This window comes from Lathyrus oleraceus, chromosome 5 (assembly GCF_024323335.1).
Source record: "Lathyrus oleraceus cultivar Zhongwan6 chromosome 5, CAAS_Psat_ZW6_1.0, whole genome shotgun sequence".
NCBI lineage: Eukaryota > Viridiplantae > Streptophyta > Magnoliopsida > Fabales > Fabaceae > Lathyrus > Lathyrus oleraceus.
The window spans coordinates 642840558-642912646 of NC_066583.1; the positions used below are offsets into that span (position 1 = coordinate 642840558).

A 72089-nucleotide genomic window follows, 5' to 3' on the forward strand; every position below is an offset into this window, starting at 1 on the left:
TACACATTGTCACACTCATGAAGATCACATCATATCTCCCAATCCAGAAATGCAAAATTAGCAAACCATATACCAAAATGACCAGGAAAGAGTCTAGATCATGCATATAAAATTTCAAGCATTTCCAATAAGGCATCATTATTTTACAATCAAAATGGTGAAACATATACACAAAGCATACATGATCAAAACTATTAGGCAAAATTAAAAATCAGCCAGGCACAACTTTTGCTATCATGCCTAAAAAACACTAGAGAGAAAATGGAGATGAATGAAAAAATCCTCACTCAATTTGGATCATCCATGAATATTTTGTGATTTTTTGAAGTTTGGTGATGAAATGAAATAAATATTTCACAATTTAAATGAATTAAAATGAGCGAGTGGCAATTTTGTAATTATGGTGCACTAGGGGCGAAACGCTCCGTTTCATTAACGGAGGTGTCAGCACGCTACTGGTTGCATAAACACGAGTTTCATGCAGAAACGGCTTGGCAAAGATCTGAGTGCATTCTGGAAAAGAAAATTTAAGAAACTCATCCTGTTCTTGATGTTCTTCAACATCAAGAACGCTTCCTCTCAGAAATCAATAACATCTATATGGATCGAATCCTCTCACCATGTACATCATCAATCCAACATTTATTAGACCTAAATCTAATCATGTTCAACGAATCGAGCAAAAACAAATTCGATCATCAATCTTCAAATCAATATAACTTCATCAATACTGCATGGTTTTAAGAGATCTAAGTTACATAATACTCTACGTTCCAAGATCTACAGAAGCCATATCTTAATTTGATCAATTGTAACATTCGATTTCCAACCTGAGTTTGAGTGCAAGCCTTGATTCGATGACTTCCAGCCTTGAGATCATGAAACAGATGTGCAGTAATGTATGGACAAGGATGTGGAATCAAAATTTCAGCTTGAAGCAACTTGAATTCGCAGCAATCTCCAACTGTTATGTGCAAGATCCAAATTCCACTACCACAATTCTTCAAGATTTCTCCACTGTTAGCTTCAACAGATCCTCAAATCCACCTGCCAATGATGAACAATACAAGAGATAGCACAAAGAGTGAAGAATTCTTGATGAACAAGTGAAAAAAAAATTGTGAAAAAAATTGTGAGGAAATTGAGAGAATTTGTGAATTTTTTGGTTTTTGATCTGAAATTGTGATTGTGTATCTGGAATTTCTGTTATGATTAAGGCTTTATACCATGGCTTAATCCAATTGTTAATCACAATTAGCAAAAATGAAGTGAATTAGCAAAATACACATGTTAAGCAAAGTGGCCAAAATGCCCTTTCTCACCAATGACCAATGGAACAGTGCAAATGCAATTGAGGCAAGTCCAATTTGCTGTTTAGAATGTGTTGGAAATGGTTTGGTATGGAAATTACATGTATTTTTCAAAAACACCTTTTTTCCCACCAAAATACAAATTGGATCACTTGAAAAATGACCTTTTTATGTGAAGATTTTTGATGAAATGTAATGATGCATCATGAAATTACATGTCAAATATGGTTTGCTCAAAAAAGAATCACCCAAGTTGGCCAAATGGTTTGAAAGTTATGCCACTTTGAAATCCCAAAATTCCTGAAAATGATTTGATCATAACTTGCCAACCATAAATGGGAAATGAGTGTTCTTGGACTTTTTGGAAAGGAAAGAGCAAGATCTTCAACTTTCATGTTGGAAAAATTTTGATTTGAAGCTTGCTTGGACATGTATTTTTGAGGAGAATGACTTTCCATTTTGGGCAGCTGAAAATTACAGGTCATTACTATTTTGGGAAACTTTTTGTCTGACCTCAAATCCTTCACTGTGGATGTTTGAAATGTCAATTGAGGCTTGTATGGGCATGAATGAGACCTTTCCAACTATCCCACACCATCCAATCCCTGATTAAATGCACAGTTGACCACAGTTGACTTTGCTAGGGTTTTGGTTGACTGAGCCATGCTTTGATGAATTTCAAGCCTCTTTCTCTTGAGATCTTGATTCTAAATGATATCACAACTCATATGAACTCTTGATGAATGATCATGGTGCCCAAATTCTTCAAGAATGGCCACCATCCATTGCTCAATGAATGATTTGACTGTTTGACCTAGTTTGCTTCATCTACAAGTAACAAGGTTAGATGACAATATTTTTGTACTTTTGGGTTAGTAAACCAATGAAAAGCAGTGATGTACAAATGCTAGTCATGCTTGGTGATCAAGAACCACACTCACAAGGTAACCACCCACTAGGAGGCAAGCAAAGGTGCACAAAGATCCTTGAGGCAATGAATGATATGATATGATGCCTTGAGGGATCTTAGGGACAAAATTGGGGTCTTACATTGTCGAACTTGTTATCTAGGACATTGTGTTCAACATCTGTCCCCTGAGGAACATAATTTCACTAGCTAGTGGATGAAAAGACGGTGACCCTTGTAGAACCTAATGGTTTTGCTCCCGCCAATGACACCTAGGGTAATGGTGGCGTGGCAACGGAAGGAGGATAATATGGAGCCCCAAACAGAGAATGGTGTCAAGAAGAACGCTATCCGGGAGGCGATTTTTGATTTGGTAATTCTTGAGATGTTTCTTGGCCCTTAGTGGCTTTTGGTAATATTTCTTGGCCCATGTGAGGATTTTTGTAAACTTTTGAGACAATGGTGCCCCCAAAGCGCCTTTTACATTAATTTCCTTTATTCTTACTGTGTTCCTTCCTAAGGATTATGTTGGCCTCGTCTGGGGTTAATTGTCAGTATTAAACTCTTATGAGGTCAAACATGTAGTCCATTCTCCTCTTTACCAGGGGAACATTAAGAGTTCCTACGAAACTTAGTGCTTGATCGCCTATAAGGGAGGAAAGTATTCCTCTTAGAAACCCCTAACACTTTGATCTCATATAAGGAGGGAAAGGATCCCTCTCAGGGATCCAGCAACTTGATCGCCTCTAAGGGCGGCATGAATCTCTCTTAGGGATCCAACAATTTTATCGCCTCTATAGGCGGGAAGGATATCTCTTAGGGATCCAACAATTTGATTGCCTCTATGGGCGACAATGATCTCTCTTAGGGATCCAACAATTTGATCACCACTAAAGGTAACAAGGATCCCTTTTAGGGATCCATCAATTTGATCACCTATATGGACGACAAGGATCCCACTTAGGGATCTAACAATTTGATCTCCTCTATGGATGACAAGGATCACACTTAGGAATCTAGAAATTTGATTGCCTCTATGGACGACAAGGATCCCTATTAGGGATCGAATAATTTAATTGCCTCTAAGGCCGACAAGGATCCCTCTTAAGAATCCAACAATTTGATCGCCTCTATGGACGACAAGGATCCCTCTTAAGGATACAACAATTTGACCGCCTCTATGGGTGGTAAGGATCCCACTTAGGGATCCAACAATTTGATCGCCTCTATGGGATGCAAGGCTCCTACTTAGGGATCCATCATTTTGATTGTCTGTAAGGGTGATCATCTTTAGAACTTTTATATTTCCTACAAAAAAGGGAATAGGGAACAAGTCCAGATTCTACAAAATAATAAAATGTCGGGTCTCACTAAAAACCCTTGACCTCTACAAGTTACATAGGGAAAATAATTCCCCAAAAAAGTAGAATGTCCTTACAAACAGCGGAGATGTAACACTCGTTTAATCAAAGCTATCAATAAAGTACATTAAATGAAAGAAAACAAAACAAAACAAATGACCATGGGGAAATAACACCATAGGGTATTTTTCTAGGTAGTCAGTATTCCACTTGCAAGCCTTTCTTGGTGGCTTTATTCCTGAGCCTATTTTCTCGGTGGTCACTAAAGCTAGCGGAAATATACCCGAACGTATCGCACGCTCGAACATACAATAGAGTCGCCATAGAACTTTACTTATTCCCGAAGGAAAAAGAAAACATCGATAAAACCCAGGGGAAAGAGATATGCTGGGTAAGGAAGTCGGTTATGCAATGGGAAGGTATTAGCACCCCTAACATCCAAGGTACTCCATGGGAACCATTTTGATCTTTCTTGCTCGAATGGGTGTTATATCTAAAGATTACTCGCAAAAGAATGGGGGAAAATAGATAGAATGCTCGGTGAGAATTAGGGCCCTCATGCCTACGTATCTTCATAGTGCAATGAGGGATTCAGAGCTCCGTAGTTCATAGAACTAGTGGCAGGAGGTGAAAAGAATGGTGATATGTATGGTCTAAACCAAAGGATAATTTGATTTGAACTCCAACAAGGGGTGAAATATGAACCCAAGAGTAAAACTGGTATGAACCAATAAGTGAGGGGCCTGAGGCATGGTATCACTATATTGGAATAATCGAAAAGAAAGGAATTTCCTGTATACAACTGTAAAGTAAGTAAGAAGATGTTCATCTAAGCTACAAGGATTGACAATACAAACAAATCGTCTCTTGGTTCACGAAGAGATACAAGGTGGATCTCAAAGAGATAATGTATTTCGATCAAAGAAAAGGGTATATCACATGAAGTGAATGAAGGTAGGATATGAATTCATCATGGAAATGAATGGGGTGAATGACCAAAGTCAAAGAATCGGGGTTTTGGTAACAGGAGACCAAAAAGGAATAGTTTGAAACCAAAGGTAAAAGTGTATTGGAATCTATAGGAGAAATGGAATTCGTACCATAGAGGGAATGTGGCACAAACCACAAGTGAGGGGCCTAAAGCATGGTATCTCTGTATGGTTGGGCCGAAAAAGAAGGAATTAAATGTTTGGTTACAAGCCAAACAACTCTAGGTATCCAAACATATGCCTCAATAAGGGACCCAAACATATGGCTCAATAAAGGATAACCTATCATTCATTCAAAGTGTCAAAAATGATCATATGATCATTTATCAACATGTTTGAATCAAAGAAGATTGAATCAACCTCAAGACCATCTATGGATTGCTTGAAATGTAGAAGCATTAATAAACCAAGTCAACAACTCAAGTCAAAACATCCAGTGCATCAAAAATTAAACAAAAAAAGTACTTAAAAAGGATTAAAAAGGGAAATTAAAAAGAAAATCCCAAACAATGATCAAAATGTTTAAAAAATGGTTGCAAAAATCACACAAAGTCACAAATATTACACATGAATAGATCACAAAAGTTGAATGCAAAAAGGTTTAGAAACTATTAAAAAAGAAATTGTAAAAAGAAATTTAAAAAATTGAAATAAAATTACAATAAATGTAAAAATGATTTAAAAAATTAGGAGAAAAATGTATGTGATGCAAAATATTTTTAAATACTTTGTGTAAAAAATATGGGATCAAAATAAATTAATATGAGTGAGAAATTAAATTGAAAAGAAAAGGAATAAAATAAAATAAAATGAAATAGAAAATAGGGCGCCAACGGCTAGCAGATTTATAAAATGCGCGTGGAAGGTTGTGATTGGCTGAAATTCAAAATTGGCACCAAAACGCGCATAACTTGACTTCATCTTTAACCTTGGACTCGAATTTGAAGATTCATGAACTCGTGTTTTTAACAACACTCAACCATGGAGTTAGCTTCACAACATATCATCGTTCATGTCTCCCTGCATCAGAGCCATTGATTGACTCCGATCATGGAGAATTCAGCTCAAAAACACGATGAACCCTAAGTATTTAAAATAAAATTAAATGACTAATACGAAAGATAAATTAAAGGTAGGAGAGGGCTTTTGATCAGTGGAACAAGGTGAAAAGTGTGGTAACTTGTTTGCTCAAAGATTTAACTCGTAACTACCTTTCCAGTTTGAGCTCCGAAGGTCAACAATGGTGGATTTTGAAGTCTGGTTCCAAGGAGTTTCAAGCCAAGGCAATGCTTTAGTCAGATTCAAAAGGTGTCGATGAGTGATTCTCAGTGAAGATTCGAAGTTAAAAGAGCTTGAATCGAAGAAATGATTAACTGGTTTTTTGAGGTATCGAGTTCAAATGGTTTCAGAGTTTCTTTGGCTATCAAAGCTTGCAAATGAAGGAAAAATATTCCTTTGTTTATAGGAAAAATACTGTTGAGCTCACACATGCGAAATAGATTTGGATTCGTGTGAATGGAGTTGGAATTTTGTGATTTGCAATCTGTGTGAGAGAAAGGGTGAAAAGTGTGACTTGGGCATAAAACTTGGTCGTTTTACACTCCATTCTATGCATTTTTCAAGGAAAAACAAGTTTGCACATGTATATGTGGTCCCAAGTGAAGATTTGAATGATTACAAGTTACAGGTCATGCGTGAAATGCAGAGTTCATGGCACCATGTTTGAGCTTAGGCCAAATGAGATTCCTTCATGTGTTTTGTGATTTTATTTGTGCCAAATTTTCATCTCATTATGATGAATTGAATGCAAAAATAACCAACTCAAAAGGAGGCCTGAGGTGAAAATGGCAAGTGTTAAAAGTTGATGTTGTGACATGTTTTCTAGGTCAGAAATTTGGTCAAACAGTCTTGGCACATTTTAGGTATCTTGGGGTCCCAAGTTCATGACACTATAACTTTTGATTACCTCATGCATTTTGAGCCAAACTTGGGCCAAATGATCTTTGACCTAAGCTTAACAAGATTCAAAAGGAATGTGATCAAAATGATACTTGACCTGAAAATGGCATGGCTGCCAAGTGGGGGTCATGACAAGGTTTTGACCTAGTTTGGCAACTTAGCCAAAATTGAGGTCATTAGAGGTTTAATTAATGATTGAGCCTTGAAGAAAAGTTATAGAGGAACTCATTCTGAACATTTGACACAAAGAAGCTTGTCAATTGGTTGAAAATTGAAGAAGTTATGGGGTTTGGACCAAAAGTGAGCCATACTTGCAAATTGGGTCAACCAAACTTGTGTCAACTTGTGCAAACTTGTACAAACTTGTACAAACTTGAAGATTTCTTGCATACCAAGCCAAAATGATGATGTAATAAGCATCCCTTGAATAAAACTTTATTAAGGCTTGAATGATCTTAAGGATGGCTTGGATAAGGGATAAAATGGCATGGAAATAAACACATGAACCACCCTTGAATCAATGAACTACACCTTGCATCTTTCTTGACCAAAATGACTATTATTTTGTCTTGATTTGAGGCATGATCACCTACATGAACAAAGGAACAAACAAGTACCATCTCTTATGATTCTTTGGTTAGTTGAAAAGTAAAACAAAAGTGAAAAATCCTAATGTTAAGATTGAAATCAAGAATGTAACCATGCTTGTGAATCCAGTGACCAAACGAAATGATCATGCTAATATTATGATAATGCATGATATGATTCCATGTATGCAAACATAACAAGTCCAAAGGTAAGAAAGGGAAGGTAAATTTTAGGGTATTACAATCTCCACTAAACAACCATATGAACCAATATCACCACCAACTTCTGAACATACTCCCACTAACCCTCAACATATGGAAACATAAGACTATTCTTCTGACTCTGTATTCTCACACCAACTTCAATGACCCTGGCCATTCCAAAAGCCCATGTCTTTCCAGAAGACACACCTATTACACCAAATTCATCCCCTAACCTATCATTGATGAACCTGTCATTGAAGCATTCGTGGAATGAATTAGAAACAATGAACCTTCTACCCCTGATTCTTCTGATCAAACCATTGCCATTTATTCTAGTTCTTAGATGTAATATGAACCTAAACCTCTCACAAACCTGATGAATTTAATGGTTTAGTTAGACTGTTTGAGTCAGATGTTGAGATCATTGCAGACCCTGACACAAGCCCTCATCTCTATTTTGATCAAAAACCCTTTCAAACCAACATTTGTCCTACTCCTTTGGATGAATTGTTAGTGCAGTTTGAAAGTGAGGTTGTTTCCAGATTAAATATTCTCACTGAAGTTTGCACTTCTAATGAAAACCTTTATGAAGTGTGTACTGTGTGCAACAACTTTAGAAGATATATTGACTTCAGCTCTAGGGAGTTAGAATTTATGTGCTCGAAGGATGCTCAAAGGAACTTCCATGCCAGATTCTCTGGTATTGTTGAACCTTTGCTTTAGAAGGTTCCTCCAACACTTATTCTTCATGCACCAGAAGTGACCCCTCCTCCTTAACCTGAACATATTACTCTTGGTACTTTTAAGAAGATGTTTGAGGTTGGAAGTGTATTTGGAGTACAAAAGACTATGGTTTCTAAAGAAGTCATTCTGAAGACTTTAGAAGAGCTCGAGGCTGATAATACTACGGTCATAGAAAGGTTGGACAAGCAAGAAGAGATGTTCAAGGCTCAAGTTGGAAAAAAACACCAAGGTCGAAGGGATGCTTCATGTTATCTTATCAAGACTGTCACCCCCTTCTTAAAACCCTTATATTTTTAAAACCTTGTTGTTTTATTAGTTTCAGTCTTTATCATTTATGATTTTGTACCACTGCTTTTTAATGAAATGAAAATTATGTTTGGTTTTTACTTTGTTTTTATTCTTTCTTTTTTATTGATGATAAAAAGGGATAAAAGTGATTAAATTTGATATACATATTTCTGACTCTGACACCCAAACATGTCTTTAACATTATTTCTGACATTGGTAACATTTCTAGGAACTTTGAATAAGTTCATAATTTTTCAAGTTAACCAAGGTTTTCAAGAGTTAAGAAATTTATCAGAAGACATAACCAAGCTGGAGACTTTAACCAAGATGATTTGAGTTCAAGTTAACCAGACATATAAAAGTTCTGAACTCAGTTCAAGTGAACCATGCGTATACAAGTTCTGAACCAGAAAAAGTTATGAACCAGGAAAAGTTCTAAACTAGGCGTATATAAGCTCTAATAACAACCAGGCATATACAAGTTATGAAAAATCATGCTCTGGTATAAGGCTGATAACCAATCTTTCTGATACTCAAAGCAAAGTCATTTCTGAATTGAAATACTCCTGTAACCAGGCTTCTGCATTATGGGAAGTTATTTCTTTCATTGTAACCAGTCTTCTGCATTCTGGGAAGTTATTTCTTTCATGTTGGTTGGGATATTTTATGTTTTAAGATTATTTTAAGTCTTAAATTCAGGGGGGTCTTGCAAACCTAACTCTAAAATTCTAAGCTAAAAAAATAATTTTAATAGTATAAAATTCAGGGGGAGCTTACAAACCTCACTCTAATGTTTTTATGTGATTAAACCAAGTAAAAATTGTTCTTTAAACTTCATGGTTTTGTCATCATAAAAAAGGGGGAAATTGTAAGAACGAGAATTTGTTATGCATCTGGACATTAGTTTTGATGATAACAATGCATTATTTCTTAGAGAATAATTTTGTACCCTAATGGTTTTGTCTAGTGTGTACCTTTTTCTAACAGGTTCTGACTATGAAGATTTGGCGTGTGACGTCATCGAATTCTGGACTCAACACACTTTGAATCTGAAGAGATACAAAAGTGTTTTACAAGATGATCTCAAGTTATGTAACGCTCTTAGACAACAATTATGATGAACGTTTATGCTAAAGCTTCTGACTGCGACTCTGATAGAAGAGCCTCTGAAGGTTTGTCAAGCCTTCAAGATTCTATGCTCTCAAGTTCTGGAGACTCTGAAGAACAAGCTCTGAAGACTCTGAAGATCAGGCTCTGAGGAACTGTGTCAAGACTCTGAAGACCAAGGTTCTGAAGAATCTCTCAACCACTCTCTTGATCCTTCTAAACATGCTTCAATATCATTTATTCAGAAACCTCTGAAAATTAGAAGATAAGATCAAAAGGTTTTTCATAAGGAAAATAATACACAGTACAAGATCAAATATTTCTTCCACTACATTGATTTTATGGGCTAAGGACTGTACTATTGTACCATTTTCCTCTCATTATGCAAGCTGTTATGCAAGGCTACAACTGGATTTTGGTATTCCAATTCTACCTTCCAACAAATATTTTCATTGCCTATATAAAGGAGACTTGAAAGATTGGATAAGCTGCTAATTCACGCTATTACACAACGCTTTTGCTGAAATGAATATTATTGTGTATAAAGAATATAAATACACATAGAGATTTTATTTGTTATTGTATGATAAATTCATTATTCCTAAACTTGTGTTATTCTTCTTTCTCATAAGCAATCTTGTAAACACATTCTTGTAGTCTCATTGATTGAGTTGTATTCCTTGAGTGACTAGGGTTTAGTCCGAATTATTCGAGAAGACATTGTCGGGTAGTCTTTATGTGTCTGTAATTAGTTTGATTGTAATGGATTAAGTCCTTGTTGATAAGGCAAAATCACCTTGGCAGATGGACGGGAGGTAGCTTAGTTAACAACGAACCAGAATAAAAATAATTATTTATTTAGTTTTGTTCATTGTTCTCTGTTTGATTGTGTTGGGTTGAAAAGGTTTTGATCTTAGAAACCTAATTCAAACCCCTCTTTCTTGTGTTTCTTTCCACCTTCAAACTTAACATCATATTCTCGTTAAATCCTTCTTCATCATATTCCCCTCTCACCATGAAAAGGTAGAAAACCAAAGTGCTTTGAGTGTTCTTCCCCAGTTCATACAAAGAAACCAAACGCACTACAACTATATTCCTCTTCATCACCTATCATAAATATGCACCACCACCTTAAACTCCCTCTTGAAACCATTCCATAAACTCCTTCAACCTAAAAACTGAAGGTGAGAAAAACAAGAAAGGGGGGGTTTGAATTGTTTTAAAAATAAGCGCTTTTCCAAAATGAAAATCACACAATGATTTTATACTGGTTCGCTTATAACACAAAGCTACTCCAGTCCACCCGGCCAAGGTGATTTCGCCTTCAACAAGGACTTAATCCACTAATCTTGAAAGATTACAAACAACACCTAAGAGAGAAGAAAATCTCTTAGTCTTCTCAAGTCTACAGACTACACAGAGTCACTTGAGGAAATCAAACAAATAAAAGATACAAGATATGTAATCTAGAGTGCTTCTAAGAAAGCAAGTATTACAAACTTAAGAACAGATTTTTCACTTAATAAGCAAAAGCTTAGTGAAATTCTTTGAGAGCAAAGATGATTTTCTTGAGCGTGAAATAATTCAGTATAGTTTTGGCTAGTTGATTTCTTGTTACTGAATGTTGATTGCATCTCTATTTATATATGAGTTGGAGTAGAGTTGAATCTGGTGGATATTAAACTGAGTTTACTCCATCACTTAAATAGCTTCTGCAGTTTAACTTTTCATCTTTGAAGTGACTACTTACCACAAGTAGTATCTTCTCTCTTGGAAGTGGAGATTAACGTCTCTTTCTCTGTTTAGGAAATCTATTTGAAAATCTTTACTTGACTTGAACGTTACTTCTTCATGATTAGCAAATCCATAATCAGAGTATTTGTGTTTCTGGAGAATCTTGGAATCTTGCTTCTGATGTTGATCTCTTGAGAGTTCAGATGGCGCTGATAACTTTCAGAATATACAGATAACGTTTCTCCAGAGTCAGAGCTTCTAGACTTTATTTCATGTTCAGATGCTTCTGATACTTTGCAGTTTTGTCCAGAGTCAGAGCTTCTAGACTTTCTTGAACGTGCTTCCACTTCAGATGCTCCTAATACTCTAGAATTTGTATCTGATCTTGTTGTGCATCTGATGACATCATCAGATTCATTTCTTCTTTCTTTAGAACCCTGCACACTTAGAAACTTTTCGTTAGGGTGCCATTTTTGGTTTCATCCTTTGTTATCATCAAAATCAAGGAATCTGTTGTAGAACAATTTTGTTCTTACAATCTCCCCCTTTTTGATGATGACAAAACAACTTAAAATAGCAGATGAAACATGAATAAAATAAGATCAGATAGACAAAAGCTCCCCCTGAGTTAGTGCTAGGGAGTTCAGAAGTTCTTACCAGAGCTTTCCAAGTAATGAGATTTCTGAAAACTTTCTGCAATTTCTTAAATTTAATGTTAGAGCTATTTAATCAGAGCTATTTTTATCAGAGCTATTTCTACAATTGTTGCAGAGTGCTTAAGGTTTTTAGACAATTTTCATCAGAGCTATTTAATGATTTCTCCCCCTTTTTGTCAGAATCAAAAAGACATAGTAATAAAAATTGAATTAAAGAGAAAAACATTTCATTAAAATAGAAACACAAAGCATCAGATTCAAAAAGATCAAGAACAAAACATCAGATCCAAAAAGATGACAGAAGCAAAAAAAAACAACAAAAAAGGCAAGCAAAACATAAAATCCTAAGTGCCTAAGGGTTCTGAGGCAATTTCTGCAGGATCATGGCAAGCATCTTCTGGATGTTCTCATTGACCGAATCTTGCTTGTCCATTCTGTCTCGGAGGATATTCTGATCTTCCTTAAGGTCCTTCAAAGTCTGAAGAATCATCGGAATAGCAGTAGAAGACTCCCCCTGAGTCAGAGCCTGCTGAGCTTCAGCTTCAGCAGCAGCTTGGGCTTCTGCATCCGCCAGAGCCTTAGCTTCAGCTTCTTCTTGCCTTAGGATTTCTGCTTCTTTAGCAAGGCGTTCTTCTTCTAACCTTTTTGCTTCTTCTTCAGCTTCCTTAGCCAACCTCTCCTCCTCTAGCCTTCTGGCTTCAGCTTCTCTGGCTAGTCTCTCCTGGAGTCTTTCCTCAGCATCTCTGATGTAGCCATTTCTGACTTGTTCAGAGACATTCTTCAGCCTATAGGACTCAGAGGTCATCCAACTAATGACTCTGTTCCAGTGTGTCCTAACAGATTTAGGATCATCACTGACTTTAGAGTTGTTAGCCAGAGACTTGACCTTCTGGATTGAAGCTTCTGCTACCTGCCTGATGGCTTCCTCAAGGGTAGGTATGGTAAGTTCAGGTTCAGGTTCAGGTTCAGGTGAATGAGATGGAGAGTTTGGAGGGCTAAGATTTAGAGTTTGAGGTTCAGATTCTGACTCAGGTTGGGGTTCAGAATCTGCTTCTGGTTGAAGACTGGGGGATGAAGCATAAAGTGGGTTTAAATCTAAAGGTTCGGATTCTGGTTCAGGGACAGCGGGAAGGATTGGTGGGGTGATATTAGAGGTGTAAGGATCAGATGGTTGAATTTCAGAGGGTAGAGTTGTTGTTTGTTGTGGAGGAAGTGAAGTTTGGAGGGGTGAGGTTACTTCAGATTGTGTTAGAGTTTGTTGTTGAGAGGCAAGTCTGTTGGCATAGAGAGTGGCTATGGTTGGGGATTTAGGATCAGAAAATTCAGGGTCAGAAGAGAGAGAAACATAAGGAGGTGTTTCAGGTTCTGAGGATGATGAAGAGGAAGTGCTTTGTTGGGTTTGAGTAGGTTCAGATGGAGGGATGAAAGTACGGGCAATTTTTAGTATTGGTAAAGGTTGGGAGGTTCTGATGGTTGAAGGTGGGATTTCAGAGGTAGTATATAAGGGAGGTGTTGTGAGAGGATGAGAAGAAGCCATAGGTACAGAAGTAACAGGAGGAATAGACGTACCAGAAGAAGAAATTTGCAGAGGAGCAGGAGATTTGGTTCCAGAAGCTTCTCCAATTCTGGCTTTCTTTGCTTTCCTTGCCTCAGCAGCTATCTGTTTCTCAGAGACACCTCTCTTGTATCTGACTAGATCTTCTTCTGAATCCAGACAGTCGTCGAGACTGAAATCAGAAATATCAACACCCTCATCCAGCCGACACTGAAGGTAGATAGCAATGGCACTCTTGGGTTCATTCTTGAAGAACCTGGCAAGGCCATGAGGCATCTTCCTCTGATCTTTTAGAGATTCCCAGGATGTATCCAGAGTGGGCTTGACTCTAATCTCTTTGATGATTCCCATGCTTTTGAGGTTTCTGGCATTTAAAGGCTTCCCAGTTTCTATAGCCAGATCATTCATCAGCTTGGCCTTTTCCAGTTGGTCAACCAATCCATGCTCAATGAAGACATCAGAAAGCAATCTTCCCAGAGGGATGTAAGACCTTGGCTTCATATTGTTTCTGGTTTCTTTGACAGAATCCCTCAGATATCTGAAAAGGAGAACAGGGAGGTTGATCTGGATACCCTTCTGAATACAGTATAAAATGCATTTTTGATCAGCATTTATGTAATCAGAGGAGTTGGAGGCTGGGCGATGGTGAATAGTACCCAGAATGATTTTTAGCCATACTCGGAGGTTCTGGTGTAGCTCTTTGTTCTTAGAGGGGTTTCCTTCAACATTTGGTTTGAATATTGTTGGGTTGATAACTTCAGTGATGCGTTTAGACCTAGGAGGGATGTTGTAAATCCTTTTTCCTCCAGTTGTCTCCATGTTCAGCAAGGAGGCAATTGATGCTTCAGTGATAACAATCTTTACCCCTAGAACAAACGAGACAATGAATTGGTCATCTGCATCAGCATGTCTCCAGAACTCCTTTACCAGAAGAGGGTAGATTGGACCATACAGCCTGTTGAAGTAGGTTTCCCATCCTTGTTGACGAAGTTCCCTAGTAAGATCAACGCCATTTCTTTTTAGGTTGTCGAAATCAACTAATGATTCACACAACACGTCCAATCCTTCAAAAGGGGTTGCAAGGTTAATGTGGCGTTCTCGGTCAAGAATGTGGGGTTCTTGATAAACAGGGGTTATAGAAACACCGGTGACGGTTGGAGTTGAAATACTAGAGGTTTGAGCGGTGGAACTTGACTCCATTTGCTGTGAGTAGTTGAACAGTTGTTGTTGTTGAGCATCCATTGTAAAGAAGAAGATGAAGATTGATGAAGATGAAGAAACTTGCAGAGAATGCTTCGAGAGAGGGTTTAGGGTTTTAGAGTGAGTGAGAGTGATAAGTGTGAAATGTGAGAGAAAGTGTTTATATACTCTAAGTAAAACACATGCAAAACGACACCTCAGAATGCGTTAGACACAACACTCAAAATAACACGCTTGGGGGGAAAAATGATTACAGCTAATAAATGAATGTCTAATCCCAACAGTACGCACACTGCTCTAGGAGATTTCAAACGTTCTGACCTTTGATTTCTTTTGACAGCTGTCTAGAAGTTCTAGGGTTAGACGTTTTAATGCTCCACGTGTTGATGTATCTGATCTTCAGGAATACCAAAGGATTGGTTTCTGAAGATTTCTAACTCAGATATCTTCTTAACTTGTAGAAGTATCAGAGTCAGAGGCAGAAGTGTATTTGTTTTTATCAGAGTCTCATTTTACATGTTTAGAGCCATTTTTTACTCAGGGCGATTTTTAATGTTCAGATTTTCTAATATAAAAAGAAATCTATCTTCAGCTAGAGGCTTAGTAAAGATATCTGCCCATTGATGTTCTGTATCAATGAACTTCAATGTTACTATCCCTTTCTGAACATAGTCTCTGATAAAATGATGTTTTATTTCTATGTGTTTGGCTCTGGAATGTAGAATGGGATTCTTACTTAAACAAATAGCAGCAGTATTATCACAAAAGATAGGAATGTTACTCTCAAATATCTGAAGATCTTCTAGCTGATGCTTCATCCAGAGCATCTGAGTTGTGCACAGTGATGCTGAGATGTATTCTGCTTCTGCAGTTGATAGAGCAATAGTTGACTGTCTTTTGCTAGCCCAGGAGATTAGATTGTTTCCCAGAAGCTGGCAATTTCCAGAAGTACTTTTTCGTTCTATTCTATCTCCTGCGTAGTCTGCATCACAGTAACCAGAAAGTCTATACTCTGATGTTTTCTCATACATCAGGCCCAGGTTAGGAGTTCCTTTCAGATACTTAAGAATTCTCTTAACAGCTGTTAAATGAGATTCTCTAGGATCTGATTGGAATCTGGCCCAAAGACAGACGCTAAAGAGAATACCAGGACGAGTAGCCGTTAGATAGAGAAGAGAGCCTATCATACCTCGATAGAGCTTCTGACAAACCTTGTTGCTTACCTCTTCCTTTTCCAGAACGCAAGTTGGGTGCATGGGTGTTTTTGCAGAGTTGCATTCAGTCATGTCAAACTTCTTCAGAATGTCTTTAATGTACTTGCTTTGATGAATGTACGTGACTTCTGGAGTTTGATTAATTTGAATTCCCAGAAAGAACTTTAGTTCTTGCATTAAACTCATTTCAAACTCAGCCTGCATTAACTTAGAAAATTCTTGGCAAACAGAGATATTAGCAGAACCAAAAATAATATCATCCACATAAATCTGGCATATCATGAGATCATTATTAAGGTTTTTACAGAAGAGTGTAGAATCAACTTTCCCTCTGATAAAATTTTGTTCCAGAAGAAAATTGCTTAAGCGTTCATACCAAGCTCTGGGAGCTTGTTTAAGTCCATATAAAGATTTCTTAAGTTTAAAAACATGTTCTGGAAAGCTTGAATTTTCAAAACCTGGAGGTTGATTGACATACACTTCTTCTGAAATATAACCATTAAGAAATGCACTCTTGACATCCATTTGGTATAATTTGATAGAATGATTAATAGCAAAAGATACAAGAAGACGAATAGATTCTAACCTCGCGACTGGAGCAAAAGTTTCATTATAATCAATACCTTCTTGTTGACTATAACCTTGAGCAACCAGTCGAGCTTTGTTTCTGACAACTTCTCCTTTCTCGTTCAGTTTGTTTCTGAAAACCCATCTGGTTCCAATGACATGAGTGCCTCTGGGTTTAGGAACGAGATCCCAGACATCATTCTTGGAGAATTGATCTAATTCTTCTTGCATAGCTGCCACCCAATCGTTATCTTGAAGAGCTTCATCACAGGACGTAGGCTCAATCAGAGACACTAGTCCCAGAGGAAAATCTTCAGAAGTTCTGAAGGTAGATCTGGTTCTAACAGGTTCATCTTTGTTTCCCAAAATCAAATCTTCAGATATGTTAATGCGACTTTTAACTTTCCTTGGAATTTCTGGAGATTTAATTTCTTCAGAGTCTTGAGTGACAGTTGCTTCTGGAGTTTTCTCAGATTCTACAAGAGTGATTTCCAAATCTGCAAACTTTTCAACTAGCTTTGACTTTTCAGGGTCATCAAATCTGACATGAATTGATTCCTCCACAATTTTGGTTTCTATGTTGTATACTCTATAGCTTTTAGAGCGTTCTGAGTATCCTAACATAATACCTTTCTGTGCTTTGGAATCAAACTTGTTCAGATGTTCTTTAGTATTTAATATAAAACAAGAGCATCCAAAAGGATGAAAATATGAGATGTTGGGTTTTCTTCCTTTACACAGTTCATAGGGAGTCTTTTCTAGAATAGGTCTTATAGAGATTCTATTCTGAATATAACACGTTGTATTTACAGCTTCTGCCCAAAAGTGCTTTGCTACATTAGTTTCATTGATCATGGTTCTGGCCATCTCTTGGAGTGTCCTATTCTTCCTCTCTACAACTCCATTTTGTTGTGGAGTTCTAGGGCAGGAGAAATCATGGGATATTCCATTAGAATCAAATAATTCTTCAAAATCTTTATTTTCAAATTCTCCACCATGATCACTTCTGACTCTAACAATTTTAGAGTCAAATTCTTTTTGCACTTTAGAACAGAAACTGGTGAATACAGAGTGAGACTCACTCTTGTGCTTTAGGAATTTTACCCATGTCCAGCGGCTGTAATCATCAACGATTACTAGTCCATACTTCTTTCCATTGACTGATGCTGTTTTCACAGGACCAAATAAGTCAATGTGAAGAAGCTCCAGAGGCTTAGAGGTAGAAACAACATTTTTCTTTTTAAAAGATGTTTTTGAAAACTTTCCTTTCTGACAAGCTTCACACAGAGCATCTGAAGAAAACTTCAGTTTAGGTAAGCCTCTGACTAACTCAAGTTTAGTTAGCTGAGAAAGTTTTCTCATGCTAATGTGGCCTAAGCGTCTATGCCATACCCATTGCTCTTCGTGAACTGACATTAAACATTTAACATTTTGATCTTTTAAATCAGAAAGATTTATTTTATAAATGTTGTTTTTCCTCTTGCCTGTGAAAAGGACAGAGCCATCGCTCTGATTAATGGCTTTACATGTTTTTTGATTAAAGATTACATCATAACCGTTATCACTTAATTGACTTATGGATAACAAGTTATGCATTAATCCTTCTACATAAAGAACATCAGATATAGAGGGAAGAGTACCATTACCAATAGTTCCGGAGCCTCTGATCCTTCCTTTCTGATCTCCTCCGAAGCCTACAAATCCAGCGTCTTTAAGTTCCAGGCTTTGGAACATAGACTTTCTTCCCGTCATATGTCGCGAGCATCCAGAGTCCAGGTACCATGACTGGTGTCTGAACTTTGCTGCATAGGATATCTGCAACATAGATAATCTTATCTTTCGGTACCCAGAATCTCTTGGGTCCTTTCAGATTAGTTTTCCCAGAGTTTCTTACAACTTTGGGTCTTCTAGCATTTTTAAATTTGTGTTCTTGTGTGTGTGTGTAGTGATATGAAAAAGGAGATTTAATTTTATCACTTGCAGAAGTTTTATCTTCATTAGGATCATACCCAATTCCCCTTTTATTATTCTGACTTACTCCATAAATCATGGATGCGATAATACTCCTATCTATTCCATTCTTCAGAAATTTTTGAAAGGCTTCTTCATATTTATAAATAATTTCATTTGAAGTTTGTGGTGCTTGAGACAACGCTTCTTCTAATTCTAAGCTTTTTGTTTTAGCTCCATCTCTTTCTAACGTTAAAGATCTGATTGTATCTTCTCGTGCTAGAATTGTTGTCTCAAATTTACTACATTCTTCAGATTTTGCTTTAAGACAGCCTTTAACGTTTTTAAACTTTTGTTTTAATTTCTGATAAGAAGTAAGAGTTTCTGACAAACATGATTCTAAGTCAGATCTAGAAAGTTCAGAAAATACCTCTTCAGATTCTTCGTCTGAACAGCTGGATGTGGTAGCCATAAGTGCTACGTTGGCTTGTTCATCAGAGTCAGATTCTGATGATCCAGATTCACTGTCATCCCAGGTAGCCATCAGTCCTTTCTTTGTTCTGAAGGTATTTTTCTTGAAGCTTTCTTTCCTAGGGTTGTCCTTCTTCAACTTGGGGCATTCATTTCTGTAATGACCTGTTTCTTTACATTCATAACAGGTAATATCTTTGTTAGCTTTACCTTTTGAAGTTGACTCTGATCGATCCCCTCTGGGTCTTGGTCTTCTGAAGTTGTTGTTCCTCTTTTTCCAGAGTTGCTTGACTCTTCTGGTTAGTAGGGACAACTCTTCTTCATCATCAGAGTCTTCTGGTTCAGAATCGTCAGTATCTTCAGCTTCTGCCTGGAGAGCTTTGGTTCTGTCAGGCTTCCGTCTTTCAGATCTGGACTTAAGCGCTACGGACTTGTTCCTTTTCTGAGGCTCATCCTCCTCTAGTTCTATCTCATGGCTTCTGAGAGAACTAACAAGTTCTTCAAGGCTGATATTGTTCAGATCCTTTGACAGCTTTAGAGCAGTAACCATAGGTCTCCATTTCTTTGGCAGACTTCTGACTATCTTCTTAACATGATCTGCAGTCGTGTATCCTTTGTCTAACACTTTAAGACCTGCAATAAGAGTTTGAAATCTAGAAAACATAGCCTCTATAGCTTCGTCGTCTTCCATTTTGAAGGCTTCATATTTCTGGATAAGTGCCAGAGCCTTCGTCTCCTTGACTTGGGAGTTTCCTTCATGGGTCATCTTCAGAGAGTCAAGTATATCTTTGGCTGTCTCTCTGTTGGTGATTTTTTCATATTCGTTGTATGATATAGCATTTAGAAGTATTGTTCTGGCCTTGTGGTGATTTTTGAAGACACGTTTCTGATCTTCTGACATTTTGCTTCTGGGAACTTCAGCTCCATTTAAGACTGGAGGTTTGTATCCATATGTGACAATGTCCCAGAGGTCAGCATCATAACCCAGAAAGAAACTTTCGATTCTGTCTTTCCAGTAATCAAATTTTTCTCCATCAAAAACAGGAGGCTTGGCATTGTAAGAATCTTTCTCATTTGAGTGGGCCATTGTTTTTCTCGTACTGGATCTCTCTACACGGTTAAGTGTTTGATTAGAAAATCAATAACAGAGCCGGAGCTCTGATACCAATTGAAGGTGAGAAAAACAAGAAAGGGGGGGGGGTTTGAATTGTTTTAAAATAAGCGCTTTTCCAAAATGAAAATCACACAATGATTTTATACTGGTTCGCTTATAACACAAAGCTACTCCAGTCCACCCGGCCAAGGTGATTTCGCCTTCAACAAGGACTTAATCCACTAATCTTGAAAGATTACAAACAACACCTAAGAGAGAAGAAAATCTCTTAGTCTTCTCAAGTCTACAGACTACACAGAGTCACTTGAGGAAATCAAACAAATAAAAGATACAAGATATGTAATCTAGAGTGCTTCTAAGAAAGCAAGTATTACAAACTTAAGAACAGATTTTTCACTTAATAAGCAAAAGCTTAGTGAAATTCTTTGAGAGCAAAGATGATTTTCTTGAGCGTGAAATAATTCAGTATAGTTTTGGCTAGTTGATTTCTTGTTACTGAATGTTGATTGCATCTCTATTTATATATGAGTTGGAGTAGAGTTGAATCTGGTGGATATTAAACTGAGTTTACTCCATCACTTAAATAGCTTCTGCAGTTTAACTTTTCATCTTTGAAGTGACTACTTACCACAAGTAGTATCTTCTCTCTTGGAAGTGGAGATTAACGTCTCTTTCTCTGTTTAGGAAATCTATTTGAAAATCTTTACTTGACTTGAACGTTACTTCTTCATGATTAGCAAATCCATAATCAGAGTATTTGTGTTTCTGGAGAATCTTGGAATCTTGCTTTTGATGTTGATCTCTTGAGAGTTCAGATGGCGCTGATAACTTTCAGAATATACAGATAACGTTTCTCCAGAGTCAGAGCTTCTAGACTTTATTTCATGTTCAGATGCTTCTGATACTTTGCAGTTTTGTCCAGAGTCAGAGCTTCTAGACTTTCTTGAACGTGCTTCCACTTCAGATGCTCCTAATACTCTAGAATTTGTATCTGATCTTGTTGTGCATCTGATGACATCATCAGATTCATTTCTTCTTTCTTTAGAACCCTGCACACTTAGAAACTTTTCGTTAGGGTGCCATTTTTGGTTTCATCCTTTGTTATCATCAAAATCAAGGAATCTGTTGTAGAACAATTTTGTTCTTACAAAAACTACATAACCACTAAGAAAACTCAGCAAAATAGAAAAAGGAAAGCAAGAAGAGCACAGAACGGGAGCACACAAAAGTTTCAGATCAAAAGAAGAGGAGTGACACATCCACAAATCATCATCCATGTTTGTCTCTGTTTCTCTCTGACGATTCTCTCCACCACGAGTTCGCACCAACACCACACTTAACCACTGTGAGCAACCCGCAGAGCCTCCGCTCGCCTCACCGAAGCGGCACTGTTCACCACCATCTTCGGTAATCTCTTTTTCTTCCTTTTGTGAATCTATTTTCGCGAGTACGGTGTTGTTGTTCTACATTAAGAGTATACAATTTTTTGGTTTGTAATTGATTTTGAGAGGGGAAGAGTTTTTCGTTTCTAAGGGATCGGGTTTTCAAAGAGAGAAGAAGAATTTGTGTTGTTTTTCTAAGTTTTGAAAGACCACTCTTCATTTTAGTGCATTTCATGTGGGATGAAGAGAAATAAGAGAGTTTAAGTTTTATTTTTTCTTTTATCCAATGCCATGTGTCAATTTATGAGGGGATAATTTTAAAATTTTAAAATTGTACTCCCTCATTTGCATGAACCAGCTGCCCCATTCTTTTCTTCATTTTGGGTTGTTTTTATTCTATTACTATTTAGTTATTATTTATCATCATTATTATTAAATTAAAACAGATTTGATTGTTTGAGTTTGACCTTTTAGGCCTAGTGATTTTCTATTGTCACCCTATCTTTATTTGCATCACCAGGTTTCACACCCCATCTACCTTACTCCTATTTCATTCTAGTTTTAGTTCATTTTACGTACTGTTTTTTAACTAATAAATTTGTAAATGATATTGCTTTTAGTTTTAATCGGTGGATTAATTGGAATTTAATTAGTTTTATAAATATTAATTCTTAATTAGTTTTACAATTATTTATTTACTTAGGATTAAATAGTAATCATTTGTATGTATATTTTTAGATTGTCCCAATTAAATCGAAATAACATACCTATTTATAAATAATCACAAACTCTAAACCTAAAGCCCCTGTACATATTTTTTAAAACTAACCTTGTGCATAAATACTAACTTGTAAATAACCCGATCTTACATAAATCGAACTTTTTCATCAACCTTTGTACATACTTCAAAACCATTTCACAAATCGATTCAAAAAATTTGAAACCACTTTCTAAACCAAAGTCAAATCAAACACTTGATCCAACTTCAAATCGTCTATTTTCAAACTCCTTTTCGTAATAAATAATTCGATTAAAAAAATATTAGGGAGAAAGTAATTTTCTTCTCCTTTCCTGAATGTTCATGTGATGGCCGCACTTAGCCTACCGTTTGAACATTCGTCAATCGCACCAAAACACTTTCAAATAACCGAATAAATTTAATTTCTTTCGTGATTGAAAAAGGATTGAGGTATAAGTAATTCCTTCATCTTTTCCCGTGTATTCGTGTGATGGCCGCACTTGACCTACCGTTCGAATACTCGTCGCCCATTAAAGAAACACGACTTGATTCGTCACACCAATTTCACAAGTAATCTTATTGAAAAAGAATTGAGGCAGAGTAAGTTTGTTCTCCTTTTCTCGAATGTTCATGTGATGACCGCACTTAGCCTACCATTTGAATATTCGTCAATCACTCAAAAATATTCAAACCAATCAAACTTGTTTTTTGCCCGTGTGCGATTGTGCAAACTTTTTAAAAAATGAGTATGCTTTATCCATTTCGACGCGAAAAAAAAACAAGACCTTAGGCTCCAAGAGTGAGCAACAAGTAAAGGTTTAACCGCTCAAATGCGATCTAAGCATCACTCTCTAAAAGCAATCAACCAACTAGTGATTTTCTATAATGAACTACGGAGCTTTGATTTTCTTATTACACCACGAGAATATGTAGGCACACGATTTTGAAATCTTGACGAGTACAATAATAAAAAACTTAGGTTTAGTCCCTTTCTTTTCGCATTAATAAAAAATCCTAAAAATCTTTTATGTTTTTTCTGTCGCTCAATAAGTAGAAGAAAACAATTAACATCTAACTATCATTCAATCACAAATCTAACTAAAAGGTTCCCGTTGAGTACAACGGACGTGCGAGGTGCTAATACCTTCCCCTTGCGTAATCGACTCCCGACCTCGAATTTGGTTGCGACGACCATTTTCTTTCGTCTTAAGGATTTTATCGATATTTTCCCTTTCCTCTTTTAGGATTAAATAGAGTTTGGTGACGACTCTGTTCAAATCAATTTTTCCACGAGCGCATGAGCGTCTCGCGAAGGATCACATTTTTAAAGATACGACACTAGGTTATAAACATTGTTTAGTAGGTCAATGGTTTCATGTACTCTAAGGTTGAAATGTAATAATTGAAAGTCTGAGAGCATTTCTAGTCTAGGTGCAATAAGTTATTGAAGAGGTCAGTGTGATGGTTCGCCTTGGTGAATTTGTTATGTAGATTCGAAGAACAGAAGAGATTGAAATATTTCTTGACTAACTCTCGATGGAGTAGCATCTGGTTGCGTAGGCTTAGAAAGAGACGCCACTAGATCTGGATCATCTTCTACTTGAGGAGGAGGAAGAGGCAGAGCTCTAACAGCTTCAGCGACTGCAATAACACCTTGTCGTTGAACAATAGATCAAATGACTTTAGATGCAACCATGCTTGATGAATGTGGTAATGGATATGTTGGAGGAGAAGGTTGGAACATCAAGAAAGAAGATTAAGAAACAAAGATCTGAACCTTCTAGAAAAGGGATCTAAAATTCTTGATCAGAAGAAATATATGCATGGAAATTCGTGGGAATCAGATGACGTTTCTCACAAACGACGTCATTGTTCCGGTTATACCAAAATATTCGATGAACGGTGAAATAAGCTTGGTGCAACATAGTAAACTATCGATGTGATAGATAATAGGTTGACCTGTAAGGTTAACACTTCAATGCTCAAATCATTGAGAGAATGAAAAATAATATGAATGGGAGAATCAATTTCAATACCTAAAACACCACGTTTTTTCATTTATATATGTTCATCTACTTTGTGCATTTTACAATTTGGTGATCCTCTTCTACCTTTTGTTTTGGACCTTATGATCTGCCGCTGTTTTGTGCATATTGATGTACATTTCATTTTATTTGTTGGGATAAAATTCCCTTTTGACTCCTTATGCCTTTCTACTTCTGTGCAATAAAACTATTTTTATTATTTAAGAAAAAAGAGAGAAAAAACTTAGCACGGTTGATAACTAAGTGGGGGATTTAAAAAAAGTAAAAATATTTGTATTATCCACTACTGTCACAAAATTTAGTCTTAACACACTTGAAATAAAATAAAATAAAATCTATATCATTCAAACTGTTTTCATTAATTAACCAAATTTTATTTCATATATCCCCAACATCCTGACCAAGTGTTTGAACATTCCTGCAAACACATTCTTCTAGATATTTGACAGCACACGTTTTTCATAAAAAAATTCATTCATCATTTGTCCACGATACACTTTTGAAAATAATATCCAAAGTATTTTAAAGTTAATTCACCCACTTTGGTTTGTCGGCACATTTGATTAACAAGGTAATTGTGGACCCCTCTTTGCTTCCACAGGGCCAATGTCATCTCTTAGTAAGTACCGTGTTGATTAATCCAACGAATTAAATAAGCATTACGGGAATGCCATCTCTTAATCATAAATTGATATACTAACCAAAAACTCTCATTAATATGATAAATAATTATTTCCTAATTATAATAGATACTTTAATCCGTTTTATCAAATAAAATTTATTTTAAAATAAATATTATTTTTTATATCTTTTAGTATAGAAATGAATGAAATTTTTTTAATTATACTCTTTAATTATTATTTTTTATATTAGTTACTAATATTTTATGATCATATTATTAAATTCTATATATAAAAATATTAAATAACAAATATTTTAAAATAAAAATAATATATAACTCAATTGAGATGTTCAGACTCGAATTCATCTCCTTACATCATATCTTTTTTCACCATAATATTCCATTTATTTTTTATTATTTTCTTCATTTTATAATAAATTATTTATTTAAAATAAAAAGTATTTTATTTAATTAATATTATTTTCTTTATTTAATATAATAAGAAATAATTTAATAGAAATATAATTTTTATTTATTTATTATCTTTTCTTAATGTGCGTAAAATGATGGAATTTTTTTTTAAATATCCAAATTTTTTTAAAAAATTTCAAAAATAAACAGTTTTTCCAAAAAATTACAAAATTGGGCAATTTTTGCCCTAATTTTGTACATAGGCGCCACCCTAGTTGGCGCCTACCCTTAAAGGGTAGGGCAAGTCGCCACTAGGAGTGGCGCCTACCCTCTAATATTTTTTTTTTTTTTGTTAATATTTTTTTTTTAATTTTTTTTAATTTATTAATTTAAATTTATTATAAATGATATAAATTTATATTAATACATATATATAAATAAAATTATTTACTAGATTAATATATATATATATATATATATATATATATATATATATATTAATTAATTAAATTTATAAGTAATTAATATTATTTATAAATTTTTGGGAAAATTAGGGTTAATAATGTTAAGGTTAATTTATCAAGTGCGACACTAATTAGGGTTAAGTAGACTGGTGTACAACCCAGATCTTTTCCTATAAATAAAGTGTTATTTCCTTGCATTTTCTTCACCACTGTTTCCTATCACTTTCTGTATCAAGTTGAGTTCATGGCATCCCCAAGACCGTCGTCATGGCAGCGAACATCATCAAGGCGCCCGGATCCTGAACCAGTAATCTTAAAAAGGGATGGGCATGTTATTTTCTCGCCTTTGAAACCCCCAATGGAGATGAAATTTTGGAACATCCGTTCGTTGGACCAACTAAAAAGGTCCTTGATGTCTTGGTTAGAGGGAGATTACCAACCTGGTGAAGTCATCAGAAGGAATCAGAGGCTTAGAACAAGGTTCTCATTTGAAACTGGAGAAATGATACGTTGGTGGGTTGAAGTTGAAAGCGACATTGATTGCATCCAAATGATGCATGGATCAGACGACATAGTGTTAACTGTTGTAATTTCTTAGATTTTAATGGTTGTTTGTCATGTTGTTGTTGTATTTGTTATTGTTCTAGTACTTGTTCTTGTTTTAGTACTTGTTTTTGTTCCAGTATTTGTTTTTGTTTTAGTAATTGGTGTTGTAATGTGAGATGTTTGTGTTTGTTGTTCAAGTGTCATCTTCTATTTGGAATAAAAAGTAAACTTAAATTTAAAATGATTTTGGTACACAAATTTATGAATATGAAAACTAAGTTGTGGAACTAGATCCACGATATGGACATTTGTTCTTATTATGCCCTAGTTGTCTACATATGCTACACTTCCTCTGCATTTTCTCTGCGACGTCCATTTCAGTTCTAATGCGCCTGCTATTTGGGCGACCACTTTTATTCCGCCGCATCGATTCGTTGTGCCAAACAACTTCCCCGTCATACTCTGGCCAATACGCCTCCAATGCTACCACCGGAAAGGGATTGTCGTATACATTGAGCAATGTTGCAACTTTGTAGATTGGAGACACTAGCGATAATGCATCGAAGTGGCTGTGTGAACACGCTGCAATGACATGGGAACAAGGCATACGATAGGCCTGAAATTGACCACAGTCGCACCAACGGTCTGGTATTAGGACCCTATACTCTTGCCTGGGCAGCCCTTGGTTGTGGTCAATTGTTTCCTTGACACTAAAAGTGTGGCCATGGCGGTCGAATTCCGTAACCCGATGGCTGCTGGCTTTGGCAGATTCCTGCCTCATAAACTTCATGCAGACATCACTATATACTTGACTCGTCTGCAACACTTCATTCCAGCGCCTGCCTCTTGTTACGAACAACGTTGCCATCCGAAAATAGGTCGCACTCACCAATGCGGTTACCGGGAGGTTACGTATGCCCTTAAAGACGCCGTTCATTGATTCCACAAGATTTGTTGTCATGTGGCCCCACCTCACCCCATCGTCATATGATCTAATCCACTTCGCTCTGTCGATATTATCGATCCACCTCCCTGCATCAGAGTTTGCCAACACTATTTCTCGGCGGTAGTATTGGAATCCAGGTTGGTTTAATGCATACCCCGCGTTTATCAAATGTTGATTCAAGAAGTTATCCTTGAACTCCCGCATAAAATTTTGAGCAATATGCCTGATGCAGTAAACATGGGTAGACGGGGGGTCATGCCAACCATTTGCTGGATTATTGTATGCACTGTCTATTGAAGCGTGCCTGTCAGAAATCACGCAGATGCCAGCTTGTGGAGTCACGTGCGTTCGAAGATTCTTAAGGAAGAAACTCCATGCAGCAGCCGTTTCTCCTTCCACCAATGCAAAGGCTATTGGGAAAATATTTGAATTGCCATCTTGTGCGACCGCCATCAGTAACGATCCTTTGTATTTCCCATACAGCCAAGTTCCATCGACTTGAACAAGTGGTTTGCAGAATGTGAACCCGATGATGCAGGGACGGAATGCCCAGAAAAGTCTGTGGAAAATTCCATTACCTTCGAGACGAGTTCCGTCAGGCGATTGTGCAGGCAAGGTCTCCATTATAGTAACCGTCCCAGGTGAATACAATCGTAGTGCAGCCAGGTAGCGTGGTAGTTGTTTGTATGATTCCTCCCAGTTACCGTACACCAGTTCAATTGCCTTGGTTTTCGCTAACCAAGCCTTTCTGTATGACGGTGTATATTTGAAAACAGCCACACAATGGGAGATAATTGTTTTGACCTTCAGTGACGGGTCAGCCTCAACTAGAGGTAATATGGAATGGCAGATCATGTCATGGCTAAGTTTGCGATGATCCTGTGCCATGTTGGTGTTGACGCAAATGTGAGCTTGAGATATGGACCCTATCACCCACGCATTATGCTTCTTCTTGTACGATGCCATCAACCTATATCCACACTCCGGATTTTTGCATACAATAACGTATCTTTCCGGATTTGATTTGATAACATCGTAGTCAACACAATTTTTCAAGTGCCAGTTCTTTATTGCTAACAGACACTCTTCCTTGGTTCGAAATTGGTCACCCTTCTTTAAGTCCTCATCAGACCTCATATATGGTTTGTAGAACATATCTGATGAGGGCTCATCCTCGCCCAAGTTAAGTGTTGTGAAGTGCGCAGGAGGTGAGTAGCGTTGCGCTATAGGTATTTGAGCTTGGTCTTCGTCTTCAGAATGACGGTTCACCAAGTCATCAACCACGTCTTCAGCATCATCAACCACATCGTCTTCAACGTGGTGCTCAGCATCTTGTTCGTCATCAATCACAGGATCAATAACCTGTGATTGAATATTCTGAGTTGGTTGAGGTTGTTCCAACACAATGTACAACACTATGTATTCGTAACCAGAGTACTCATGGTTACGAAGCATGTATTGTGTCTCCATGTCATTTTGAATCAATGACTTATAAAACTTGACAGAGTTGTTTTCTGAAAAAACAGGTTGTTGATAAAAAAATTGGGACACGGGTTGTCTTAGTTTGGACTCAATCTTCCTCTTCAGGTAAGAGAAGTCAGCTCCTCTATTTAGACAAAAACGAGTGCATTCGGTGTTTCTAAATAGGAAGCCAGACATATCACATTCATAAGTCTCACCATTGACGTGAGCTTTGATTTTGTATTGTGATGAAGATGCCATGTTTTGTGAAGATATTGTGAAGATATTGTGAAGGTTTTGTGAAGGTTTTGTGAAGGTTTTGTGAAGGTTTTGTGAAGATATTGTCAAGGTTTTGTGAAGGTTTTGTGAAGATATTGTCAAGGTTTTGTGAAGATTGCTGTGAAGATATTGTGAATACCTTTGCGAAAATGTGTGTGAATATTTATACTGCAAGAATCTTACTGCCTATCCATCAAGTCTTCACCACCAAGTCTGAACTTAGTCTCAGAGATTCCCATGCATGCCTGTTCCCCATCAAGTCTTCACCACCAAGTCTGGCAGATTCCCACGCATGCCTTACACGTGTCACACCCTTGAATGCAACACTCCCACCTAGTCTGTACTAATGCATGCCAACCTATCCACCTAGCCTGAACTTAGTCTCAGAGATTCCCATGCATGCCTGTTCCCCATCAAGTCTTCACCACCAAGTCTGGCAGATTCCCACGCATGCCTTACACGTGTCACACCCTTGAATGCAACACTCCCACCTAGCCTGTACTAATGCATGCCAACCTATCCACCTAGCCTGAACTTAGTCTCAGAGATTCCCATGCATGCCTGTTCCCCATCAAGTCTTCACCACCAAGTCTGGCAGATTCCCACGCATGCCTTACACGTGTCACACCCTTGAATGCAACACTCCCACCTAGTTTGTACTAATTCATGCCAACCTAAGAGTTTATGCTTTACTCCCCCCTAAGAGTTTACCTATGCCATTTTGGCATAATAAAAAATGTGATAAAAAAAGCGCAAGCACATAGATCACCATAAAATGACAAGACAAGACAACTCCCACCTAGTCTGCACCAATGCATGCCAACACTACCACCTAGTCTGCACCAATGCATGCCAACACTACCACCTAGTCTGCACCAATGCATGCCAACACTACCACCTAGTCTGCACCTATTCTGCAAGATTCTCACGCATGCCTTACACGTGTCACATTTTTTCATCATCAGATTCCACCAAGTCTTCCCCAAGACAAGACAACTCCCACCTAGTCTGCACCAATGCATGCCAACACTACCACCTAGTCTGCACCAATGCATGCCAACACTACCACCTAGTCTGCACCTATTCTGCAAGATTCCCACGCATGCCTTACACGTGTCACATTTTTTCATCATCAGATTCCACCAAGTCTTCCCCACGACAAGACAACTCCCACATAGTCTGCACCAATGCATGCCAACACTGCCACCTAGTCTGCACCTATTCTGCAAGATTCCCACGCATGCCTTACACTTGTCACGTTTCTGCATCATCAGATTCCACCAAGTCTTCCCCAAGACAAGACAACTCCCACCTAGTCTGCACCAATGCATGCCAACACTGCCACCTAGTCTGCACCTATTCTGCAAGATTCCCACGCATGCCTTACACTTGTCACATTTTTGCATATTCAGTCTACTTGAAAACGAGTATAAATAGAGGGTCATTCTTGCAAGTTTTCATCAACCACTAACACTTTTATTCAGAGAACTCAGGCGAAACTTCTCATCCACCAAGCTTCTTCCTACATTGCAGTCATGTCGCTTCTTACCATGGGCCAAGAACACAGAGGAACTAGGGCAAACATTGCCTCATTCGTAAGTTTTTCTTGAACATTGCCTCTTTCGTATGTTTGTAATTAGTTTTTTAAAAGTCCAATATAATGATTTTTTATATTGTTTGTTTTTAAAGGATCCTAAGAAATTTCGTCAACGTTCACACCCAATGCCTTATCCAGACCCATGGTGCGTACCTTACATAGAGCGTGCGGGTTTCGGTCATGTAATGCATGTCGTAAATGCCACCATTGATGCCAAATTCATTTTGGCTCTGTGTGAACGTTGGAGACCTGAGACACACACTTTTCACCTACCAACTGGTGAATGTACCGTCACATTAGAGGACGTGTACATGCTTTTAGGTCTTAGAATAGATGGTAAGCCTGTGACCGGAAATGTTCAACAGCCTAACCAAATATGTGTTCAAATGTTGGGGGTAGATCTGGTCGAGGGTGAGGGGTCTGCCAAAGCAAGGGGTCAGGGTATTAAATTATCTAGCCTACAATTGTACCACGACTCCATAACTTTGACTGAGGAATCCTCCGAACAAGAAAAAGTCATAAAAACCCGGGTTTACATTATGCTATTGTTTGGGAACTTGCTATTTCCCGAAGGGACGGGAAATAGCATAAATTTTATGTACTTGAGTTTGCTCGGGGACATTGATAGAATAAGCACATATAGTTGGGGTTCTGCAGTATTAGCATTCCTATATAGCTCTTTGTGTAAAAATGCACAAAATGAGCACTGTACATTTTCTGGATGTGCTTTTTTGCTCCAAACATGGGGGTGGTGGAGATTGCCGAGGCTAGCCCCAGAAAATCCTAATGACTACTCCTTCCCCTACGCAACTAGGTAAATTTATGATCTTATGTCATTTTGTATATTTATTCTATACAAAATTACCCAAAAATAAAATTATATTTTATCGTCAACTGTTGGATCGTCTCCGAGCACAGGATGTATTACCACTAAATCACTCAGCTTCTAACTGATTTATTAATGTCATGCATTCTCGATAAATAACATATTTACTTTTTTCTTTGCAGTTTATTTGGAGGCCATATTTGGGATTGGAACATCAACCCAACCCCGAAGATGCAGCTGTTTGGACAGCAAAAACGGCCATAATGCGGTTCACCACTGTGGAGATGCACCAAAGTGACCGTGTCAAGCTTCAATTCGGAATGCATCAAGAAATCCCAGGCCCCCCAATGTCTATGGAACCTTGGAATCTAAAAAAAGTCAGCCACCAGTGGTATGCCCAAAATTGGAAGGAATTTGCTAAGGAGTTTCGTAAAATGTGGAAAGACCGTGCCCACTATGTTCTACAATTTCCGGTGGCGCCCAACGAAATGAAGCCGACAAGGGAATATGTGGATTGGTATAGAGCAAATACCAATCCAGAAATGATTGTGTCTGACCCGTTCTATTTGGACGATCCCCGGATGCAACAACCATATTTCCAACAACAACAACCACCACAGTATTCCCAACAACAACAACCACCACAGTATTCCCAACAACAACAACCACCACCTTATTACCAACAACAACCACCACAACCATTTTACCAACAACAACCACCACCACCTTATTACCAACAACAACCACCACCACCATATTACCAACAACAACCACCACAACACATGTCCACCCCCCAACCAAATCAACAATACATACCACAAACTCAATCCCAATACCATGAAGACTACCAACAACAAACTCAACATTCCCACCACCATCAACAGTCCCAACACCTACCACAATATCAATCCCCCCACTTCCACCAATCCCAACACTTCCAACACGACAATTTCCCAAGCTCTTCCAGTCCTCCACCTAGCCCCGACACGGGTATACAAGAGGACTACCAACAGGACTACTACACACCACAACAAACATTGCACTTTGGCCAACCCGATTCAACCCTAAACTACCAAAGACCACAATTCGAGGGCGCACCCAGCAGTAGTCAGTTTGTCCCACCGAGACAAAGCTTCGAGGGCGCAGAGGGGACCCGTCTTTCCTACAGCACTGAAGGGACTTCGACCCAACCACAACGGCAAGCGGCAAGGGGGCGCGTTAGGGCAAGGGGTGGTAATAGGGAAGCACCACCACCACGTGAACCGTCTAGGCGAGTAACTAGACCTCCCCCGTGCGGATCGTACCAGGGACCGCATCATATGTGATTAATCATATCTTTGTAATATTTGTCTTGTCTATTATTTAAATAAAAATATTTTCTGTTTATTATCTTTATATCTTTATCTTTATCTTTAAAAATATTGTCTATCATATCTTTATACGTATATAAATTAATTTTTTTTCCAAAAATTTACAAATAATATTAATTACTTATAAATTATATTAATATATATATATATATATATATATATATATATATATATATATATATATATATATATATATATAAATTAATATATATATATATATATAAATTAATATATATATATATATAAATTAATATATATATATATATATATATATATATATATATATATATATATATATATATATATATATCTTGTAAAAAAATTTATTTATATATATGTCTTAACATAAATTAATATAATTAATAAAAAATATAAATTTATAAATAAAAAAAAATTAAAAAAACAAAAAAAATAACATTAAAAAAAAAAAAAATAGGAATGGGCATAGGCGCCACTCCTAGTGGCGACTTGCCCTACCCATTAAGGGTAGGCGCCAACTAGGGTGACGCCTTAGTGTAAAAAATGGCCAAAATTGGCCATTTGTGTAATTATTTTGAAAATTGTATATTTTTGAATTTTTTTTTAAATTTTTGGATATTTTAAAAAAAAATTCTAAAATGATGAGGGGAATTATTAATTTGTTCAACGGAGGGTAAACATTTCCCAACAATAAGTACTGATATCATATCTAGTTCCTATTCCTTTTCATTCTCTGAACTGAACTCTGCACAAGTTAATCTCTCTTCTTCTTCTTCAATTTAGATCCATTTTCAATTCTAACCAACGATCTGTGTGAACTAACTAACTATGATTTTACTTTGTAGATAATCGATGGCGCAAATTCTGCTACACGGAACTCTCCATGCTACCATCTATGAAGTTGATAAACTCAAGAACGTTGGTGGTAGTAATATTCTTAGCAAGGTGATAATTTTCTTCTTTCTCTTTTTTGTTAGGTTTTCATTTTTTTCAACTACTTCTAACTGATTCTTACTTAGCTTAGTTGTTAGATTTCGGGTATTTGTTAGTTAAACGGTTACTTTTTCTGTGTTGTAGTAATTTCTGACATGGAATGGAATTAGTAGATTAGATTATTAAATTATCTTGTTGTTAATCTCAGTGATTGTGATTCAGATTTCGTAATCAATCATTCAACAGTTCAATCCTCTGTTCTAGATTTTGAAATATTGTTAGCTATTGTTAATTGAAATTTGTATTAGAGTTTTTTTCACTGATTTAGCTTGATGAATTTCAAACAAGATCGAATTTTCTGTGGTCATTGATTTGTAGCTTGTTGATTTTTCTCACGCGTTATCAGAAAGACTTGAAGTGATAAAATTTGAATGGTAGTCAAGACGAGTTAGTTGGCAGGATAATGATTTTTTTTATTTCATGATTTATTTATTTAATTTTTGAAAAAGAAAAAAAATTGATTATCATAATGAAAGAAAGGGGAAAGTGGTTGGGTTTGGTCCATGGATAACACTAAAGTTAATCAAGCCAATAATATGCTTTTTCTGAATCACACTTCAACACAATAATGGTTTTTAAAAAATGAATAACTTGAGCGTGATTATATGTATAAGACACTAATACGTGTGATGAATACTAACACACATTGGATACCAAATATGTTTTTGTTCTGAAGTGTCTGTGTTATAGTGTTTTATTATACTGGGAAGGTTAATTGATATTGTTCTCCTTGATGGTTGATTCTTGTGTTGTTAATTACATTCACTTTATTATTTTTTAGATTAAACAAAACTTTGAGGAGACGGTTGGATTTGGAAAAGGAACTACCAAGCTTTATGCAACCATTGATTTGGAGAAAGCACGAGTGGGAAGGACCAGGAAATTAGAAAAGGAGCATACTAATCCTAAATGGTACGAGTCTTTCCACATTTATTGTGCCCATTTGGCAACAAATATCATATTCACTGTGAAAGATGACAATCCTATTGGGGCAACCTTAATTGGAAGAGCATATGTGCCTGTTGAGGAAGTGTTGAGTGGTGAGGAAATAGATAGATGGGTTGAAATATTGGATGTGCATAAAAATCCAATTCATGGAAATTCAAAGATCCATGTGAAGATGCAGTTTTTCGATGTTTCAAGAGACCTTAACTGGGCTCTAGGCATTAGAAGTCCTAAATTTCCTGGAGTTCCTTATACTTTCTTTACACAGAGACAAGGATGTAAGGTTTCTCTATACCAGGATTCTCATGTCCCGGACAATTTTGTCCCGAATATACAACTTGCAGGAGGCCAGACTTACAAGCCTCAGAGATGTTGGGAGGATATTTTTGACGCAATCACAAAAGCAAGGCACTTAATATACATTACAGGGTGGTCTGTTTATACTGAGATTTCCTTGGTAAGGGATTCGAGAAGGCAAAAGCCGGGAGGTGATATAACACTTGGTGAGCTTCTCAAGAAAAAAGCACAGGAAGGTGTTAGGGTGTTAATGCTTGTTTGGGATGATAGAACATCGGTTGGTTTGTTGAAAAAAGATGGGTTGATGGCTACTCATGATCAAGAAACTGCGGAATTCTTCCATGGATCTGAAGTGCACTGTGTTTTATGCCCTCGCAATCCTGATGATGGTGGAAGCATTGTCCAAAATATATCAATTGGTACCATGTTTACTCATCATCAGAAAATTGTGGTGGTGGACAGTGAGTTGCCAAGTCAATCAGGGTTAGATAAGCGGAGAATTGTGAGTTTTGTAGGAGGTATTGATCTCTGTGATGGAAGATATGATACTCAGTTTCATTCACTTTTCAGAACCTTGGATACAGCACACCATGATGATTTTCATCAGCCTAACTTTCCTGGTGCCACAATTCAAAAAGGTGGTCCTAGGGAACCTTGGCATGATATCCACTCAAGGCTTGAAGGTCCCATTGCTTGGGATGTTTTGTTTAACTTTGAGCAAAGATGGAGGAAGCAAGGTGGGAAGGACTTGCTTGTTCCTCTTAGAGATCTTGAAGACGTCGTTATTACCCCATCGCCAGTAACTTTTCCTGATGATCAAGAGACATGGAATGTTCAGTTATTTAGATCTATTGATGGTGGAGCAGCTTTCGGGTTCCCAGACACTCCTGAAGATGCTGCTAGAGCCGGGCTTGTTAGTGGGAAGGATAACATAATAGATCGAAGTATTCAAGATGCTTATATCAATGCTATTCGACGTGCCAAAAATTTCATCTACATTGAAAATCAATATTTCCTTGGAAGCTGCTATGCGTGGAGTGCTGATGGGATTAAGCCTGAAGACATTGGTGCTTTGCATCTGATCCCAAAAGAGCTTTCACTTAAGATTGTTAGCAAGATTGAAGCTGGGGAGAAGTTCACTGTGTATGTTGTGGTTCCCATGTGGCCTGAAGGTGTCCCAGAAAGTGCATCGGTTCAGGCAATATTAGACTGGCAGAGGAGAACACTGGATATGATGTACAAAGATATTATTCAAGCACTCAATGCCAAGGGAATTGAAGATGATCCTCGGAACTATTTGACATTCTTCTGTCTTGGAAATCGAGAGGTGAAAAAAGAAGGAGAGTATGAGCCTACCGAAAGACCAGAACCTGATACAGATTATATCCGAGCTCAAGAGGCCAGGCGTTTCATGATTTATGTTCATGCCAAGATGATGATAGGTAAGTAAAATCATCAAGCTGCCTCATTTTGTATAACATTCTTTTCAAACACTTGTTTTCCAATACTCTTTCTATGTTTTGGTAAAGTTCACGTGGGTCTTTTTTCGTATTTAGCACGTCTTAATTTCAAAATGATCGAGACCCACATGAATATTACCCAAACCTCACTCGCTCATACTATTATCTTTCATGATAAGTTTTTCGAGTCTTGCATCAAATTTGAAATTAATGAAAGAAAAATTATAAGTATTACATTACAATATCCCTTTTACTTCACCAAGGAAACATTCTTTGTTGATAGAAATTCATAGTGTAGTAGAATTATTTTTCTTGCAGTTGATGATGAATACATAATCATTGGATCTGCCAACATAAACCAAAGATCAATGGATGGTGCTAGAGACTCTGAAATAGCAATGGGAGCTTATCAACCCTATCATTTAGCTAATAGGCAGCCTGCAAGGGGTCAGATTCATGGTTTCCGCATGTCGTTGTGGTATGAGCACCTTGGTATGCTTCAAGAATCCTTCCTTCACCCAGAAAGTGAAGAATGCATTAAGAAGGTGAACCAGATTGCTGACAAGTATTGGGATATCTATTCTAGCGAGTCCCTAGAGCAAGACCTACCGGGACACCTACTCCGCTATCCCATTGGGGTTTCGAACGAAGGAAATGTGACGGAGCTGCCAGGATTTGAATTCTTCCCCGACACCAAGGCTCGTGTTCTTGGCGGAAAGGTTGATTACCTGCCACCTATACTTACTACTTAGTTTCAATGTATATTTTGTTCACTAAATAAAGTAATTGTGGTGTTAGTGTGAGCAATGAGTGTAATGGTACAATAGTGCTGCGAGTAAGCTTGAGATGATTAAGGACTATGCTGTTGATTTGTAATGCTAGTGTTTTCCTGCTCTCTTTCTATGTTTCTCACTATGATAAATTCTAGCTCGGAGGCTTTGACATGTATTCTACTATATTTGTTGTAATTTTAAAATGGTTTTTAACTTTTTTCATTTTTGATCGGGCCTACTAGCAATTTAGTTTTTAAAACTTTTAGTAACTTGCAACTCTATTGTTAGAGTACTTCAAAATCATTCAGATTGATCTCACGTCATGAATTCGAAGTCAATCCTAAATACTCCAGGAGTATTTATCGGTAGTAAATTTTTTTAGGAAATTTTTTATCGTTCGTTACAATCATTTCCAACTCGAGGAATTAATAATTCCTCTAATTGAGATGTAGGAATTAATAATTCCTCTAATTGAGATGTAGGATATCTTGTTTCTATAAAATTACTTTTTTTCTCGTAAAAAGTACTGTATCTCATTTGCAATTTTAATTATATATTTATAATTAACATATTCAATCATATTCTTAAAAATTACGGATATATATTTTTTATGAAACTAAAAGAGTAATTCGTGATTTTTTTTTAAAGATAATCATGTTTTTTATTTTTATTTTGAAAAAAATCAATAATTCAAAAAAAATATCAAAATAATCAGATTTTAAAGATGATGCGTCAGATGAATTGGCACATTCCTAATGCATTAAGAGGAGGCGTCAATAGCATTGCCACATGCATTGGTCTCCTCATGAGGAGGCGCCAATGCTATTGGCGTATGCATTGACCCTCATGAGGAGGCGCAAATGCTCCTAGCGCAAATACTCTTGGCGCCTAGGTGCAATTGTTGGTATGTGCGTCAATTCATCTCACGCATACACCCCTTGTATTTTGTTTTTTAATTTTTAAAATTTTTAAATTTTTAAAATTTTAAATTTTGTTTATTTAATAAATAAAAAATAGTAATGAAAATAAATAAATTTATTGATGATGTAATAATTGGTTACATTGGACTGACAATAAACTAATGACCGACCCGATTATAACGTCCCCTTGTTCCACATCCAAGTGCGTTAGTTTGTCTCCGAAGTCTTCCACGATTTTCTTGAGGTGTTTGAGGTCTTTATGTTCTGACCTGATCGAGCGATGGCTGGTGGAAAGGTCCGGCGGAAGTTCCAGCGGTATTTGACAGATGTGTCATCGTTTGTTCCCAATATCTGGAGGGGCTCTGGCCAACGGCGCTTCCGTAATGGAGTTCGGTGCACATGTCATCGTAGTTAGGTCGTTGGGGTTGGGTAAATTGGGGATGGTAGAGTTGCCGAAATTGGGCCATTGAGTCGTTTTGGAAACGAAGCAATGGTTCCTGAGACGTACTATAGTTAAACAATGGTTGGGTGTTATGTTGATGGGATGTTTGGGTGGTCATTGATGGGGGGCTACGATGAAGTGACCCATATGAATCATCTGGGCTATAGACGGTTGTAGTTGCGGGGTTTGATTCTTGGTATTGTGTTTGGGTGGGTGGTATGAATGGATTGCGACGTTGGATGATTGGTTGTCGGGTGGATGACATGAACGGGTTGTGAAGTTGGGTGTTTGGTTGTTGTGTGTATGTGGTAGGTTGATGTTGTATGGTAGGTTGTTGGGTTTGCGTGGGTTCACATTGGTGTTGGGTGGGGAATTATTGTGGGGCATACGATGACGAAGCAAGTTGGCGTGAATCTATCAAATATTGTGGCTCAGATACAAATTGTTGAGTTGTTACCGACCTAAACCATGTCATATATTGTTGAGTCGGTCTTGCACCATGGATGACTGGTTCGCTTAAGATGTGTTGTCGTCGATTCCACCATTGACGACACATCTCTTTTGCAAAGTCTCTCCAGTCAGAATAATCCCATTGTGCATCAACCCTTTTTTATGCCAATTCCCTAAACACATGGGATATTCTGAAATCTGTTGTAGCATATTGAACTGCAGTTTGACCTGGTCACTCTGGTGCATTTCCACCATAGTGAATCGGATAATCGGTGTCTTCGTTGTCCAAACTGCACCATCGTCATGGTTCACATCATGATCCAGACCCAGATATGGCATCGAGATAAACTGTAAAACAGTACGAAACGATTAGATGGAAAATAATTTGATAAGTATTTTTAAATTAAAATATAGTTGTGTAGGATTATTACATCGCCATGTCCAATGTAGTCCAATAGATTGCGATAGACTACAATAGCGTGTTTCGGACACCTATTGTAGTTCATCCCCCTTACTGACCATCTTAGATAAAAAAAAGTGAAATATATTATTTATTGTTAATTATAATATAAAATATAATTAACTAAATGGTAAATGGTAAAGTGTTAGACTTACTTGGTTGCAAATAGGAACACGAATGGACGTTCATTTATTGGGGTGAGCGACGGTATTCTTGACCAACCCCAAGCTTGAAGAAAATACGCACATGAAAAAAAATACAGGTATTCCTTTTTGCAGTTTTACACATTGCACTATATACATAGGCCAACACAGCTGAACCCCAACTATAAGTGTTTACCTTATTAATGTTGCGTAATAAAGGTAAAAACATTATATTTATAGAATTACCTGTACTTTCTGAAAAAAAAAATTACAAAATAAAATCATAATATAACACCGACCTTTTATTATTTTCTCGTACTCGGTTGAATCTTCGGACAATACTATACTGGCATAATATTATTTAAGGTATTTTAAATTTATACCTTGTCCCCTTGCTTGACCAGATGTCTCTCCCTCAGTTTCGTCGTCTAACAAAGGGGCACCCAATAATTCATTGCAGATAGAGTTGTCTTGGTTAACTCTACCATTCACGGCATTTCCATCTATACGGAGACCCGACAACATGTACATGTCCTCAAGTGTGACGGTACACTCACCAATTGGAAGGTGAAATGTGTGGATCTCGGGTCTCCACCTCTCCAACAAAGCAAGAATGAACTTGTAGTCCACCGAGTACGAAATAATGTTGAGTAGATTTTCAAATCCACATCCTCTAATATATGGTTCTATTAAAGGATCGTGGGGGTATATATGCATGTACACAGCATCTAAAATGCTTCGGATCCTAATAACAAAAAAGTAAGAAATGCAATAAGAAGAAGAAATACATAATCAACAAATACAACTCTATAAGAAGTAAGAAAAACATAGATAACAAAGGTATAAGACTAAAAACGGAATACGTAAAAACAGAGAGATAACATACAAATGCCGAGATATTCTTGAGTGTGCCTCTGTGTTCATCGCCCATAGTCAATAAAGACATGATTTGATGTTGCAGAGCTTGAGTGTGGTAGAGAAATAGTGTGTCAAAGAAGAATATAGTTGAGTATTGATGAAGATGATTTGATATTGTTGATATGAAAGGTTATTTATATATGAATGAGTGAGTAGGTTTGCAACCTAAGAAGAATGGGATTGGTTGCATGCAATGGCAAAAGAAGACAATGGAATGACAAAATGCAGAATCCACATGTGAAGAATCCTTTGTCTTTGTCCTAGGCGCATGTGAAGAAACCACATGCAAAGGAAGAGGCACCCTTCCTCTTGGAGCCTTGGTGTATGGCAATGGGAAGGGGCGCCCTTCCTAGTGGCGCCTTAGTTCAATTAATGTGAAGGGGTGCCCATCCTCTTGACGCCCAAGTTGCTTTATGGCGCCTAGGGAATGAGCGCCTGTTAGGGAATCTTAGGGCTCAGGGATTCCTTGCTTCAGAGATTCCTGGATTCCCTGGCACATGTGTGTTCTTGTCACTCTTGTCATTGCATGTGGATTCTTTTTACTACATACATGGTCAAGTCTGTATAGATAAACCAAGAGATCAATGCAACGCTATTTATGCTGTGCAGATGGAAAACTTAGCAATGCATTCAATTCCAGTAAAGAAACTTACATTTTTAATATTTGAACAAAATTTCTTTCACACAACATTACATGATCAGTGCCCATGTTGAAGGTGAAATATTTGATCATCAGTTGTTCGGTTTTTGTTTTCGAAACACAAAGGTAACTCGGTTTACAATAAATCGATGATCAAATTTTTCACATATGAAACAAAGAATAGAAAAGAAATTGCAGTGCATTAATATGGGCCAAATCATCTATAAAAATCTAGTTTGGTTTGCAGAAAACCAGGTAAAATTTTATCAGAAGAAGATTCGAGATGATGATGATGTTAGACATATGTTTGTCAGTCACGAACAATCCGGTTACAACGATATAGAGTTGTATATATTACCACATCAACAACAGGTGTCTTAGTTCATTACAAACAAGCTAAGATGAATGTTCAAAATAAAGAAGAAGAAGAAGAAGCCGAGATCATGGTTGATTCAATGGTGAACGTTGATGTGGAAGAGGAGCCAATACCAGCAAGTCATGTATACTGCCCACCCCAACACATGACAAGGTTGAATTTGGGTTCAGATTAACCTTCAGCAGATGTATGGTATGTAACACCCCTTTTTCTACCCCAAAATATTTAACATATAATCAGAGTAAATAAGCACGCATATAAACAAAAGGGTGTCACATCGACGTTTTCAACAACTAAAAGCTTTCAAAAACCAACATCATTCATCATCAATATATAATACACCTGGTCATTTAAAATAACACATCTCACTTATCATGAATATTCAAGCATATGCGTTCGCATCGGAAAATAATGAATACTCATGCATTTCATAAAATGATCCATATCTCATACCATGATCATCTCTCAATAATCACCTCAAGATGAAACAAAACAAGCAATAACATAATGCATATCCAATGAGATATGAGTTCAATACTACTAATCTACCCAGTGTTACATGACCAGAGCATTGACTCATTACCTAGTCTTCAAACTAAAATACGGAAACTCTCCGGCTAATCTCGAGCGAGCTACCGTCCACTTACTTCAACAATACTACTCTGGAGTATCTGCACGATACCCATGTAAAGGTAACATTCAAACAGAAAGGGTGAGAATTCAAATCATTATGAAGAAGTATAATAAGGCACAATGATTAAATCAATAATTAACAGAATTCATCGCACCTTGTACAACCATGTCAATAATATTAATCAACATTTATTTCACATGTATCAAGCATCCATCAAAACTCAAGGAGTATAATATTAAAATTCAATGCTATATTCTCAAATATACACATAACCACAATTATCACATAATCACATATTTCACCAAGTTATGTATCCAAACATCACCAAATTCAATTACCATATCCCGAACACACATCATAATCACATCAATACATACATTCAATTATCACATAACTCTAATGTGACTCAACGCAAGACATGTGACTCTATGCATGTGGTACCTCAATGTGAACCCAACGTTTCACCGCTTTCCGATTCAATATCTAGAATCCAAGCCACGCTTCCGATCCGGACAAGATCAAAGCCACTACCACGCCTATTTCCAATTAAGGATCAACGTGTGCTACGTCTATTTCCAATTAAGGATCACCGTCTACTACCACGCCTATTTCCAATTAAGGATCAACGTGTGCTATATCTACTACGCCTATTTCCAATTAAGGATCAACGTATGCTACATGTGAACCCACAGTTTCACCGCTTCCACTATGAAGCCGACCATGCCATGAATGAATGCGCACATACCAACACATATGCAATTAAGATCATCTCTACCATCTTAACATTCCACATATCACCATAATTCAACTCTATGAATTATTCACCAATGGTACATATACACATTCATAACAGTATATCATTCACAATTATAGCTAATTATCAAATACGCACATTAGATTTCAATTCAAATGAATACAACTTTTAAAATCTCAATTTTGCATTTTTCAAACAGTGGTAACCGGTTAACGCTCGGTGAGTAACCGGTTAACACAAAACAGAGCAAGTAACCGGTTAACACTCGGTGAGTAACCGGTTAACGTAAAACATAATCAACTTCCTGCGCAGATTTTCAAGCAACTAATCGGTTAACGCTCGGTGGGTAACCGGTTAACATAAAACAGAATGCAGAAATTTAAGCAAGTAACCGGTTAACGCTCGGTGGGTAACCGGTTAACATAAAACAGAACCAGAATTTTCTACGTTTTTCATCGTTGGAGGACTTTCAGACTTCCGATTTCGATTCCGTAAAAAGCTACACGTTCAGAAAATTATGACTCATATAATACTATAAATATATAACATTAATTTACAGTTTTAACACAATCCAATCACCACAAATCGAGAATATTCATCAAGACCTAACAATTCCAAAACCATGCAATTTAAGGATTTCAACCTAAACATGTTTCTATCCATTGCCCCAATCATACTAACCCATAATAATAAGGATCCCCCCTTACCTCTTCAATTTGATGGAAACCCTAGCTTCTCTTTTGTTCTTCCCCTCTTCTCCTTACTTTTCCTCTTCTCTTTCTCTATTTTTGTCAAATGATCAAATGAATCCTATTCTCCCTCTCCTCTTACTATTTATATTAGTATTCTATTTGGGCTTGAAGCATAGTACATCTAATTTAATTAATAGGCCCAATAATACCTAATATTTAAATGTCTCTATTTAATTCAAGTAATTAAACCACTCAATATGCACACCAAGTTAATTAATTCAATTATTTAATTATATCTCCTATCAACTAAATAATTAATTAACACACCAAATCAATTAATATAATTGATTATTATACTACCTAACAACCAATTAATTAATTAACACTCTAAATAAATAAAATAAAATATAGTAATACTAACATAAGAAATAATTACTAAAATTTGGGTTGTTACAACTCTCCCCCACTTAAAAGATTTTCGGCCTCGAAAATTAACTCAAACGAACAACTCCGGATACGATTCCTTCATCTTATCCTCGAGTTCCCAAGTAATATTGCCATTGGCGACTCTGTCCCATATCACTTTCACCAAAGAAATCTCCTTACCACGAAGCTTCTTCACTTCTCGATCTTCAATTCGCATAGGTGATGTATCAACCGTCAAATTATCCCGCACTTGAACATCATCTAATGGAACAACATGCGATGGATCCGCAATATACTTCCTCAATTGCGACACATGGAACACATCATGAAGATTAGAAAGTGATGGTGGTAATGCAATCCGATATGCCACTTCACCTACCCTCTCGGAAATCTGATAAGGACCAATGAAATGCGGCGTCAACTTACGCGACTTCAAACCTCTACCAACACCCGTTATTGGCATAACTCGAAGAAACACATGCTCGTCTTTCTCAAATTCAAGAGCTTTCCTCCTCTTATCATGATAACTCTTTTGACGACTCTGAGAAGCCTTCATCTTCTCTTGAATCATCTTAATCTTATTTGTAGTCTCTTGAATCAACTCGGGTCCAACCACAGCACTCTCTCCCGATTCGTACCAACACAAAGGAGTTCTACACCTTCTACCATAAAGAGCCTCAAAAGGTGCCATTCCAATACTCGAATGGAAACTGTTTTTATACGTAAACTCGATCAAAGGGAAGAAACTATCCCAATTTCCTCCTTGTTCCAAAACACAAGACCTCAAAAGATCTTCAAGTGACTGAATAGTCCTCTCCGCTTGACCATCAGTTTGCGGATGATATGCCGAACTCAAACGCAACTTCGTACCCAAAGCACTTTGCAAACCTTCCCAAAATCTTGAAGTGAACCTCGGATCTCTATCCGAAACAATGCTCGACAGAATACCATGTAAACACACAATCCTTTCGATGTATAACTTAGCAAGTCTCTCCATCGAATAATCCATCCTCATCGGAATATAATGAGCACATTTTGTCAGCCTGTCCACAACGACCCAAATCGCCTCACAATTACTCAATATCCTCGGCAAGCCCGAAACAAAATCCATAGAGATACTATCCCACTTCCACTCGGGAATAGATAACGGTTGCATCAAACCAGACGACTTTTGATGTTCAATCTTTGACTTTTGACAAGTCAAACATGAATACACAAATTCTGCTACATCCTTCTTCATACTTTGCCACCAAAACATCTTTCTCAAGTCTTGATACATTTTAGTAGCACCAGGATGAATACTCAGACCACTTCTATGCCCTTCCTCAAGAATCCTCTTTCTCAAATCCGCAACATACGGAACACAAACTCGATCACGACACCTCATGATACCATTCTCATCAATCCGAAAGTCACCACCTTTGTCTTGATTAATCAATGTCATAACATCGACTAATTTCAAATCTGACTTCTGACCTTCTCTAATCTCGTCAAGAATGCCACACGTAAGCTTCAACATACCAAGCTTAACACACGAAGACGTCGCTTCACAAACCAAACTCAAATCTCTAAATTGCTCCAACAATTCCAACTCTCGAATCATCAACATAGACATGTGCAATGACTTCCTATTCAATGCATCGGCTATAACATTCGCCTTTCCAGGATGATAATACAAACCAAAATCATAATCTTTCAAGAATTCCAACCATCTCCTTTGCCTCATGTTCAATTCCTTCTGATCGAACAAGTACTTCAAACTCTTGTGATCACTAAACACATCAAATCGCGATCCAAACAAATAATGTCTCCAAAGCTTCAACACAAACACAACGGCGGCCAACTCTAAATCATGCGTCGGATAATTCCTCTCATGAACTTTAAGTTGCCTTGAAGCATAAGCTACCACTTGCCCTTTTTGCATCAGAACACCTCTTAAACCCAATAAAGAAGCATCACAATACACAACAAAAGTTTCTAACGGATCCAGTAAAATCAAAATAGGAGCCGTAGTCAATCTTCTCTTAAGCTCTTGAAAATTCGCTTCACACTGCAAAGTCCAAATGAAAGCTTGACCTTTCCTAGTCAACTGCGTTAATGGTAACAACAACTTAGAAAATCCTTCAATGAACTTCCTATAATAACCAGCCAAACCAAGGAAACTTCGAATCTCAGCAACAGACTTAGGAGCTTCCCACTGAGATACAACTTCAATCTTCGTAGGATCCACAGAAATACCACCACTCGAAATCACATGTCCAAGAAAACTTACTTCACTCAACCAAAATTCACATTTAGAGAGTTTAGCAAACAACTTCCTCTCTTTCAACACCGATAACACAACCTTCAAATGCTCGACATGATCCTCTTCACTCTTAGAATAAATCAATATATCATCGATGAACACAACAACAAACTTATCCAGATAATCATGAAAAATTCTATTCATATACTCCATAAATACACCAGGTGCATTAGTCACACCAAAAGGCATCACGGAGTACTCGTAGTGACCGTACCTTGTCCTAAAAGCAGTCTTTTGAATATCCTCAGCCTTTACACGAATCTGATGATACCCAGACCTCAAATCAATTTTTCTAAACACACAAGCTCCAACCAGCTGATCCATCTGATCGTCAATCCTCGGAAGTGGATACTTGTTCTTAATCGTCACTTTATTCAGTTGTCTATAATCAACACATAATCTCATAGAACCTTCTTTCTTCTTGACCAACAGAACAGGTGCACCCCACGGCGACACACTAGGACGAATAAACCTTTTCTCAAGCAAATCTTCAAGTTGACTCTTCAACTCGTTCAACTCAGAAGCAGACATTCTATAGGGAGCCATAGATATAGGACTAGTTCCAGGAACTAAATCAATCGAAAACTCAACCTCACGTTCCGGCGGTAAATCACTTATATCTTCCGGAAATACCATCGCAAACTCACAAACTATTGGCAATTCTTCAATCGTCCTCTTCTCACGAATATCCAAAGTTGCCAACAACATAAACAACTCGGCACCACCTTGCACCGATTCATCAACTTGCTTAGCAGACACAAACCAATCTTCCTTAGCCCCAACCTCAGGAAAATAACCGTCTTCTCGAAACAGTTGATATACATCCGATTAAATTCTAACCAATACCATCCTCGAATCCGACCTCTCTTCGGGTTCAGGAAAAGCACAACATTCTCAAAACAGGTTAACTAGCCAACCCTGCACTCTTGCATGCAACAATATAATGTCCAAGCTCGATACAATTGGAACATCCAAAATAAACAGACGCTTTCCCCCACTTATTTCATTCCCAACCTGCAATGGAGAGTAAAATAGCATCAACAGTGTTCTCACACACATGTCGCATACTAGGGAACAAACATAACTAAACAACCTGGTCGGACGGACTGACCTGCTCTGGTACCATTAATGTAACACATTAGTGACTATTGACCAACTGGTCGACCATGCTCTGATACCACTTATGTAACACCCCTTTTTCTACCCCAAAATATTTAACATATAATCAGAGTAAATAAGCACGCATATAAACAAAAGGGAGTCACATCGACGTTTTCAAAAACTAAAAGTTTTCAAAAACCAACATCATTCATCATCAATATATAATACACCTGGTCATTTAAAATAAAACATCTCACTTATCATGAATATTCAAGCATATGCGCTCGCAGCGGAAAATAATGAATACTCATGCATTTCATAAAATGATCCATGTCCCATACCATGATCATCTCTCAGTAATCACCTCAAGATGAAACAAAACAAGCAATAACATAATGCATCTCCAATGAGATATGAGTTCAATACTACTAATCTACCCAGTGTTACATGACCAGAGCATTGACTCATTACCTAGTCTTCAAACTAAAATACAGAAACTCTCCAGCTAATCTCGAGCGAGCTACGTCCACTTACTTCAGCAATACTACTCTGGAGTATCTGCACGATACCCATGTAAAGGTAACATTCAAACAGAAAGGGTGAGAATTCAAATCATTATGAAGAAGTATAATAAGGCACAATGATTAAATCAACAATTAACAGAATTCATCACACCTTGTATAACCATGTCAATAATATTAATCAACATTTATTTCACATGTATCAAGCATCCATCAAAACTCAAGGAGTATAATATTAAAATTCAATGCTATATTCTCAAATATACACATAACCACAATTATCACATAATCACATATTACACCAAGTTATGTATCCAAACATCACCAAATTCAATTACCATATCCCGAACACACATCACAATCACATCAATACATACATTCAATTATCACATAACTCTAATGTGACTCAACGCAAGACATGTGACTCTATGCATGCGGTACCTCAATGTGAACCCAACGTTTCACCGCTTTCCGATTCAATATCTAGAATCTAAGCCACGCTTTCGATCCGGACAAGATCAAAGCCACTACCACGCCTATTTCCAATTAAAGATCAACGTGTGCTACGTCTATTTCCAATTAAGGATCACCGTCTACTACCACGCCTATTTCCAATTAAGGATCAACGTGTGCTATATCTACTACGCCTATTTTCAATTAAGGATCAATGTATGCTACATGTGAACCCACAGTTTCACCGCTTCCACTATGAAGCTGACCATGCCATGAATGAATGCACACATACCAACACATATGCAATTAAGATCATCTCTACCATCTTAACATTCCACATATCACCATAATTCAACTCTATGAATTATCCACCAATGGTACATATACACATTCATAACAGTATATCATTCACAATTATAGCTAATTATCAAATACGCACATTAGATTTCAATTCAAATGAATACAACTTTTAAAATCTCAATTTTGCATTTTTCAAACAGTGGTAACCGGTTAACGCTCGGTGAGTAACCGGTTAACACAAAACAGAGCAAGTAACCCGTTAACGCTCGGTGAGTAACCAGTTAACGCAAAACAGATTCAACTTCCTGCGCAGATTTTCAAGCAACTACCGGTTAACGCTCGGTGGGTAACCGGTTAACATAAAACAGAATGTAGAAATTTAAGCAAGTAGCCGGTTAACGCTCGGTGGGTAACCGGTTAACATAAAACAGAACCAGAATTTTCTACGTTTTTCATCGTTGGAGGACTTTCGGACTTCCGATTTCGATTCCGTAAAAAGCTACACGTTCAGAAAATTATGACTCATATAATACTATAAATATATAACATTAATTTACAGTTTTAACACAATCCAATCACCACAAATCGAGAATATTCATCAAGACCTAACAATTCCAAAACCATGCAATTTAAGGATTTCAACCTAAACATGTTTCTACCCATTGCCCCAATCATACTAACCCATAATAATAAGGATCCCCCCTTACCTCTTCAATTTGATGGAAACCCTAGCTTCTCTTTTGTTCTTCCCCTTTTCGCCTTACTTTTCCTCTTCTCTTTCTCTATTTTTGTCAAATGATCAAATGAATCTTATTCTCCCTCTCCTCTTACTATTTATATTAGTATTCTATTTGGGCTTGAAGCATAGTACATCTAATTTAATTAATAGGCCCAATAAGACCTAATATTTAAATGTCTCTATTTAATTCAAATAATTAAACCACTCAATATGCGCACCAAGTTAATTAATTCAATCATTTAATTATATCTCCTATCAACGAAATAATTAATTAACACACCAAATCAATTAATATAATCGATTATTATACTACCTAACAACCAATTAATTAATTAACACTCTAAATAAATAAAATAAAATATAGTAATACTAACATAAGAAATAATTACTAAAATTTGGGTTGTTACATGGTACAATCCTTACATGCAGATGCAAGGATCTTTGAAATAAGGAGACACATTTCGCACAAAAGAGGAATGTGTAAAAGCCATTAAGAAATTCCACCTGCAACTATCAGCTGATTTCAGATTTGACAGAACTGATGCATTGAGGTATAAAGTTTATTGTCCGAATGAGCACTGCCTTTTTAGGTTGTCAGCTTCATAACGGAAGAGGAGCGAGTCTTGGGAGATTGGATCAATGGGTCCAGATCACACATGCATGCTGACAAACCCAATGCAGGATCATCGTAAATTAAGCTCTCAGCTAATATGCGATGAAATATTGTCTGTCATTGGCGAAAATCCGTCGTTAAAGGTGAGTACAATAATCTCGCATATTAGGGTAGAGCACGAGTACACTCCATCATATAGGAAGGCATGGATATCTAGGACAAAGGTTGTTGAAAAAGTATTTGGCAATTGGGAGGATTCTTACAAACAACTTCTAAAATACATGTTGCCTCTAAAACAATATGCTCTCGAGACTATTGTCAAGTTGGAAACATTGTCCGCGTATACACCAGATGGTACATGTGCTGTTGGAAATGGAATATTTCACTGTCTCTTCTAGGCGTATCAACCATGCATCATATGTTTTTCTTTCTGTAAACCAATTATACAAATTGATGGTACATGGTTGTATGGAAAATACAAAGGAACGTTACCGATGGCAGTGACACAAGATGAGAACATCAACATTTTTCTAATCGCCTTTGCACTAGTTGAAGGGGAGACTGCTGAGGGATGGAGTTTTTTCCTAAGAAATTTCCGATTGCACGTTTCACCTCAGCCTAACTTATGTTTGATCTCCGACAGACACCCTTCAATCATCAGTGCATATAATAACATTGATAACGGGTGGAAAAATCCTCCTTCGACGCATGTGTTCTATATTAGACATATTGCTCAAAATTTCATGCGGGAAATCAAAGATAAGACGTTGCGGAAGAAGGTTGTGAATGCAGGTTACGCATTATCAGAACCTTCTTTCAAACACTACCGCTAGGAAATAAGATTGTCAAACGAAGATGTAGTATGGTGGATCGATAGTATTCCATTGGAGAAGTGGACTAGGGCATACGACAACGATCAGCATTGGGGCCACATGACAACAAATCTTGTGGAATCAATGAACTTTGTCTTCAAAGGCATTCATAACCTACATATAACTGCTTTGGTGCAGGCAACATATTTCAGGCTAGGGGCGCTGTTTGAAACCAGACACTCAAAATGGAGTTCAGTGTTGCAATATGGGCAGTTGTTCAGTGATGCTTCAATGAAATTCATTAGACATGAAGCTGCCAAAGCAAACACACACGTGGTTACGGTCTTTGATCAAACTAAAAGTTGGTATAGTCTTGCCGAGTCCATGGATCACAATGAGGCCATGCCGATGGGATAGTACAGAGTCAAACTAGATAGAGGTTGGTGCGACTGCGGAAAGTTCCAAGCCTTTCGTACCCCATTCTCTCATGTAATTGCGGCATGCTCAAAGTTTCGAAAAGATCCATCCTACTTGCTATCTGAAGTTTACAAAGTCTCCATCCTTTCAAATGTTTATAAAATTAGTTTTTCTGTAGTGGCAAAAGAGGATTATTGGCCAAAATATCAAGGGGACATCGTCTGGCACAACGAAGTTATGTGAAGAAAATAAAAGGGTCGCCCAAACAGCACCTAGATTCGAACTGAAACGGATACGGCGAACAAAATGGTTAGACTATGTAGTTTATACCGTCATCCAGATCACAATCGTAATAACTGTCCTAGTGTTGGAACGAGCACAACTAGATAAATTTACATGTACCTCTATTGCAATATATGAAAAACTAAATTTATTTCATATTAGACGTTTGTGACGAAAGTACCATTACATAAACAATAACACAAATAATTATAACAAATACAATACAAGAACTATGCGATTACAACCATCAAAATAATTTTGAACATGTAATGCATCATCCTACGAGCGTCTTGGTCGGTCTTAATATCCACCCATTCGCGCACTTCCCCGTTTTGGTTGAACGTGGACACAAGCCATTGTATTCTTCTAATCCTTTCACCCTCTCTAATTTCTCACTTTAACCAACTGTACAACATCCGATTAAGACGTTAAAACGTATCTGTGTTCCAAAGTCGAATCTGTATCGGAACCGCAACGGTGGAAAATATTATATCAGCATTTCGTTTTTGAATGTATGCAGACATTGTTAAAACAGAGAAACTTGAATGTGATAGTGGTTGAACTAGACAAATTATGGTATTAGGAGGTGATTTTGAGTGAAAAATATTGCATCCAAGATGTGGTATTTATAGAGACGGAACATCAATTGTACATAACATGCAGGCGTCTAAGGGATTGGCGCCCATATGAAAGAACATGCAGGCGCCGGATGAATTGGCATCCACACTACAAAAAGCACATAGGCGCCAGGAGCATTGGCGCATCCTCATGAGGGCCAATGTATGCGCCAATAGCATTAGCGCCTCCTCATGAGGAGCCCAATGCACGCGCCAATGCTATTGACGTCTCCTCTTAATGCATTAGGGATGCGCCAATTCATCTGGCGCATCCTCTTCAAAACTTGATTATTTTGGTTTTTTTTTGAATTATTGGTTTTTTTGAATTTTTTTTAAAAACATGATTATTTTTAAAAAAATCGTAATTCGCAATCAATACCTCCGGCTTCTCTGCATATATTGTTCAATTCTTCCAGTTTGATGAAGAAAAAAAACTTCATAATTATTATGTCCCACCACTACATATGTTTCGTTCACTTGTCATCTAACACCTGTTAAAAATGTCTCATATGAGATAGATGAATAATTGACTGAAACAAAAGTTGTCATCATTCTGCTTGGGACTCATTATTCTTGATTGGATAGAAATGACTTTTCTCATTTGAGTTTTGTTAACAGCTTTGCTATTTTGACACTGTATTTCATACACCATATCATATACACCGTATGTAATTATAAAGTATAATGGTCTTGCACGCAAATCAAAGTAGAAATTTATAATGGTCTTGCACGCAAATCAAAGTAGAAATTTATAATGGTCTTGCACGCAAATCAAAGTAGAAATAAGTATTAAAAGAATATAATTTGTACATTTCATGTATGCTATTAAGGTGTAAATATAAGAAATCATATCAAGATATCTTTTCTCTTTTGTTAACGAGTGTATATTAAGGATGTTTTTAAGATTTTTTTTAAAAATAAATTATTTTAAAGTTATTAATAATTTTGATTTTTAATTTATTAAATAAAAATATTTTTTCAAGTTTTTAAAAAATACAATTAAAACATTTGTTAGCATTTCCCTAATAAAAAAGCGTGAAAATAAAAATAGAAGTGATATAGAAAAATGATGTTCTAAGAAAGTTGGAAAATAGTGTTGACGTAGACCATCTTTCTCTTTCTTCCTCATACAATGTCAACTATGGATCCACACAAATTGTTCTCCGAAACTAATATTTTATGTGTGGATATATGTGTTTATATGTATAGTCAAAGTGATCTAAGATGGTGAAATTTGTGGATAGAAAAGTTGCAAGCTAAGTAATACCTGCTTAGTTTTGATGACAACATTTGAAGTCTAGCAACGGTTGCTCAAGCGGTCAAAGATGCACAAGATGGTTGATTAAACTATCATTCTAAATCAAGTTATGCTTTTTTAAGATGTTTTTAAAGATCAAGTCAACAATGTAGTCCAATAACTTTTAAGTGAAGACTTAGGTTTCAAGGATCACCGATGGTTTGATTTATAAACTATCAGATGATGGCAATCAATATGAAGTATCTCAAACCTTATAAAAAACTCAATTTTCTTGTGTAACTCTAAACTCAAAGATAATGATGTCAAGACTTGAGCTTCAAAATTGTGAAAGATGGAAAGTGTGATAGCACGTCTTCTCGTGTTCGTCGACCAATGTCTTGTAAAGACATGAAGGTATTTCTGAAAATATTATGGTTAAATCACACACACTAAAAACTTTTGAAAAGCCTCTCATATTATAATTAAATCTCCAAAAAATATTTGTAAGGCTTTTATTGATTGAAAGATATTTTCTAACTCAATAATCAATCAGATCTTTAGCATAGTTAATAAAATCATGCTTGGTTGAGTCTAAAGTTGATTGGAACAATCTCTTAATGATTGGTAACAACTATATATCAAAATCTTCCATTTGTGGTCTTAACAATCAATGATTTATGTTGCCTAATTGATTAGAGTAGTTATTTGATCCATGGATTATTTTCAAATATGTAAAAACCTCACTTATCATTTCTCTCAAAATCTCTCATTTTTCTCACATATTTTAGTAATAGTGCTTTAAAAGTGTTCTTGAGTCTCAGGGATGATATTTATCTTGAATGAGGGGAAAGTTATAAATTTACTTAGAGTGTATTTTCTTCTTGTGAAAATAATTCTTCCATGGGAAGTCATTATTTTGGTTACGAACTAAACCAGTTAAAAGCTCATATTTTTTGGGGGGATTGTCTTAGGAAGTCTCTGTTTGGTGAGCTTCACGTTAAAGAAAAAACTCTTTCTTCATTTGTGAAGATTAACTAGTGAAAAATATCCACAACGGTTCTTGAGCTTAGCTCGATTAAAGCTCTATTAGTTCAAGATCATCTCGATTAAAATCTCTCTCGATTCTTGAGTTCAGCCTGGTGTAAAAGCTTAGTAAGTTCGAGATCAGTTTGGTAAAAATCTTAGTTTGATTCGTGGTCAACTTGTGTAAGACCCCGGTTTGGTTTGGAGAATAACTACTATAAGTCGTGTTCGTTGTTTGGTTAAAAGTTAGTTTGTAAACTTTATTTTCTTGTATAAGGAGGTTTGTGGACACATCCTATTAAAAACTCTCAAGTTTAGTAGATACTTTCAAGAATAATTCTTGGGTACATGAGTAGGTCACCTTAAGGTCGAACATATATGATTCTTTGGGGTTACTTCTCTTCCCTTATCTCTTTTACTTTCCAATAAAAAAAATATGATGCACCATCTAAAGATTTATCATCCATCATGCAAACATCAGTCTAAACTAAATTTAGAATATGTAGCATCATAAGAGAATCATTATTATGAAAGGAACTATATATTACTTACCATAAAAAAAGTGCAAGTATTTAGAGGAGTACGTTTCATCGGAAGAAAAATATTTATTTGAAAGAATGATGAGTTATTTCTCACTTAAGTGACCAAGGTATGTATTCCATAAATAACTAGATGCATCTCCAACTATATTTACTTCCTCTTTGCATAGCTTTACAGGCTCTCTGTCAAGGTTTGCGGTACTTTTATCCTTCTCTACCATTAGTGAAAGAATGTTACTAGTGGAAAATATTCAATATTTTTCATTTAAATTTCAGAGACAGATTTACTGGTAGAAGATAAGAGAGTCTCTTTATTCCTTAGATATATGCATCCTTTGTTGAATTGTAATTCTTTATGTCGAATCAGGTTGCTCGACAGGAACAAGGAAGTGTCGAACCACCTAGGGTGTTGAGTTGTGTTAGTGTGTTGAAGTGCCGAAGCATGTTGCTTCACATAAGATTTTGACCTAGGCCTATTTTAGTAGTGTTAGCTATTTTGGGATTTTATAGTTTTGGGATTTGACTTGAGGTCCAAGTTAACCTAAATCTATAAACAGAAGGAGTAACCCTTATTCTTGTAATAAAGTGAATAAAGTATTCATAACATTGTATTCACAGTATTTTGCAATTGCAAAGTGAATAAAAAGTTTTTCACAGTTTGTGGACAAAGAGAAACTTTGCAGAATTTTAATTCTTCTTCTCCTTCATCATTCTTTACTTTCTTTCTTTCTCCATTGTTCTTATATTCATTGTTATTGTGTGGGTGATAACAATCTTGTTCATCAAGTTTGATTGAAATTCTCCATAGGTTTTGGTGGGTTTCCAACATCTGGTATGAAGAGCTCCGGTTTAAATGAATCGTGGGAAGAAAATCACCATGGTAATGAATAATCCAAACGGTCATTTTCCAGCAAATCTTCTGATTCTCAAGAACAATAATTATGAGAATTTGTGCAAGTAGATAAAGGTTGTGTTCTGTTATCAAGATCTTTGGGATCTTGTGAAGGAAGGAGTAGCAGAGCTTATAGAAGACGCAACATATCAAGAAAAGGCTACACATAAAGAATTAAAGAAGAAAGATTATAAAGCTCTCTTTATAATCCATCAATGTGTTGATGCAGATAACTTTGAAAAGGTTAGTGATGCAGAGTCAGCAAAAGAAGCATGGGAAATTATGGAGAAATGTTTTGGAGGCGCAGAGAATGTGAAAGAGGTGAGGTTATAAACTCACAAAAGGACGTATGAATTGATTCGGATGGAAGACAACAAAAGCATAATTGATTTCTTCACCAAGGTTAAGAAACTAAAGAATCTAATTAAGGTATGTGAAGAAGTGTTGACATCAAGATCTGTTGTTGGAAAGATCTTGAGTTCGTTGGCTCCAAAGTTCGACCACATGGTAGTAGCCGTAGAAGAGTGGAAAGATTTTTCAAAACTGACAAAGGAAGAGCTTCAAGGGACGCTTGAATCTTATGAACAAAGAATGGTTGAAAGAGTTGTAGGAAAGTCGAAGAGTGATATGGCTTTGCAGGCGCAATCAGAAAAATAAAGAAAAGGCAAAGGAATTTGGAATGGCAACAAAGGCAGAGGAGGTTACAACAATTCGACTGGTCGAAATCAACAAGAAGGAAACTGGTAGAATAAGAGAAAACCCTGGAACCAAGGCAACCAAAGAGGTGGTGCTACAGGTAGAGGAAGAGGTGGTGGTCAAAATCAAGACAAGAGTGACATTTAGTGTTATAATTGTTAGAATTATGGTTATTATTCTAGTGATTTTCTCGAAAAGCAGAAGAATCAAGAAAGTTTTGCAAAGCTGGCGAAACATGAAGAATAAGAGACGTTGCTGATGGTTACAATAAGAGATGAAGAGAGATTCAAGGATCAGTGGTACTTTGACTCAGGATGCTCATCACACATGTTTATAAGGAAAGATTAGTTTGTCAACATAAAGCTCTCAATAAAGAACATGATGAAATTTGCAAATGACAACACTCTAGTAGCTGAAGGTGTTGGTGATGTTCTGATTATGAGGAAAGATGGCAAGAGGTCAGTAATTTCAAATGTGTTGTACATACCAGGCATGAAGAGCAATTTGCTTAGCATAGGGCAGTTAGTAGAAAAGAACTACAGAGTGTCGATCAAAGACAAGATGATAAGAGTTATCGACTCAAATGGAAGGTTGATCTTAAAGACTCCAATGTCTCAAAATAAAACCTTCAAGATTAAGCTTAATGTGATGAAGCACAAGTGCCTTACAACAACATCCAACAGGGATGAATGGATATGGCATTATAGACTTGGTCATCTCAATTTCAAAGACATCAGAGATTTGAAGAGAAGAAATATGGTTTCAGGATTACATGAAATCAACATTCCAAACAAAGTGTGTGAAGAATGCGTGTAAGCGAAGCATCATAAGAACAACTTCAGTAAGGATGCAAGAAGCAGGTCGAAGGAAATTCTTGAAGTCATATACTCTGATGTATGTGGTCCTCTCCAAGTGGATTCGATTGGAGGTAACAAATACTTTGTTACGTTCATAGATGATTTCAGTCAAAAACTATGGTCTTACCTGATCAGAAAGAAAAGTGAAGTGATCAAGGTATTTGCCAAGTTTAAATATATGGTCGAAAGATAGAGTGATCGAAAGATCAAGATTTTAAGGACTGATGGTGGTGGAGAATATGTGTCAAAATACTTCGACGTATTATCTGTGAAAGAAGGGATTGTGCATGAGGTGGTGCCACCCTACACTCTACAGCAGAATGGAGTCGCAGAAAGAAAGAATAGAACCATCATGAATATGATTAGAATTATGTTGAAAGGCAAGCATCTATCCAAATAATTATGGGGAGAAGTTGTGTCGACTGCAACATATATCCTGAACAGATGTCTGACGAAGAAGCTAGAAGGAATCACACCAGAAGAATGTTAGTCTGGTGTCAAGGCTAGCTTGAGTCATCTGAAGGTGTTTGTATCTATAGTCCATAGACATGTGCTAAATCAGTTAAGAGAAAACTTGATGGCAAGTTGAATCAGATGATCCTGATAGGATATCATTCGAATGGAGGATACAAGTTGTCCGACCTAGTGAATAAGCAAGTGGTGATCACCAGGGACATGATCATAGATGAGGTTAAGGAGTGGGATTGGACTGAGAATGTCAAGAAAGATTCAGTGAGAATCTTTTATGATGAACCAGCTAGTGAAGTCGAAAGATAAGTTCGACAAGAAGAAGTTAGAGGTGAAGCAAGCCCAAGCAGACCTCAAAGAACAAGACACATTCCGGCAAGGTTGCAAGAATGTGTCATTACATCAGATGATATGGTCAATGAAGAAGGTGAGTTGGTACATTATTCTTTCTACACATATGTCGAACCAGTCAATACAATTGAGGCATTGAAAGATTCAAAGTGGATGAAAGCAATGGACGAAGAATGAAGTCAATTAAAGTCAACAACACTTGGTCACTTGTCGAATTGCCCCAAGACAAGAAAGAAATCGATGTGAAGTGGGTATACAATGTGAAGTTGAATCCCAAAGGAGAAGTGACTCGACACAATGCGAGACCTATGGATAAAGGATTTCTTCAGAAAGAAGGAATCGACTTTGATGAAGTTTTTGCACATGTTGCTAGGATCGAAACAATCAGGTTGGTTGTTGGTCTAGCAAACATGGACAACTAAACGATGTGTCAGATGGACTTAAAATATCCATTCTTGAATGGCCCCTTAGAAGAAGAAGTTTATGTTGCACAACTAGTTGTATTTGTGAAACAAGGCGAAGAAATAAAGGCGTGCAGACTGCATAAAGCCCTGTACGGACTTAGACAAGATCCAAGAGCTTGGAAGAAGAAGATAGATGGATTTCTAAGGGAGAATGAATTTGTGAAGTTAAAATACGAACATGGAGTATATGTAAGAAGAAGCAAGAGTGAATTGCTTATACTATGTCTCTATGTCGATGACTTGGTGATAACATGTAGCTGCAAGAAGGAGATTGAAGATTTCAAAGGTGATCTCAACAAGGAATTTGAAATGTCAGATATGGGTGACATTTCATACTTCATTGGCATCTAATTATACAAGAGTGGCAGAGGTTTTATGATGCATCAAAGAAGGTATGCAGGAGAAATACTCAAGAAATTTGAGATGCAAGATTGCAACCTAACTTCGACTCCAGCTGAGCCCAGATTACATATGTCGAAAGATTCAGATTCATATGATATCGACCGAACCCAATATAGAATACCTATTGGATCACTTCAATACCTCTGTCACACAAGACCTGACTTAGCATCAAAGAAGGTATGCAGGCGAAATACTCAAGAAATTTGAGATGCAAGATTGCAACCTAACTTCGACTCCAGCTGAGCCCAGATTACATATGTCAAAAGATTCAGATTCATATGATATCGACTGAACTCAATATAGAATACCTATTGGATCACTTCAATACCTCTATCACACAAGACCTGACTTAGCATACAATGTAGGTATGGTGAGTAGATTCATACAAAAGCCAAATGTATCACATCTAGCAGCGACGAAGAGGATACTAAGGTATCTGAAAGGAACTCTCGACTATGGCATTTTGTTTCCTACAGCTGATGAAGGAAAAGAATTCAAATTAGTGGGATACACCTACTCAAGTTGGTGTAGTGATGTTGAGGATCAAAAATCCACAGCGGGTTATGTGTTTATGCTAGGTGGTGCACCGATTGCTTGGAGTTCGAGAAAGGATCCAGTAGTGACATTATCATCGTGCGAAGCAGAATAAATAGCTTCTTCTTTTTGTACATGTCAAGCAACATGGATGGTAAATCTGGTCGAAGAGATAACAGCGAAGAGTCATAGAGCTATTACAATGAACATCGACAACATGCCAGCTATCAATTTGGTGAAGAATCCGATAGCACATGGTCGAAGAAAGCACATTGAGATGAGGTTCCATTATCTTCGAGAGCAGGTAGCAAATGGGAAGAAGAATGTGGAATACTACAGAACTGAGAATCAGATTGCAGACATCATGACAAAGGGAATGCATGTCGAAGTGTTCAGAAGACCAAGAGCTATGATGAATGTAGATAACTTAGACACAATGAATTAGGTGGTGTGTTGAATTGTAGTTCCTTGTGTCGAAGCAGGTTTCTCGACAGGAACAAGGAAGTGTCGAACCACCTAGAGTGTTGAGTTATGTTAGTGTGTCGAAGTGTCGAAGCATGTTGCTTCACACAGGATTTCGACTTAGGCCTATTTTAGTAGTGTTAGCTATTTTGGGCTTTTATAGTTTTAGGTTTTGGCTTAAGGTCCAAGTTAACCTAAATCTACAAATAGAAGGAGTAACCACTATTCTTGTAATAAAGTGAATAAAGTATTCATAACATTGTATTCACAGTATTTTGCACTTGGAAAATGAATAAGAAGTTTTCCACAGTTTGTGGACAGAGAGAAATTCTGCAGAATTTTATTTCTTCTTCTCCTTCATCGCTCTTTACTTTATTTCTTTCTCCATTATTCTTCTCTTCATTGTTATTGTGTGGATGATGACAATCTTGTTCATCAAGATTGATTGAAATTCTCCATAGATTTTGGTGGGTTTCCAACATCCTTTTGGTATGAATTGTGTAAACATACATTGGTGGTATTTCTATACTTTATTTACCTTTATATTTATTTTCGATTTATTGTTTTTAGAATTTCTTCTACACACAAGTTATAGGTCCATTTTTTTAATTGAATTTTAATTTTTTGGTTCGTTTAGTTTGGATGACAATATTATTTGTTCCACTTTTTTAGCTGACTTACTCCACAAGTGATGTCATTTGTGAAAATCGAAACAAATATTTCAACTGTTCACCATAGGTATTATATGAGATATCGAGAAATGTTTTTAGAAACAATGATTTTGGTCAACATAAAGTAAAGATGAAAAATAAATTGATTTAAAAAATACTCAAATTTTTAGCACATATCCATACATTAAATAGAATATCAGGCTTTAAAATTGTAAGGTAAAGAACATATTCTATCATACTTTTGTATACATTTTGATCTACCTTGTTACTTCAATCATCATTTCCAAGCAATAAGGTTGAATTAATTGGGGTGAGCTCTAGCTTCAAATCTATTAGATCAAACTTTTTGAGAAGTTCTTTTGTGTACTTGGTTTAATGAGTATAAACTCAATCAACACATTGATTAATTTGGTTTAAAAAATAATTTGATTTCTCCCATCATGCTTATTTCTAACTTGTTTTAAGTCCAACTATATAACCCTTGGAAAAGCTTAGCATTAGTATATCCATAGATGATATCATCTATATAAGTTTATATTATGAAATTTCCATTCTTAAATTATTTTCTCAAAAGGGTTGTGTCCACTTGACATATTTCAAAATCATCTCCAAGCAAGAAAATATGTATTCTATCATACCAATGTCTAAGAGTTGGTTCCATACTATAAAGTTATTTCTTTAATTTAAAAACATATTTAGAATATTTAGTATCTTCAAAGTCAGGTGGTTGTTTCACACAAATCTCTTCAATGATAAATTCATTTAAGAATTCACTGGTGTATATAGCCTTAAGTTACTAGTCTAACTTTATTTATTACCACTTCACCTTATTCGTTCATTTTGCTTCTAAAATCATATTTTTCTTCAATAGGGTTCTTTCCATTGGGTTGTGGCACAATACCTCATACATAATATTTATTTTTGAAGGAAGATCTCATTCTCAGGGGATCATAGTTCCTTCCAATGATTAAATCCTTTATACTTACGTTGATGCATTTGACTAGAGGAACCATCTTTTACTACCTTTGTCTTATCTTTACCTAGTCTTTTGTCATCAAACCTTATATAAATTAACTCTTTTTATATAGTTAGGGTTTCTTTTTTATACACTATGTATGATCTAGAGAGTTCATAATATTCTTACATGATACACTTTTGTGACTTAGAGTTAAAGTTTTTTTTTATGTAATCCTTAGTGTTTAAAATAAAACATATAAAATTAAATTTATGGAAATAAGAAATATTAGATTTTCTAACTTTCCACAGTTCACAAAGACTCATATCTTATATAAATTCTATTTTTAATGTAACAAGCAATATGAACAACTTTTTCCACACAAAAAAAGTGTTTTGCAACATTTTTTTCATTCGCAATTGTTCTATCCATATATTGAAGAGATTTACTTTTTATTTCTACAACTCTATTTTATTGGGAGACTTTTATAAGAGGGTAAATCAATAGTAATATCATTTCTTCACAAAATGTTTCAAAGTGTTAGTTTTCAAATTCTCCACCATGATCACATTAGATTATTACAATTTTCAATTCCTTTTCATTAGTGCGACTCATCCTTGTATTTAAAGAATTTAGTTCATATTAGTCTAATATAGTCATAAACAATGACTATTCCATATTTTTTACCATTGACTAAAACAATTTTAATTCTCCCGAATAAATTAATGTGTACAATTTTTAATGGTCTAAAGGTAGAAACAATATTTTTTTATTGAAAAAGAAGTTTTTACAAATTTCCCTTTTTAACATGCCCTATAAATAGAATTTTATTGGAATTTCAAATTTGATAAGTCTCTTATTAGATTTATCTTGTTAATTGTTAGGCTAATCTTAAGCTTCCACCCTTTAATCATGTATTATGTATCTATTATTCTTTGTTACTAATATGAGACATTTTACCTCTTATTTTTGTAAATTGGTGAATTTAATTTTGTAAATATTATTTTCCTTGAACCATTAATAGAACAAAACCATCATTTTGAATAATTATTTTACATATTTTTAATTAAAGAAAACATCATAATCAATGTCTCTCAATGATTTATACTTAGTAGATTATGCATTGGTCCTTATACTAAGTTAACATTATCAATGGAGGGAAGCAAAAAATTACATACAATACCAAAATCTATAATCTCCCTTTTATATTTTCCTCCAAACTCTATGTTGCCTTTGTCCTTCAGAGTCAGACTTTAGAACATGTGATTTTTTTCAATCATGTGACATGATAACCTATTTTCTTGATATCATGATTGGTGTTTCAATCCTTAGTTACTAAGTATATCTTCAACATAGACACTTTTGTTCTTAGTGTACCCTACTTTTCTTTGGTACTTTTAGGTTACTCATCGGAGGTTTCTTGTCCTTCTATGTTTTCAAAATAGGACAATGGTCGCGATTATGACCTCCATTTATATAATAAGAGCATAAACTTTGATCACGAGCTTTAAAAAATTTCTCATCATTAATGAATCTAATGTCTCTTCTATTGTTCATGCTAACTATAGACCATTGAAGCTAACTCGCTTCTATCTATGTTGTTGATAAATAATTATTGAAAATTATTCTCACAATTAACATAATTACACTCGGTTGCTTTAGAAAATTGAGACATTTTATTTTTTAAAGCTTTATTTTCAATGTTCAAAATATTAATTTATATTATCAAAGTATCGTGATAATCAAATGAAATATCATAAACCTTTTTAAGTTTCTTGTATTTGTTAGTCATCTTTTGAATTTTTCCAAATAATCCATTTAAAGACAATAAAGTTCATCACGAGACAAATGTGAAAATATCTCATCATCACTGTCATCATTCGTAATATTGTCTAGCTCCACACCAGAGAAAGTGGTGGTCATGAGAGCATATATCATTTTGCATGCTTTTTCATTTGATAATTTGAACATGCAACATTCTACATGCCTTCAAATTTTAAAATTTGAAATGTTAGTCAATAAATATAAGTGCTTACTTTTTCTATATTTTTGAAGTGTTCAACACATGCTTTTATTTTTTATTGTCAAACATGTTATTTTGTTTATGTTTTTTTCAATTTTTTAGTAATGGATAGGAATGTTCTCAAAAATTTCTTGGACTTTGTTTGAGAGTTTAATGGGGAAGAGAGGGAAATACTTAAAAAAAAGGAAATAATTGAGTGAAAACATAGAGTGAATTAGGTGGGGAGGGTTTGTTTTTATTCATAACACAATCTCCCAAATTTGAGAGAACTCAAAATTTATATTAAAGGAGGATTTTGGAGACTTACATAAAATTTTCAAAATATTTTTTGCTGTTATAGTATTTTAAAAATTAAAAAAATAGTAATCATAAGCACTCTTTTATCATTATATACAAAATCTATCTTTTAAATCATGTCAAATATTTCTATATATTTAAAAAAAAAAATCGGAAGCCTTCCCTCCCCTCCTTTCCAAACTCCCAAACAAAGTCTTATGGGACCAAAGTCTCAAATACTACCTCTTCTAGGAAGATGTTTCGGTAGAAAAAATAGTCGATATAGCAAAACACTCAAAGCCACAATCTCAACCTCATTTTGAACCATGTTCATAGGAGTCTAAGATGAATTATGAGCCACAACATGTTTAGGAATCATATCTCATAGGCTCATACGAAACAACGATATTGACATTTTACAAGGACCACATGTCCAAAAATATTCAGGATGGAAAACTACAACATGTCTCTCCATTTAGTATTTTTTTGAAATTTATTTTACTTTTTAATTTTATGTTGCTTCTAATTTTTTTTTCCACTTTTGTGATATACATGTCTTAGCAATGGAAACGATACCATTCACTTGACTACTCCAAACAAAAGGTGGTTCAACGATGCTATTAGTGGAAGTTGACTACCTGACCTTGCCGCATACGATGTTGTTGAAATACAAGATACTAAGAGACATTTTGAATAAACCGTGTATTTTGAAAAGCACTGTGGAGACTTTATTACATATAGAGAGATTACAACTAATTACATGATATAGTCGATGTGAGACTATTCTATATACAAATATTCTTAATACTATATATTTATAAATATCAACACTCCCCCTCAAGCTTGATCATATAAGTCAAATGCACCAAACTTGTTACATATATATAATTAGTTCTAAGACTTAGCAGGGATCTTGTAAACATGTCTGCCAATTTATCATTAGAGTTGACAAAACTTGTGGCGATGTCACTTAACTCAATCTTCTCTCTGACAAAGTGACAGTCTATCTAATATGTTTGGTCCTCTCATGGAAAACTAGATTTGAAGCAATGTGCAGTGCAACTTGATTATCACAAACAAGTGTCATTGGTCTTGCTTCTTCAATTTGGAATTCCTTGAGCAACCGTTTTAACCAAATAAGTTCACATGTTGCCATTTCCATGACCCTATACCCTACCTCGACGCTTGATCTTGCAACTACGTTTTATTTCTTACTTTTCCAGGATATAAGATTTCCTCCAACAAGTACACAATACCCAGAGGTAGATTGTCAATCAATTGATGACCCTGCCCAATTAGCATCAGAGTATCCAACTATCTGAGAATGTCCTTTATCTTCATACATTAAACATTTTCCTGGAGTACATTTGATGTATCTCAAAATCCAGATAATAACATTCATGCGTTCCTGACAAGGGGAATTTAAGAACAGACTTACCACACTAACTGCAAAAGAAATTTCTAGACGCGTGACTGTGAGATAATTCAACTTCCCAACTAATTTCATATACCTTCCTGAGTTAGATAAAGGCTCCCCCTGATTGGGTAGTAGTTTGACACTTGGATCCATAGGAGTATCAGCTGGTTTAACATTCAACGAACTTGTTTCTTCCAAAATATCCATAGCATATTTCCGCTAAGAAATCACCAAACTATCTTTAGATTGGGCTACCTCAGTACCAAAGAAATAGAGGAGTTTACCAATATCTTTTGTTTGAAATTGATTCGAGAGATATTGTCTTAACTGGAGTATACCTTGTTGATCACTACTAGCTATGGAAATATTATCTACATACACAATAAGATAAATACACCCTTAGGCTGAGTGACGATAGAAAAGCAGAGTGGTCAGCTTCACTATGGATCATACCAAACTGTTGTACTACATTGCTGAATCTGCCGAACCAAGCTCTCAAAGATTGCTTAAGACCATAAATAGACTTGTGTAACATACACACCATATTCGATGACTCCCCCTGAGCAACAAACCCAGATGGTTGCTCCATATATACTTCCTTTTCAAAATTACCATGTAAAAAAGCATTTCTGATGTCAAGTTGATGAAGAGGCCAATGTCGAATGGATGGAATGGCTATAAGAAGTCTAACATATTCCATCTTGGCTATAGGTGAGAAAGTATCACTATATTCCAATCCAAAAATCTGAGTGTATCCTTTGGCTACCAAACGAGCTTTAAATTGATCAATCTTACCATCTGGACCAACCTTCACTGTATAAAGCCAACGACAACCTACTAAATATTTCCTAAGGGATAGAGGAACCAGTTCCCATGTACCACTACTTTGAAGAGCACACATTTCATTAATCATTACTTGCCTCCACTCAGGGTGAGATAAAGCTTCACCTGAAGTTTTAGGAATAGAAACAGAAGACAAACAAGTATACTCCAAAGGGGAAATACAATGATAACATTAATAAATATAATATGGAGAAAGATTTTGTGTTTGACGTATACCTTTTCAAATGTCAATTGGAAGATCAGACTCAGGTTTCAGGATTGGATCCGGTGATGGAGGAGGCATCGGAGGAGAGTCTGCAATGACCTCATGGACACGTATGATCTCAGGGATAGATACGACATGCGTTGGGTGACGACGCTGATATGTTTGAACTGGTCGAGAAGTGGGGGGGGGGGGGTCAGGATCCATAGACTGATGGGGGATAATGGTAGGAGGGACATTAATAATTTCTAGAAAATGTGTGTGAGTACTTTCTTGAATGGGTTCTAGAGTTACGTGTCTGAACTCGAAATATGGAACAGACTCGAAGAAGGTAACATCGGCCGATATGAGGTATCATTGTAGAGTATGTGACTAACAATGATAACATTTTTAGGATCGATGACAACCAAGAAAGACACACTTTAGTGATCGAGATGATAATTTATCAAGACCAGGAGAGAGGTTGTGTACAAAACATGTGGATCCGAAGACTCGGGGAGGAATTGGGTGAAATGGGGAATTGGTAAAAAGGATTGAATATGGGATTTTATTATTAAGGACAGATGAGGGCATGCGATTTATAAGGTAACATGCCATTAGCACATCATCCCCCCCAAACTGAAGTGGAACATTACCATGGAGATATAGGATCCGAATGGTTTCTACGAGATGTCAATTTTTGCGTTCGACTACCCTGTTTTGTTGAGGTGTGTGAGGGAAAGATGTTTGATGGAGAATACCATTGTGTGACATAAATTTTTGAAATTGTTGAAATAAATATTCACGGGCGTTGTCACTTCTTAAGATACGGATAAACACACCGAATTGAGTTCTTATTTCTTGATAGAATTGTTCAAAGATAAAAAATAATTCAGATCTATTCTTCATTAAAAATAACCATGTGCAACATGAAAAATCATCAATAAAGGTGACAAAATACCTAGACTCAAGAGTAGAGACAGTACGCGAGGGACCCCAAACATCGGTGTGAACTAAAGCAAAAGGGGACGAAGCTTATTTATTAACTCGATTGGGAAACTGACCACAATTGTGTTTCCCTAACTAACACGACTCATAATGTAAATTAGATACCTTTAATAAATTTGGCACCAACTTATGTAATTTAGAAAGACTGGGATGACCTAACTGAGCATGGATAATGATTGGAGAATCTTTGGTTGAGCATGTCTGAGATGACACTAAAAGGTAATAAAGGCCTTAAGGCTCACCTCCGATGGCAATCGTCTATCCCGAACTTCGATCTTGTAGGGTAACATTATTGTTAGTGAAGGTGACACTTAAATCAAGAGAATAAGTTAAATGACTGGATGAAAGTAAACTAAATGGACAATTAGGTATATAGAAGACAAAAGTAACAGATAGAGAAGGTAGAATTTGAACAGTACCAATCCTTTCGGGTAAGGCTTGAGAATGATTGACATAAGTTATAGTAAGTAAGAAACCAGATGTAGAGTGGGAAGAGAAAATATTTTTATTACCGGTAACATGATCAGACGCACCAGAGCCAAGGACCCAAGATCCAAGGGAAGATGATTGAGAGAGACAAGCAGATGAATTACCAGTGTGTGTGCTACCGAATCAATAGAATCTAAGTTCTAATCATTCTAATACCACCTGAGGAAATCATCGTAGTTTGGCATAAAGTTATGAGGATTGGCCATGAGTATCTGAAGAGAGAAAGTATCACGCGAATTAGGTGAAAGGGGATCTGAAACAGTTGCACTATGGAGAGCGGGGCGGTGGAAATATTGTCAGGATCGACCGCCGGTGAAAAGTGGGGAACGACTGGATCAGAGGAGGCGCTTCAGCCGGTAGGATGAGTTTGCTGGAAGGTCGTCGAAAATAATAGCGACGACGAAGATAGTGCGGTGGTGACTGGAGAATTTTCAAAACTTATGCTGGAATGAGTCATGACAGTGTATGGAAGGAAAACCATAATTATGATACGGTTTGCCAAAAATTTCTCACCAGAAGACAGTGGGCCAATCGGGTAAAGTACACTGAAGGATTGTCTCTCAGTAGGCTCTGGATACCATGTTGAAATACAAGAGACTAAGAGACATTTGAATAAACTGTGTGTTTTGAAAAGAACTACAAAAACTTTATTATATAGAGAGAGATTACAACTAGTTATATGATATAGTCGATGTGAGCCTATTCTATATACAAATATTCTTAACACTATATATATATATATATATATATATATATATATATATATATATATATATATATATATATATATATATATATATATATATATATATATAAATTGATCATACACTAATAGCTTTTATTTATCAGTTAGGGAGATGACAATGTCACTGGATGATGTGTCATTTTTGTTGCATTCATCTATATATGATTGTCTACTAAACCATACCATAATAACCAAAGTTGAAGTGGCATAACTGATGGTGGATTTAAATGAATATAATCCAGAGGAAGTTGATATAGAATTTGGAAAAAACAAGGAGGCTCATGCATGATTTGACTTCTTGGAGACTGAATTTGAAAGACACCTAGTTGCAGCAAATGTCTATAACTTGGACGGTGCCCAAGTGGGTAGAAACTTGCACAAGGATTTCTCCATCACAGTGTATTCATTTTTCTTGGTGGACTTCACCATTTTATTTGAAAATAGCTCCAACTTAAGTGGCGTACTTGCAACGCTTTTGTGACATTGATATGATCGATGACTTTTCTTGGGTATCTACTTCCCTAACTTACTTGTATATGAAGCTTAATTTTACCATGAAGTTTAATACTAAGAAACTGACATGTTACATGAAACTACTTTAGGATACATGTTCATATGATTAAACTAATTGTTAAAATTATTATATTCATTGTTGTTTAGTTATTAATATACGTTGATGCATGCATGAACTTTCCAGCCATTTATCAGTATTGCCTACGGGATTATGAGAATGTGTATATGGAGAATGAGTCGTAAAGTAACATCTTCTCTCTGACTAAAGGTAACCTAGTTAATGATTGTATCGAGAGTGTCATGACTAAATACTGCATTATATTGTGTTTTTCTACCCCTATATTGATCAACGTGACACACATTCACTAGATGTGACGTGATTCTACTCTGGTTGGATCATATGTGGATAATAGTTGGTATGATATTTTCCTGAACAAGTCTTCCACTAGTTTAAGTACATGCAAACTATTATGAAACATTCAATTGTCTATGCTCAACCTATAATCACTTGAGAACAAGTTGACAATAAAGATGTCATACATATGAACCCTATGTTGTTTGTAGATGATTGAGGTGGTTGTGTTCTAGACAGTTAGAAGATTGAAGTGGAATACATGAGATGGTATTTTCATATATATTGTTATTTGTGTCTGAAGGAGAGACGCCAAGGCCAGATGGGAAGGAAGTACTGTTAGAGGAAGTGACTGGAGACAGGAGAACCATACACCTAGTTTGTTCTCTGCATATACTCGTATCTGATATATTGTAGTTAGAGTATTGTCTGGTTGAGATTTATATAAGGTTACTGCCATTCACGGTTTTATGCAATAGATTTTGAGGAAAAGTAAGAACTCCTTGCAACACTGGAGATTAAGGAGTAGGGACAAGTCGCGTACGACACAATTTGATGCATTTTTATATTATGTGATTTTTAAGGAAAATTTGATATTATATACTTATACTGGAAAATATGTATTGCGTGTTTTGGATGACACGTTATATTATGTATGTTTGTTGTAATATTTCTTTATGTATCATATTATTGTTAATTGTTAATGTTTATGCAAAATAAATGTTCAAATATAAACAACACATGTATTTTACTATAAAATACAAGTTCAAATTATATATTTCGAATGTATAAATAAAGCATTTTATACGTTTGAATGATAGACTTCAAGTACACGTTAAGGGGTTCAAACCTTATGAATGGTATATCTCTTTTAGTTCAGATTATAGAATTTGAGCAAATGTAAATTACCTAAAATATGTGTTTGAATTATAGAGTATGAACTTTTCTAACACACAATTTTCTAATGAGATCTACATTGTACCGACAAATTCAGTGGACTACAATGCACTAAAACTTGTATAAATTGGTGTGTTTGGTTCATTTTTATTCACAACACAAAATAACGCTTACTTATACTTAATCAAAATGAACTATAATTTTATTGTAATCTATAATATAATAAAATTAGATGTGGTGGAAAACTATCATTTTTCCTTTTCTTCTAATTATGTCACCTCGCCAAAATGAGGGCAATATGGTCTAAAATTTTTAATTTTCAACAAAATTAGCATTGTCATCCCATTTTTTGGTAAAGTTTCTACTATCCTTCACTTTACCCAACCTTTTAACTGGTTTTGCCTCCACCAATTGGTTACAAACCAACTATTTCAATCCAACTTTTTCTTCTTTTCACATCATTTAAGCTTCAAAACAAATCCCTCCAAAATAAATATTTTGTATTTTGTTCTCCAACAATTTTTTCTCCTTTGTCTCATTCATCTTCTTCTTCAAAGGTTGCTATTTTCCGATTTTTAAATATTTCAGAAGATGAATCTCTCTCCCGTTTCTTCTTTCTGCTTCGTCTCATTCATCTTTATCATCATCTCATTCTTCTTTCTTCTCCCTCTCTTTATGCTTAGTTATGACACTTATGCTTTGTTATGCTTTGATATTTCTTTATGTATTTGTGTTTGTCTTCATCTTTCTAATTTTGTGTTTGTTGTTTATAGTCGTGTTCATGTTTGTGTTAATCTTTCTGACTGTGTTTGTGTTTAAGTTTGTGTTTGTGTTCATCTTTCTGATTGTGTTTGTGTTCATGTTTGTGGTCATTCTTTCTGTTTATGTATTTCTTTGTGTGTTTGTGTTTGATATGGTGTACCAAAAAAGTTATCATTTTTATATTTCTATTTATGTTTGTGTCTGTGTTACTCTTTGAGTTAATTTTTCTAATTTTGTGTTTGTGTTTATAGTCGTGTTCATGTTTTTGTTTATGCATGTATTTATGTTTGTCTTTGGGTTACTCTTTATGGTTATCTTTATGTTTGTGTTTGTCTTGATGTTTATGTTACCTTTTGTCTTCATTTTTCTGTTTGTGTTTATGAATATGTTTATGTACCAAAAAGTTATCATTTTTATGGCAATCTTGTGTTTGTGTTTGTGTTCGCAGCAAGGATAAAGTGGCTAGACCCTTTGAGAAGATAGAGGACATTACTGACTATAAGGAGCTGTGGAAAATATTTGTAAGAGTTCATCATAAATGGTCTGTCCTTACCAACAACAAGGAGCATGTGGAACTCGTATTTATTGATGCAAATGTAAGTTTTAAAGTTCTGTTAAAAGTTTTAAAGTGTTGTTGTAAAAGTTATGCTAATGTTGTGTTTGTTCTTCTTATTAGTTTTAAAGTTTTTCAATTAGTTTATTGTTTACTTATGTTAACGATAATAGACATACACTCTTTTATTTCTAGGGGACTGATATTCATGTTGTAATATCAACTATGTTGAAGGCTACGTTCGATACAGTTTTATCCATAAAGGACATATGCATTGTTACAAATTTTCTTCCTCAACCAAATGACCTGATGTCCAAAACTACCAAATATATGTTTCTGATCAAATTTACTCGTGACACCACCATGTCAAATGTAAACAAACATGAAATCCCCGGGAAAAAGATAAATTTCA

At 36.2% G+C, this 72089-nt stretch overlaps 2 protein-coding genes across 2 annotated transcripts in view; both read left to right on the forward strand.

Annotated features, from left to right (window-relative positions):
• Positions 1 to 33196: 33196 nt before the first annotated feature.
• LOC127087577 (phospholipase D alpha 1) lies at positions 33197 to 37274 on the forward strand. The gene is made up of 4 exons (XM_051028483.1): positions 33197 to 33337; positions 33430 to 33529; positions 34359 to 36261; positions 36598 to 37274. Exons 2-4 carry the CDS (start codon positions 33437 to 33439, stop codon positions 37029 to 37031), a joined length of 2430 nt encoding a protein of 809 aa, XP_050884440.1. The 5' UTR covers positions 33197 to 33337; positions 33430 to 33436; the 3' UTR covers positions 37032 to 37274.
• Positions 37275 to 68124: 30850 nt separating this feature from the next.
• LOC127082636 (uncharacterized) overlaps positions 68125 to 72089 on the forward strand; it is a 4166-nt gene continuing 201 nt past the window's right edge. Inside the window, exons 1-5 of the mRNA XM_051022865.1 lie at positions 68125 to 68211; positions 69261 to 69352; positions 70695 to 70919; positions 71573 to 71720; positions 71873 to 72089. The exon at positions 71873 to 72089 is cut by the window's right edge and continues 51 nt beyond it. Of these exons, the coding sequence (XP_050878822.1) occupies positions 68125 to 68211; positions 69261 to 69352; positions 70695 to 70919; positions 71573 to 71720; positions 71873 to 72089 (769 nt within the window). The remainder of the gene's footprint in view (positions 68212 to 69260; positions 69353 to 70694; positions 70920 to 71572; positions 71721 to 71872) is intronic.

Excerpts from the sequence above, each read along its gene's own strand:
- LOC127087577 (XM_051028483.1), top strand. The coding sequence starts at position 33,437 with ATGGCGCAAATTCTGCTACACGGAACTCTCCATGCTACCATCTATGAA. Across the intron at positions 33,530-34,358 it reads GTAGTAATATTCTTAGCAAG|ATTAAACAAAACTTTGAGGA; the intron begins GTGATAATTTTC and ends ATTATTTTTTAG. Across the intron at positions 36,262-36,597 it reads TCATGCCAAGATGATGATAG|TTGATGATGAATACATAATC; the intron begins GTAAGTAAAATC and ends TTTTTCTTGCAG.